The sequence below is a fragment of the Leuciscus leuciscus genome (genome assembly GCF_965113295.1).
Source record: "Leuciscus leuciscus genome assembly, chromosome: 2".
Classification (NCBI taxonomy): Eukaryota; Metazoa; Chordata; class Actinopteri; order Cypriniformes; family Leuciscidae; genus Leuciscus; species Leuciscus leuciscus.
The window spans coordinates 24646483-24718571 of record NC_138726.1 but is presented as its reverse complement, the minus strand read 5'-3'; the positions used below and the strand labels follow the sequence as shown (position 1 = coordinate 24718571).

Sequence of the window (72089 nt, the reverse complement as noted above, 5' to 3'; positions counted from 1 at the left end):
AGTAAACATCTCGGCGTGCTCGTCTGCCCACGAACCATGTCTACTCGAGAACTCAGAGACTTAGCCCACAAGGCTTACACCAAGCAAAGGGCCATGGATGAAAAGACGGTAAAGACACACACAATTCACTCCGTCTCTGAGCACCGCTCAGAACCAGACAGCAGGTGGCGGCACGACTGTGACGGTGCCCGTCCAAAGCGTCGGACCGACCGCTCAGAAAGATTCTGGAACCAGCACCACCCGCCGTCCAGAACTCCAAGCCCAGACCGTCGAAACTGGAACCACTCTCCTCAGAACACTGGTGAGCCCGAGTCTTCTTACATCACAGATGAAGACAGTGCAGCCACGTCTGACACAGACACAGAAAACGAACACTGACACCTACTGCTTCAAGGTCCTGACTGACCTGCAGTTGAGTAACCAAACCAATGTCTGCGCCACATACATACCACCATCACGATTGCAGTGACCACACAGCACGAACGAACTTTACCAACTACACTGCACGCCTCAGAGCCGTTAAACGCTACCTCCGCTGTGTACAAAGAAAGTCATGCGGGCCTCTGATGAACAGACTTTTCCTATGCCACCACTTACCCCTCCACCACCCTCGCAGGCCATCTGAGCTCACTGACGACCAGTGCCTCAGACAGCTGTCTGCCACCACGCACATGTTGCGTTCACAAGACTTCAATACGCATTGTGCACCTGTTGCCATCACAGCGCCACAGCTCGTAAAGCCACAAAGCACAAGGGGGGGCCAGGCGTAACAATGACGCCACATGTGCCAAAAAGCCATGCATGGGACATCAAAGCATGTGGCATACCAACCTCAGCGAAAACAAAAGACTGTCCTAAGCCAATCAAGGACGTCCCTCGCTGGAATTTTTTTTTTCTCCTTCTCTCTCTCTCTCTCCCTATCGCCTCTAACAGGATGCAGGCCGCAGTGGTTCGCGAGAAAGCAGCCACACTCACCAGGTCTGGCATCCGGCATCGCACGGAGAGAGCAACCCTGAGTCCTGAACACCAAGGCAGGACTCGCACTCAACACAGTCCCTCCAAGCATGGGCAACCGCCCAGCCTGAACACCTCACCTGTGTCCATACCTGGACCGCAGCTGACGCTGCGCTGTGTACCTCCACAGCAACCGACCACGCCCTGACTCCCGTCTTGGCTTTCACCCTGTACCAGACCCTACCAAATGTGAGCAGCCACAGCAAAGCTCACAAAGCCGTGTCTGGTGGTTTCCTATGGAACCGCAAAAAGGGGGTCCCGATCCGGGGCTCGCCTAAACCTCATTTGACCTGAGTCCTCAGTCATCAGCCGCTTGCCATCGACCATTGCGCTAATTTGTTGTTCGATAAAGTCCTTCCGAGGTCTTTATCTAACAAAAAGGGGGAATATGTAACGACAATGACTATGACATGCGGTCACATGCTGTTCAAATTAGTAAATCCTGATCTCCAAGTCTGCTTGAACGGTCAAAATTGCATCTTTGTGGCTCCCCCGAGGGACATTTGAGTCACATAAGGAAACCCTGTTTTCTTAGAATCCCCTCTAAAACCCCCATTTCAGCTCTGGACTCCCTGTGACTTTTACAACCTCACAGACTCGTGACATTCCAGAACACACACACACGTACACACACACACACACACACACACACACACACACACACACACACACACACACACACACACACACACACACACACACACACACACACACACCAACATCCTTTTGTGTTTAACTTAAAATGTGTGTAACTCAGACTGGTATCTGAATTTCCTGTATGTATGTGTGATTAATGTTGTGTTGATCATACAGTTATGATCTTCGAGTGTTTGGATCTGAAATGTATTTTTGAAGAATGTTCTCCCAGTAGAATCGCATCCCGTAACCCGAGCTCATTGGCAGGTCATAAAATTTGACCACAGAGCTATCCAGCCCTATGCATGAGATAACAGGGTCGCAACATTCCAACACACACACACATACAAACACACTCTGGACTGTGAAACAGAAACCCCCTACAGAAAAGGACTTTTACCCATAAAGTCACTCCTAAAGGTACTAAATATATATATTTGTGTGTTAAGAGGTGTGTGTAAACCATAGGAAAGCATATGTCCTATTTGTGACCTTAATAGAACTGCTATTGCCTATACAAACGCATAATAATGTATCGTTGCATGGCTACGACGCCTAGATCCTATTTTTGATATCTCTGTAATCCTCTCCAGCTAACGGAGTTGAATTCCAATAACAGAATTCAGTGATGCGCATTGTTTTATAAGTTCATATGTCTGGAGAAAATCCTCTCCAGTTAAAGTCAATCATGACTCATTCGAGTGGGCGTGTCTAACCGGACAAAGGAATCTTCCCGCTCGAAAAATCTCGACAGCTGATTCGTCCTACACAAAGGAGGGGACGGCACCTGGGACACTGATAAAAGTCCAAAATCTCTTCTCTTCGCTCTCTCATCCTTCCGCTCTCAACTCAACTTCCGCTCCTCGGACCTTCTTCTCCCCGGCGCAGCGCTTCTCCAAGGAACATCTGAAGGAGGCCCTGGCCTTCTCCATCGAACGAACCCATGTTCGAGTCGTAACAGCCGGTCTTTGCAACTAAGATTTCCAGCCTCTCCCATCCCGGGAGACGAATCTGAACTTTCTCGGTAACGTTAAATTCAAGTGAGCCTTTACATCGTTTTGCGAAACGACCCAGAAGACAAAGCTAGACGCAAACCAGCCGGACACGCGCACGCGCGCGTCCCCTTTTCAGCATCACACTGAAAGAGTACCACAACTCGCAAGTATATTGATTCCTATAAAAGCTGTTCCAGGTGTCTAGGTCTTAGGTCTGTGATTTAAGTTACCCTCTATCTTCCCTCTATATCTTTCTTTCTTTCATTCCATTTTCATTCTGATCACGCTATGTTTATGTTTTTGTTCGGTTAAATGTTTATTCGTTTGTTTGCATTTTTACGTACGTTTATGTTTGTAGTTTATATAATCTCTAGTGTGTGCCATTTTATTAATAAACCCATTTATACGTTTAACTGTCTCTGTGTTTGAAAACCCACCTTTTATAAAGTCAATGAAACAAAAGATCTATAAAGCTACAGGCTCTATATTATAAAACTACTTTGAATAGTTTTAAATTATAAACCCAAAGAGGTTTTGTCTTCGTGGCCAGAAGACAAACTCTCTTGGAGTTTTGTAAACAGGAATACTTCTTAACTGTAATGATCAGACAGTACAGAACGAGGCATTTCCTATAATTGATAAAGTAAATGCATATGCGATTTATGAATTATGACCATGCGTTATAAATATTAATATTGCCAAAATTCCCTATATTCTTGAGCTAATTCGCATTAACCCAGAGGCATTTACGCTACATGTATTATGGTGGAGACATTTCGAGCAGTTTCAAACTTCATTTTTTGTGGGCAAATTCAGTTTCAGTTGAATGTGTATTATTGGTATTAATAATTGTAGGCTATACGCGCGTTTTGAATTGTGAGATAAGTCTTACTGCATATAGACTAGAGAGACACGGGTCGCGATCTGTGCACTGATGCGACTCTCCCTCGCGCTCGTCATGCAGGAGTCACTTGGAGAAGTCAGCAGCTCATTGAGTCTTGAGGAGTTTACTATGAGCACGCTATGCGCGCTGTGAAGGTGTGTTGGGGATACTCTAAAACTGTGGAAAAATACCTTCTGTACTGAAAATGGAGGACCAGATTCAGTGTCAGTGCATGACTACAGCTCATTAACAAACAACTTTTTTTGATTGATCCATTTCATACAATCCGCCTTCATTTAGCAAGTGCACTTGCGCAAAAAATGTCTTGTTGTTGTGGATGCTGCTGATAAAACAGCTTCTCCAAGACTACAAAGAGACGTGCATTTGTTTGTTTGTATGTGTGTGTGTGTGTGTGTGTGTGTGTGTGTGTGTGTTTCTTTTGTAAAAGTTTCCCCGGATATACTTATTTAATGCACAATTTTTCTTACAAATTATATTATCAATTTTTAGTAAACGTAGCCGTGTAAAATGTAAGGGATGATGCCACCCTTCTTGAACAATGTGCATTTACTTTTAAAGGCACAATATGCAGTTTCCGTTTATATATACACTCACCCAAAGGATTATTAGGAACAGTGTTGGGGTAGTTACTCAAAAAAAGTAATTAGTTACTAGTTACTAGTTACTTCTGTAAATTGTAATGAGATTACTTTACTAGTTACTGCATTTGAAAAGTAACTTCACTACTTATTACTTTACTTTCCCATTTCTTAATTTACCCTGTAGATAAGGACAAACATCATAGCCCTATCATCACTTAGCCTGTCCGCATAGTGTTTATAAATGTAGCCTATACAAAATGGCATGTAAAACCATATGAAAGAACAATATCCATGTCTGCACAAAGAAATATGCCTCACTGTAAAATCCACAAACAACAGGATAAAGGACAAATGTCTGCGGTGGTAGACACATAATCAGGGCTAGACTGGGACAAAAAAAAAATCGGCCCTGGCATTTTGGCCATAATAATAATAGCACACTAATAGACATATAATGTAAAACAAATGCACTGAAAAATAAAGGAAACTTTCATAATTAGTTTTGTACTAATTTCTAAAGGCTACTTGAAAGAGATATAAGCACATGATTTTTTATTTTGACGGAAAACATGTTTTACAAACGCGTCTCATTAAATTTATAGTACATTACGGTAATCGTCAACTATGCAGATGTGGAAATAATGCGTTACTGGGTAATGGGTCTACACTCATGACATAGCCTAAGTGTTTTGAAAGTAACTGTTAGTTCTGCTTACCGCAGGCTCTACACTTTCTCATATCTGTCCTGATCCTCCTCACTATCCTCATCATCAGCCACGGGAGCTGATGAAGGTCCTGCTGCTGCAGAAAACATTTTGACACATTTTACAGCGTCTGCTTGAAGGGTCTGTGTCTATTTTTCACGCTATTTCTCTGCACAATCCTTGCGTTTCTTCTCCATCTCTCAGACTATTTTGACAGATACACACTGACACACTGCACGCTCACTCAAAGCCCAAAGGGGGAGGTGTTTAAAGATGTGATTGGACCAGCCCAGTGTCAATCAAGAAAAGATCCAATGGGCCAAGGTGTTTCATGGGCCGGTCAGCTATCAGGAAAATTACACCGGCACGCACTTACTTAACCCAGCGCCGCCAATTAAGCAAAACGAATGGGCCGCCGATGTGCGAGTTTTATGGTCCGTTAAGACAAAAAAAAAAAAAAAAAAAAACTTATGAGATGTCGGCACAAAAGGCACGTCAGCCCACTGGGAATCTCCCGGTAGTCCCGAATGGCCAGTTTGCTGCCTGGGCATAGAGTGCATTTCACGCGAATATTTTTGTCCTTTCGAGCAATAAACTGAAAGTAATGTGAATATCGCCACTGGCCGAAACCCCTGTCTCCGTCTCCATTTCCCGCTCCCCTTCGCACCAGCAGCTATGTCACTCAAATCGATCTCTATGACAACGGTGCAAGCGCGCGCGCGCACACACACACACACACACACACACACACAGACAGATATGCACGCACCACAAACAGATCAGAGCTTTACACGCAGGCAAACACGGCTTGGGTAACGCAGGAAAGCGCGTTCCTATAGTCTGGTAAAGTAGTGTAGTTACCGATATTTTTAGTGTAATGCGTTACTTTATTTCGTTACCCAAAAAAGTAATATCGTTACTGTAATCCGTTACTTTGTAACTCGTTACCCCCAACACTGATTAGGAACACCATACTAATACTGTGTTTGACCCCCTTTCGCCTTCAGAACTGCCTTAATTCTAAGTGGCATTGATTCAGCAAGGTGCTGAAGCATTCTTTAGAAATGTTGGCCCATATTGATAGGATAGCATCTTGCAGTTGATGGAGATTTGTGGGATGCACATCCAGGGCACGAAGCTCCCGTTCCACCACATCCCAAAGATGCTCTATTGGGTTGAGATCTGGTGACTGTGGGGGCCATTTTAGTACAGTGAACTCATTGTCAAGTTCAAGAAACCAATTTGAAATGATTCGAGCTTTGATTGATGTAAGTGACGTCGTGCCGTAAAGCAAGTCGTGATTCTCGCGAGATTTGGTGGGGCGCCACCTCTCAAACCTGCATTGCTGGTTTTGCCAGCGGCGTCCCCCCCCTGCTTTGCTATCGGGATGATTCGCCCTACTACGGGTTCGTTTATCATCTAAATTACTTCAAAGCTGTTATATTAAGGTACAAATCTTGCATAGTGTGCCTTTAAATTGTAACATATTTAATGGCATGGAATTGACCTTTCGCCGAGCCCCGCCCCCCTTAGTTACTGTTGCTACGTCCGACAAACAAATGGTCAAACCAGCGCGACAGATTGCAGATTGCCATGATGGGAACTATACCCGTGCGTGTCAGTGACCTTTTTTGGAACAATACCTCCGCGATATCCTCCAGATCGAGGCAAAAGGGGTTACAGTACGCAGTGGAGGGATATATTCAACAAATAAAAATACACAAGGAAGGAGACATGACTACTATTGAGGCTAATGCTTACCGGTCTCAAGCGAAATCTGAGAAACCCCATGACCTGTACCTCAAATGCAACCAGCACAGCCTTGTGGGCCAGTCATGCTCTTGCACTGCCGGGTAAGTTCTCTTTCATATGTTATGGTCTATTATTGTCTATTGCGAGTAGCTATTTTGTGAAAATACAAGGGTAACGTTATGTTGTTAAACCTACATGTGCGTCAAAGCCATTCAAAGCTAACTAACATTTCTCTGTTGTTTTGAGAATAGCCGTTTTGGGAATCAGAATCAGAATGTTTTATATCCATTGTTGAACATAATTCACAAATAGGAAATTGCTTTGGCTTAGTTAAAGGTGCATAACAGATAATATAATAAAACGAAATAGATAAAACAAAATATAATATCCATTTTATTTTATTATATCTGTTATGCACCTTTAACTAAGCCAAAGCTATTTCCTAGTTGTGAATTATGTTCAACAATGGATATAAAACATTCTGATTCTGAAAACAGCTAACACTAATAACATTAATAACTAATGCTACTTCTGTAATTCGTCTTAATTTAGTTCACCAGGGTTTTGCTCCCATATTGTGGGCCTTATGCACACACTGGACCTGTGCCGTGCCAGAAGTGAGGACATCTCCTCCACAAGCCAGCCCCAGCAATGGCACAAAGCCAGGGGTAAAAAAATCACTGGACAACCTGTGAGTAGTGTGGTGGCAGCTAAGGCCAAAGTCAACCGCAAACGGAAACCCATCATGTCCAGTTACGTTCATAATAAGTACGTCCCCGTCCCACCATCACACTGTTCTGAATATATTTCTGTGTACTGTCACATGACAATACTCACCAGCATGTATTGTTATAGGAAAGAGTTAGGGACAGGAGTACATGGTCTACTTAGGGAGATGACTGATGCACCCATAAGCTACATAGCTGATGAAGCTGCACCAGAGATCGAAATTGAAGGCAGGAAATATGCATTGGGGTGCGGTCTAAGCCACCAGGTAAGATGAACAATCAAAGATGTAAACAAACCAGTCAGAATCAATAGTAGCATTACTTACTGTTGTAGAAAAGATTTTCCCTCACAGGTTTATTGGGGTTTCAGTAAAATCATGAAGTTACAATTTTAAATGGTTTTACAATGTAAAAAAATAATAATCATTGGCCTGACATACTATACACAGACACAAAAACACATTAAACAAGGATTGAACCACATAGTATCCAGAAATCTGTTTATAGGACTTAACTATTGCAGGCTTACAAAATGCAGTAAAAATAACAGTTAAAACATTTGTAATATATGATGTAGCAATACTTTGTTTTCATGCTTTGCAACTACTGTCCCTGACTGACTCTTACTTTAGTATGTGTGGCTGGAAGTTTGAAAGCATGCTCACCACATACCAGATGTGATTTATAATCCCTAACCGTGTATTAGCAATTTTGCCTGACACTATCTTGAACTTTTTTATTTTAGCGATGGCCCTCTCTACATGCACCCTGTGCTTTGCAATGCGCTTTGTCACCAGCACAACCCCAGCTGGCATTTGCCTCTTAGACCTTGAAAACGGTGGCAGGTTTAACTTCAGTCCAAGTGCCTGCATCTCTTCCTCGATTAAAAAGCCCTTATCAGCCATAATGTCATCCCCTCTTTGCAAATAGCCACTGTCTATAAGTTTCTCTAGTAGCGGGAGGATGCCACACTGCCTGGCTAGCTCCTTGTCTGACATTGCTCCTGTAAACAGGGCAGATGAAAAAATCACAGCACCACGGGGGTCACAGGCAACTAGTGATTTTAGTGTGTTTGTACTTTTGTAGTTTGAATAGCTCTGGCTTTGCAACACCAGTGATGTTGGCCTTTCCATTTTTAGCTCTGTGCAGTCTAATATTGCATATGTGGTCGGGTAGTCTACATTGTAAGTTTCTGGCATGTTTTGTGTTATGACGTCTCTGTGAGGCCAAATTGGTAATTCACCTAATACATCAAACATATAATGAATCCAAGAATTGAAAATATTACTTGCTGCTCGCATGTTTATATTAAATCTGAAGGCAAGGCTTTTTAAATCTTCGTTGTTGCGGAGTTTCATTAAAACAAACAGCAACTGAGTATGGAGGGGCATCTCTGTTATTTGCCAATCATTGTGCTTGTAGTTTAGGGGTACATTTGTTTGAGTGGTGTGTGGATCATTTGGAATGTCAAATATTGTGCACAGTTGATTGAATCGTTCATATGTAAACCCTGTACTGTATTCCAACATCTTGTGGATTTCACTGCTTTGAAGAAGTTCAGGTGTTAGAGTTTTCTTTTTAAATGTGCCAATTTGTGCTTTAAGGCTTTTTAATTCAGTTTCTTGTAAAGACAATTGCAATTTAATGTTGTTGTTTTCTGCTTCCAATTCCTTCTCCTTTTCAGTGCTCTGACATGACTGCTCCTCCTCAGGCTCAATTTCCAGCTGGCATCCAGGAAGTGGGGGGTGCTCAGGACTCTCTGTAAAGAAAAATATGTTTGCACATTAATGATTATAATTTATTGTTCTCACCTTTTACAGCTGCCACTGGTTAGTCAAATTGGAGAGCCTTGTGTTGACCCTGGAGCAGCTACATTTAGACAACCAGATGACCTGCCCAACTTTCCCCTGCCATCCCAACCTGCCGGCTTCTGCACAGTGCTAAATGAAAGTGCCATGCATCGTTACACAGAACTGAGCATTTCTTTGCCTGATTCTATAGCTCTGGAACAGGAGACCAGAGAACAGAGCACAAACAACTTATGGTTTAACGCAAGGTCTGGCCGAATCACATCAACTTCTTTTAAAAGAATCTGCTCTAGGAGAGCTGACCATGAAAAACTAGCTAAAAGTTTAAAGAGCGCAGGATCAGTTCAAACTAAGGCCATGAAAAGAGGCATAGAACAAGAGCCTATAGCAGCGATACATTACACCAAGCTCACAGGTCATCTAGTGTATCCATGTGGTTTTGTTGTAAATCCCAATGCCCCACACCTTGGTACGTCACCTGACCGTAAGGTGATAGAGAGAGGGAGTGAAAGCTCAAACTACGGGCTTTTAGAAATTAAGTGCCCTTCCAAGAATAGCTTCACAGAGTGTCCCTACCTTTGCAAGCAGGTTGATGGCAGCTATAAATTAAACGAGTGTCATGCCCATCATTATCAAATAATGGGGCAGCTTGGTCTCTCAGGTATGTCCTGGTGTGATTTCTTTGTTAAATGTGAAGAAGACTACCACCTAGAGAGAATACATTCTGATGCTGCAAAATGGGAACAAATGAAGTGCAAGCTTGATGCATTCTTCTTTAACTTCTATATTATGTGCCAGTGATTCTTATTTTGTTCGATTGTTTGGTTCGCAGTGTTGAGCAAGTTACTTTAACATTGTAATATTCTTTTGGCAAAAGTTGAAACTGAAAATGGTGAGCAAAACGCCACAGAGCAAAAGTGCAGTCACAGATACATTTTTCTCAGTCCACATTCTTTTGAGTTTGATTTTGATTCTGCACACGGCTTTTTCTTCACCAATATCCAGCTTTATTTGGTACTGCATCTTATTTGGGGAGAGATGCACTTGTATTCCTGTATATATCTAACGTTATAACTAGTTACTTTTGTAACTAACAATGTTGGATTGACCTATGAACTGAGAATTTGCCAATAAAAGAACAGATCAAATGTCTGAAACCCCTTGCTGCCTATTTTATCATTGAAAACAATACAGTAAATACATTTACGCCAGTAGTAATGTGAAAAATGCGTTCCACTCACCACTTTCAACAGCATGTTGTTGACACTCTCCTGTATCAGTAGTGGAGGTGGAACCGGAGGAGGCATTCTGCACACAGACTCTGCGTATGCACACACGTTTTGTACATGAGCATCATCACCCTTTAACTTATTTACAGTAACTTATAAATGTAACATGCTGATAAGCACTATTACCATTAGTGCTTATCATATTTATAAATTGGCCTACCGTTTTTTGGGCGACTTTCGAAAGCCTCCAAGCTTCTCCTTAGCTGGGTTAGGCCCTTGCACAGCATTTACGGGATTGGGGAACTCAGGGGTAGGTTTTCCGTTCATAAAATGCTACATGAGAGATAAAAACAAAATTATTTAAAGTTGCTTGTTGGGGCGCTATGTTCGACTTTGTTGTAAACTGATAAAAAAATAAAGTTGGGGAGCTCAAAGACCTAACACAACAGCAGCCAATGTAGCTAGCGTTAATTAACATGTTACTGTTGGCTAAAGCTAAAGGGCTCGTTAAACTTAGCTTAGAGAGTAGGTTAACATTCTGGCAATGATATCCATGGTAATCATAACTTTTGTCCAATTTGTGTTCTTGCCTCTAGTTAGTAGATCTAACGTTAGACAACATGGTAAGTTAACTAACGTTAGTTAAGTAACTTAAGCTGTTAGTCTTACCTTTGAGCAGACGTATTTATGCTTTGTAATGTTCGACACATTTAACTGGGAGTGGGGCCGTCCACACTGTTTGATCCATTGTAGACACCGCTCACGTTGCGTTTTCGGCTTTGGAAATGGAAAAAACACAACTCCTCCAGACAATCTCTCGGGGTATCTACTATCCGATTTACAAACGCCGTGTGCGCACCGCTTCACCATCTTGCTTGGAGTCAATTGTTTGTCGGACCTGCTCACATAGTAACGGTTGCTATGATGTGTGATTGGACAATGGCCGTTTTGGGGGAGGAGCCGGCGAAAGGTCAATTACAGTTTAATTAGTGTTAGCTCACTATCTTAGCCTTTTTCAATGCATTAGGTGAGGTAAACTGATATTAGTGATTCTCATTTCTTTATCAAAACACAAAAACTGGTACCGTTTTTGAGAGAAATTGGGTATTTTTTAATCTCTTTATTTAACCCATCTCATGGTGTGTGATGCTGAACTATCGTATGAGTTTCTTTATGAAGATTGATATTTTATGTGCAACAATAGCATGTTCAGGCTCAGTGGCCTTAGGCCTAATTTTAAATGTTTTTTTTTTTTGTTTTTTTTAAACAATATGATTTAATATGGTGATGAGTGTACTGATTTTATGCATTTTAAAAAGATGGATGATATATATTCTTCAATCTTTCTGACAAAGAACAAAAGATAATCTGAATTACAGTATGTACGTTTTTTTACTTTATCAATTGTAGTGCACAGTGTTTATTATAAGGGGGTATAATCCACAGCTCAGTACTCACTACTCACTACTCATGAGTACTTTTAAATAAGCTTTCAAGTAGTTTTTTGGACAAGTACTTTTTACTCTACTCACACTACATCTTTTGGAATGTATTGGTACTTTTATTTTAGTATCTTTCCACCACTGATCACCATTAACATTTCGTATAAGAGTCCTGGTTGAACACTTTCACTAAACTGGTGCATTATATTAACATTAACAGTGTTTCTCTTTCAGCAGACAACACTCTTTCCCCCTCTTACTTGTTCGTCGCTCCCCCCTCTACTTTTTCGATAGTTTTTTTTACCTTAGGAGGATTAAAATTCAAAATTAACTTGATTTTTTTTAAATCCAAATCGGCATTGTTGCAGGTGACCTCCAAAGATATACAGTGGGGAGAACAAGCATTTGATACACTGCCGATTTTGCAGGTTTTCCCATTTAGAAGTCTGTAATTTTTATCATAGGTACTCTTCAACTGTGAGTGACGGAATCTAAAACAAAAATCCAGAAAATCACATTGTATGATTTTTAAGTAATTAATTTGCATTTTATTGCATGACATAAGTATTTGATACATCAGAAAAGCAGAACTTAACCTTTGTTTGCAATTATAGAGATCATACGTTTCCTGTAGTTCTTGACCAGGTTTGCACACACTGCAGCAGGGATTTTGGCCCACTTCTCCATACAGAACTTCTCAAATCCTGGGCAATACGGACTTTCAGCTCCCTCCAAAGATTTTCTATTGGGTTCAGGTCTGGAGACTGGCTAGGCCACTCCAGGACCTTGAGATGCTTCTTACGGTGCCACTCCTTAGTTGCCCTGGCTGTGTGTTTCGGGTCGTTGTCATGCTGGAAGACCCAGCCACGACCCATCTTCAATGCTCTTACTGAGGGAAGGAGGTTGTTGGCCAAGATCTCGCGATACATGGCCCCATCCATCCTCCCCTCAATACGGTGCAGTCGTCCTGTCCCCTTTGCAGAAAAGCATCCCCAAAGAATGATGTTTCCACCTCCATGCTTCACGGTTGGGATGGTGTTCTTGGGGTTGTACTCATCCTTCTTATTCCTCCAAATACGGCGAGTGGAGTTTAGACCAAAAAGCTCTATTTTTGTCTCATCAGACCACATGACCTTCTCCCATTCCTCCTCTGGATCATCCAGATGGTAATTGGCAAACTTCAGACGGGCCTAGACATGCGCTGGCTTGAGCAGGGGGACCTTGCGTGCGCTGCAGGATTTTAATCCATGACGGTGTAGTGTGTTACTAATGGTTTTCTTTGAGACTGTGGTCCCAGCTCTCTTCAGGTCATTGACCAGGTCCTGCCGTGTAGTTCTGGGCTGATCCCTCACCTTCCTCATGATCATTGATGCCCCACGAGGTGAGATCTTGCATGGTGCCCCAGACCGAGGGAGATTGACCGTCATCTTGAACTTCTAGAGAACTTCCATTTTCTAATAATTGCGCCAACAGTTGTTGCCTTCTCACCAAGCTGCTTGCCTATTGTCCTGTAGCCCATCCCAGCCTTGTGCAGGTCTACAATTTTATCCCTGATGTCCTTACACAGTTCTCTGGTCTTGGCCATTGTGGAGAGGTTGGAGTCTGTTTGAGTGTGTGGACAGGTGTCTTTTATACAGGTAATGAGTTCAAACAGGTGCAGTTAATACAGGTAATGTGGAGAACAAGAGGGCTTCCTAAAGAAAAACTAACAGGTCTGTGAGAGCCGGAATTCTTACTGGTTGGTAGGTGATCAAATACTTATGTCATGCAATAAAATGCAAATTAATTATTTAAAAATCTTACAATGTGATTTTCTGGATTTTTGTTTTAGATTCCATCTCTCACAGTTGAAGTGTACCTATGATAAAAATTACAGACCTCTACATGCTTTGTAAGTAGGAAAACCTGCAAAATCGGCAGTGTATCAAATACTTGTTCTCCCCACTGTATTGACCAAACAATCAAAACATGAAAAATAATGTAAAACATTAATAAATAAAAACTCTTGAACGGTGAACATTTTCATGTAAATCAGACCTTAACATAGTACATGTATCAATACACAAGTAGAAGAACACCCTATCAATTAAAGGCCTAAGAAGTACATACTAAAAAAATGAAGTGTAGAACTGGTGCAATTACTCAATCCATGTGGATTTTCAGTTAACATAAAGTGATGCTGCAAAATTGAAGGTAAAATTCATTGTGTGAATTGTATCGCAGTAAGTAATGTTTACAAAACGTGCGATTTTTGTTTTTGTTTTTTTCTGGCTTCAAAACAAACTCTGTACAAACTCTTTGAATTATCAGCCAGTTTCTTTGATATGCAAGTCAAGGTGTTGCTTCCCAACATCTGCTACTTTGGCTGTGGATGATGGATCCCCTGCCCTAGCAAGGGCCGAATTTGTTTTGCTAACAAGTATGTCTGTGCAAAGGAATTAAATTAGCCTAGTGCTATTTGATACTGTCTATTTGATTGGCCAATCATATCACTGTCCCTAAAATCTCTCACAGATTCCATTGTTTCCCACTTCTTGCAAAATACCTGAAATGTGTTGCTGCCTGTGAGCAAGTGGACTTTCTTCCACGGAAAGAGGAAGGAAAGCAAAAAACAAAACAAAACATGTGCGATGGATTCTTTCTCTGCTGGGCGAAACCAAGGGATTCAAACATCAAACCCTGTCAACAAGGCACCTTTTCCAAGTCACTGATTACAGCTGCTCTTCCATCTGTGCTGGGTTTGAAGAGTGCGACTTGCATATGCGTGTGAGAGAGTGTGTATAAACCCAATCAGAACAAACTGCTTCCCAAAAGGTAGAGTTTAGCAGTCAATATGTTTCACCTCTGTGTCCTGCAGTCCACTGGGGGACTCCAAGCTAAAAGCTTAATCAGCCTCAGCCTAGAAAAGTAGAAAATTATTTCAGAGGGTTTGTTCCGACCGTTTTAAATCAAAACTAACATCTTTTAAGTAAAAATTATGGGTTTTTCTGCAATGTTAAAATATTAATGAGGAGCTACAGTGATTATCCTTGCATGAGGAGATTGTATTGCAAGAGCATGTTGAAATGAACTTAACCCTAACCCTAACTTATTGAAGATTGGTTTCAGGTCTGTTACCAACCTACGGTAAAACAGTAACATTTTAGTTTTGCTGAGTTACACATTAGAGTAATTTTGATTGGCAGTTCAATGATGTTTCCAAAACTCATCCAAGGTTTTTGTCTTCAGTATCATAAGTGAGAAATGCCATAATTGTTTTTCCTCTTTATTTTTGTGAAAGAGCCTTCAAATGAACATGACACTTAATTTTTTACTCAAAAAAGACAAGACGTTACATGGGACTATACGATACATTTCATCTCATTCTCTGTTTTATGACACCGGAAGGCATAAAAGTATATTTTAAAAACTGACACATTTGGCTTTTAAGAAACCGAATGTGAATCTTCAGAGAGCCTGCTTTCAAAGACTCAGGAAACTGAGACAGACCTTTTTTTTTTTTTTTATTCTTTCTACATAAACAAATACATACGCACACAGTGGATTTTTAAAAGCCTCTGTGAACTCCAGGTTTTCCACAGAAGTCCTGTTTCTACCCTCTGGCAATATCTAAACAACAGACAATAAGCAGTCAGCATGCACACTTTAGCTATGAGTGAAATCTTTAATCTTCTGTGTTTATGGCACCTGCTATTTACAGAGAGATGGGATGTGGAAATGTTTCCCTTCTCCCATGGCACCCTTGTTAAATCACAAGGGAGTATTCGATTGAGTGAAATATATGCCACTCACACACATCTTGTGAAAAGCAACGTGTTTTTCGTGTGTATTGGTCACTTAGCAGATATTTGCTCTTAATAAACTTCTTGGACTACTTAACTAGTTTTCTCAAAATGCAAGTAATAACAAAGATCTATTAAGAGAACACGTTCCAGCATAATCATTAAGTTATCGCGGCCCAGGAGATTTATTTATTCATTACCTACATGGAAGATTAGGTTGGAGGCAGAATTAAATTTTAATAACTGCAACTAAGCAAAAAAAGTAGAAAAAAAGTTAAAAAGCCAGAGAAAATCCCAAAGTTTAAAGAGCATGATATCAAAACAAAACCCTATAAATCAAGGACAATGATCACACTTTACACAAATAATTAATTTTGTTTATAATTATTCACAATCATGTTCTATTTCGTCTGGTTTAATTTCTAAATTCATTTCTATGGAATTTGAGCTTCACAGTCGTGTGGTGAATTGTAGGATTGACATCGGACTGGAGAAAGCGTTGAGAGTGTCAAAAGGTTGGGTAGTTCTCAAAGTTATCCAAATATCAAGTGAAAAACATGGGTAGCAGCCAGTCGCTATGATGTTCAGGTAGTGACATATGTCTTGAGCCTTTAAAAACATGATGCTGTTTATGCTGGATTTATTGCATCTGTAATATTGTTTACACTGGTGGTGGTTGAGGACCACCATTGTTTACACTGGTGGTGGTTGAGGTGGTATTGTTTACATTGGTGGTGGTTGAGGAGATTCCCCCCCTTCCATGTAAAGCGCTTTGAGGTCTCAGAAAAAGCGCTATATAAATGTAACTAATTATTATTATTATTACACATTGTTTACACATAAACTTATCACTTCATCTAAAACAACAACATGTTTATTAGATCCTATACCAACTAAACTACTGAAAGAAGTGTTACCTGTAGTGGAAGAGCCTCTCCTCAATATTATTAACTCGTCTTTATCTCTAGGTCATGTTCCAAGAACATTTAAACTGGCAGTTATAAAACCTCTCATTAAGAAACCACAATTAGATCATAATAATCTAGCAAATTATAGACCCATTTCAAATCTTCCATTTATGTCTAAAATATTAGAAAAAGTGGTGTCCGCTCAACTGGGCTCTTTCTTGCAACAAAATGATATCTATGAAAAGTTTCAGTCTGGATTCAGACCGCATCATAGCTCTGAAACTGCGCTCGTTAAAATCACAAATGATTTACTTTTAGCTTCTGACCAAGGCTGTATCTCAATACTAGTTTTACTTGATCTTAGTGCTGCGTTCGATACTATAGATCACACAATACTCTTAGATCGACTACAAAATTATACTGGTGTTCAAGGACAAGCACTAAGCTGGTTCAAATCATACCTATCTGACCGCTACCATTTTGTCTATTTAAATGGAGAAAAATCGATCATAACTCCAGTAAACTATGGAGTGCCGCAGGGATCTGTATTAGGCCCTCTGTTATTTTCAATATATATGATGCCACTTGGAAATATCATAAGGAAACATGGAATTAGTTTCCATTGTTATGCTGATGACACTCAAATATATATTTCATCAAGGCCGGATGAAAACGCTAAATTTTCCAAATTGACAGAGTGTGTTAAAGATATAAAAGATTGGATGACGCGTAATTTTCTTTTATTAAATCCAGACAAGACAGAGGTAATACTTATCGGTTCAAAAAACCGCCCACAAAACCTCGCATAATACAACTTTAACATCATAGGATGTCCTGTTACTTTATCCTCTACAGTAAAAGACCTGGGTGTTATACTCGATTGCAACCTGTCTTTTGAAAATCATATTTCATATGTTACAAAAACAGCCTTTTTCCACCTTAGAAACATTGCTAAGCTACGTAATATTCTATCAGTTTCTGATGCAGAAAAGTTAGTTCATGCATTCATGACCTCGAGACTGGATTACTGTAATGCCTTATTAGCTGGTTGTCCTGCATCCTCAATAAACAAGCTACAGTTAGTCCAAAATGCCGCCGCTAGAGTTCTTACGAGATCAAGAAAATATGATCATATAACACCGATTTTATCATCACTGCATTGGTTACCTATAAAGTTCCGTATTAATTACAAGGTATTGCTACTGACTTATAAAGCCCTAAACGGCTTAGCTCAAGTCTATTTAACGGATCTTCTATCGCCCTTTAATCCATCGCGCTCTTTAAGATCACTAAATTCAAGGCTTTTGGTCATACCTAGGATATCCAGAACCACCAAAGGAGGGAGAGCATTTTCACATTTGGCTCCAAAACTCTGGAATAGTCTTCCTGATACTGTTCGTTGCTCAGACTCGCTCTCCCAGTTTAAAACTAGATTAAAGTCGCATCTCTTCAGCCAGGCATTCATATAATCCCACAGTTCAAACTACAATCCGGCCTCTAGCTCATAAATGCCAGAGGAGAACTGGCCCCCGACTGAGCCTGGGTTCTCCCAAGGTTTTTTTTTCACCATTAGGTCACCTGATGGAGTTTTAGGACACCATTAGGTCACTTGATGGAGTTTTTCGGTTCCTTGCCACTGTTGCCTTTGGCTTGCTCAGTTGGGGATATTTTGGGGATATGTAATTTAATTTTATCAATCAATAAATTCCTCTTGAAACAAACTTTGTTGTATTATTTAAATTTAATACTAAGTCAGCAGCACTGAGCGAAGTTTTGCTGCCGTAGTGGACATTCACTGTTAGTTTTCATTGTCACTGTTTTGCCTTAGTTCTAGGCATTCATTTGTTGTCTCAGATGGTTTGGAGCCCTGCCCATACTCCCACTGCTGAGGGTGAGCTGTGCCTGGCTTCTGTGCTGTTTAATGAGGATTGAGAAGAGGTAACCCCCTTACATGTCTGCTGCTCCCATCAAGTCCCAAATCGTTGTTTGTTATGCTATCCAGTTCTCCAGTTTTTTCTATCCAGTCTTTTTTGTCATTGATGGTCCCACCCAGCCTCCCTCTCCCACCTCCTTTACCAAAGCCAGTTCCTTGGCCCTGCCTCCACTGGCTTCCTTCAGTTCCTTGGCTCCTCCTCTGTTTGCTCACCATTTCATGTTGCGGATTCACCATGGGTCTTGCGATTTCCAGCCCCGGCTTGGCAAGAGGTTCCCCTGGTTCCACCTTGGACCATCTCAGCCCACTGACTAGTAGGCTCCACCTTGGACCACCATCCTTACAGGTGCACCGGGCTCCCCTGTACTTCCGGCTCCACCTTGGTCAGACGTCGTTCTGCCTGTGCCACATATTTCTGGCTGCTTCCATACCTACACGCCTTCAGCTCCGTCAGGCTCTGCCTTTCCTTTGTCCTCGGTCCCACTGGCTGTGCCTCAGTCCTCCGGCACCCTGGCATCATCTTGGCCTCTCCACCTTGGCCTTCAGGACCTACGGAGTTGCTTAGTCTCTGTGTGTCCTTGGCTCTGCCTGGGTCTCCGACTCTCCTGGCTCCACCTCTGGTGGTTGGATCTCTGACTCCACCTTAGCCCCTCCCACCATCGGTTCCACTATGGGCCTTCATCATAACTGTGCTTCGGGTTGTCTTTTGGATCCTTCTTCCATCATCCCCGCTGTGGTGTTTCCATCTGCCGGCTCCTACCAGTTCCAGTCTGTCTCTAGTTCCACGTCCTCCTCCAGAACCCCTGACCTCCTACCCTCCCATCCTCAGTGTCAACAGTTTGGCAGCGCAAAGAGGCACTTTTTTTTTTTTCTGTTTTGTCTTATTTAGTTTCTAGTCTTAGTTTTCATTGTCACTTTTTTGCTTTAGTGCTAATCATTAATTAGTAGCCATAGTCCCTGATTAGTGTCACACCTGTTCCCTGTTCTGTTGATTAACCTCCCTTGTGTATTTAAGCCTTTAGTTCTCCTCTATTCTTAGTCTTGTGTTAATGTTACCTGGTTTAGAATGTTGTATTGCTTTATCGGTTAATCAAATATTGTTTTACCATTTTTTTCTGCATCACACATTGTTTGTGGATTATCAATACAAGCAAACCCATGACATCAATGAAAATGAAGAATTTGTGAATAATTATATACAGAAAACAGTGACTACGTTTACATGCAGCCAATATCCGGGTTATGGTCGGGTTAGAGTCACTATTTGGGTTTCTGAAACATTCGGAATAACGCGTTTACATGCGTGAGCAGAGAGAGTTACTCCTGTATACATGGAATTTGCAATATCCCGATGTAAACGGCGACGCACGGTTAGCGTCTGGACGTACGGACTTCCTTAAGACGCAATATGCTTCATTTCCGATTCTTTTTCCTGTATCCAAAGACAACAACAGCAGCAGCAGCACGCGGATAATGAATAGTTCGGGGCAGATAGCGATCGCCTTTGTTTGCGCTTTCCTCCTCGCTCCAAAAGTGTGGTGCTGTGCTGCGTCTCGCCATGTTTACCTCTACTTCTTGTTTACTTCCGGTATACTGCACGCGGGTTTCTGTATGCGCCGTCCCTACTCAAAAGACCAAGATTCCTTGCGAATAGAACATGCGCAGAACACAAATCAATGTCCCTTTTGATGGGGATATGCCGATACGCGTTTACATGACCAAATATTCGGGTTAGAAAGGGGGTACCCCAGGTATAATATCCGGGTTTTTAAAAACCGGGATATGAGCATATCCGGGTTTTTGCCGGTGTTTACATGGCCGTGCGCGACCGGGTTATTGCTAATATCCCGGTTTTGAACGGGTTATTGGCTGCATGTAAACGTAGTCAATGTCATTTTAATGTAATAATAATAATAATAATAATAATAATACATTTGTATAACTAATTAATACATGTACTTTCTCAGTAGCATTATAGTGGGAGGTTGTTTTGTGGGTAATCATTTTGCATTTATTTTAATTTGAAGGGATTGACACGTCTAACTATGGTACACAAACAAATGATAGACAGATTGGAAGCCATCATTAGCAACACATTATTAACCTTAAATAATAAATTAATTGGAGTGGGTTGGCTCACCAGAGAGACATACTCATCTCCTCTGAAGAGGATCAAAGTAAAGCTTTGACTGTTTGCATAGTGATGTACTTGTGAGTGAATCTGAGTTTTCTTTCAACAATGCCTTACACAGACAGAGGCCGACTCATCACATAACAGCAGTGGTGGCAAGTGTGAGACTTTCAAACCTCTTACAGGGTTTTCCGGGACTGACAATTGAGTGCCACTTCTGCCCCCATTGGTCAGTTGTCCCTTTGTTGGCTTTGAGTGAGCCATGGTAAAATTTGATAAAAAAAAAATAAATAAAAAAAAAACATTCTGAAAGGTGTTCAGTTGGGTAAATAGTCATTCACATCATCACAGTGTAAATTAGGAGATACAAAAATTCACTCCTGTTAAAATCAAGCCAATGTGAAGTCCTCCACATGATAATTTGATTGGTTCTTCTCATTAGCCTCACTGATGTCCTCAAACTAGCCACATAGCTTATTCATATTCTGCAATTGGATTAATGCATATTCAGATAAGCTTCAAATAGTGTTAAGAGCTGATTTCCAGTCGGCCTTGCACTTCCAAAAGAGCAAAATGAAACATTGCATATTCACTGCCCTTGGGTTTGCAGAACAGACAAACATGAAAGATTCTTAATGTCAAATTTCACACAACAGTAAGCTGCTTTCTGAGCATTTTTAAAGAATCGTGTACAAAATAGGAAAATATTATTGCTCAGAGGTTGCTCTTTCATAGCCCGGGAGACAACTTTGTCTCAGATGTTTCTAATTATAGACACTTGTAGACATATACTGTACATACTGTATAGAGCAGTGGTTCTCCAACTGGGGTTCGCGTACCCCTGGGGGTACGTGAGGTGACACAGGGGTATGCAAACAAAATGCTGAGTTTTGCCGTTCATTTAATTCTACTAAAATAACATTAAAACTGAGCATGTATTTCTAGTAGGTAAAATGTGTAAATGCATGACATCCAATCAAATTAGCTCATCTTTCGTGGTCAAAATTGACTGCATCCGCACAAGCCAGCAAATCGCGCTACATTACTGCCATTCTCAACTTTTTTTTGTGTGTAAAAATCGACGCGTTTCAGAAAGGTGGGGCATAGAGGACCAACAATAATGTACGGTGTCTGTAAAATAATAATGACTTTTTTTTTACCTAAAACCGAATAAACACATTGCATTAAACCAAATACACATCATATGACCCCTTTAAAGGGTTAGTTCACCCAACAATTTTAATTCTGTCATTAATTACTCACTCTCATGTCGTTCCAAACCCGTAAGACCTTCGTTCATCTTCAGAACTCAAATTAAGATATTTTTTGATGAAATCAGAGCTTTCTGTCCCTCCATTGACAGCAATGTCGTTGCAGCTTTCAAGGCCCAGACAGGTAGTAAAAACATTAACAACCTCTTAACCCTTTCACACGTAAGTTTAAAATATTCTGGCTGACCCCCCAGCGTGAGTTTTTCAAGGCGACCGTTATTTAGAATGTGTCACTTTATGGTTTCCATGGTGACGCGTCATTGCTTGTCACGTGACACACCGCAGCAACAACAGAGCTGAATGAATGACGATCTGCTTTTATGTCATTTTTCCTTTTTTATTCAAAATATTCACAAATTTGTTAGATATAACATGAAATATCTGATATTCCGATTGTCAAATATATGCAAGTGGAAGTATTTTGTTGTTTAAACACCTTTATAACGATCGCGTTAGTTCAGCTGTTTTCGCGATGGGCGCCGCCATCTTAGTTTGTGCCGCAGACGCAGTTCAGAGAATCGGATCTGTTGGATTTACAACACGTGAATTCATCCACTTCTCCCGAAATACATAAAACAAGTAAGTGGCAGGTGAACTGGGAGAAGAATAGTGTAAACTTTAAAGTTACTTACACAATGTGTATCTGATGAATAAAACTAATTATAATGGAAAGGATTATTATTGCCTCTTCCTTTGACATCAGTGTGTATTTTATCAACTCTAAATGTATTGTTTATTTAGTACTTATATGTCTGAAACCTAAAATAAACATTATGTGGTTGAAAACACTGAAAAGTTGTGATATATGACAGCTCTGAGCGCGCCTGTCTCTGGCTCAGCGCCAGCCAACGCAGGAAAGCCCATTTGAACTTAGCAGTTGATCACGTCATGTACTGACCGTTCTAATCACACCGGTGTGATCGTACGCTCCAGGGACCAGCCTAGACTGATCACACCGGTGTGATCGTACGTGCGAAAGGGTTAACCAGCGCCCCTATTTTTGAGAATTTTCAGAAAATGACATACCCAAATACAAATGTCTGTAGCTCTTAAACCCTATGGTCCACATTCATAACTCTGATCTTTTTTTTAATCTAGACACTTGAAACTTAGTTACACAAGAGTCATTATAACTCAAAGTAGCATAGGAACAGAATAAAACAAGGTCAAATTTACATGAAAGTGACTCACGATTTCTTTGAATTAACTTCACTTAGGGAAAAATTTATCAGACTTTTATGTTAAGGGCCTGAAAACACCATAAAGATAAAACTGAATGTCTGACCATGTTTAGATTCAAATTTGAGGATGATACTCCCAAAAATGTAGTTTCTGTAAGCTTTTATTCAAGAAAAGTATAGGCGTCCTTTCCAAAATGCAATTTGGAGACTCCAAATGGACACCTGGCACCCAACACCTTGACATAAGGAGTAAACACTACATAGGCCTACTACATACATGTATTCTGTCAGGTATTCAACAAAAGGATCCAAAAGCAAAGGTAACTCAAAAAAAGTCTTTAATGTTCAACAAAAGCAGTTGCAACGAGATTGCTCAGAACTGGAACTAAAGAGTCGCTCTCCAGGAAGACAGCTTCGCAGTGGATACTTTGTCAGGAGAGAAAACGTGGAACAGAAAATCTCTTTCGGTAAGAATGTCCTTGAAGAAAGCAGCTCGAGCAGAGATAACTCTTAGGTGAGGCGCATCACAGCAGGTAACAGGAGACAGGGTACACTAAGGCGAGTGCTGCTACACAAGACAAGACAATGGTAAGGCTTCTTGCTGACAAAAAGAGAGAGCGTTACTCACACAATATCCGACACAGGACAGAGAGAACAAACACCAGAAGTAGACCGAGTAATCAGACAAGACAAGACACAGGTGAGAGCGCAAAGCAGCGCGAGCGCTGATTGTGATGATCAACAGGTGATGACAGAGAGAGAACATGAAAGTGTGTGTGTGCGCTGGAGAGTGAGAGAGAGATGAGTGTCAATGAGTGCGTAAATGAGTGTGTGGTAGTGTGAGAGTGAGAGAGAACAGAGAAGCAACCCAGATCCTGACAGTACCCCTCCCTCAACGAGCGCCACCAGGCGCTCCCAAGGAAGCGGCCTGGCGAGACCGGTAGAAATCCTCGATGAGCGAGCGGTCCAGGACGTCCCGGGCCGGAATCCACCGCCTCTCCTCAGGACCGTAGCCCTCCCAGTCCACCAAGAACTGGTGGCCACGCCCCCGAGGACGAACATCAAGCAGCTTGCGAACTCTATAAATGGAACCCACCTCGTCCAGAGGTGGAGGGGGAAGGGTGGGACGGGTGGGAACGCGAATGACAGGCTTGATACAGGATACATGAAATACTGGGTGTACCCGACGTAACTGACGAGATAATCTAAGCTTGACTGCTACCGGACTAAGAACCTTCACTATAGCAAAAGGACCGACAAAACGGGGCATAAGCTTCTTTGAGCCCTCGTGAATAGGCAGATTCTGGGTGGAAAGCCACACCTTCTGCCCACAAACGTAACGAGGGGCTTTAACCCGACGACGATTTGCAGCTCTACGAGTGCGCGCTCTAGTACGACATAACGCAGATCTCACTCTCCTCCCACTCTCCTCCAAGTACGCTTGCACCTTTGAATAAAAGCTTCTACGGATGGCACGGAAGTCTCAGATTCCTGGGAAGCAAAAAGTGGAGGTTGGTAACCGAGACAGCTTTCAAATGGGGATAACCCAGTGGCGGACGAGGGTAGCGAATTATGGGCATATTCGGCCCAGGATAACTGATCGCACCAAGATGCTGGGCTCTGTGAAGTCAAGCTGCGTAACATACGTCCGAGAATCTGATTGGTCCGTTCGGCTTGCCCATTGGTCTGAGGATGGAATCCTGACGATAGACTGGGGGATGCCCCAATCAGTCGGCAGAATTCCCTCCAGAACTGAGAGGCGAATTGGGGCCCTCTGTCTGACACAATGTCCGAAGGAAGACCATGAATCCTAAATACGTGATCTACCATTATCTGGGCGGTCTCTCGGGCGGACGGTAGTTTAGGAAGCGGAATAAAATGAGCAGCCTTAGAAAAACGATCGACTACAGTAAGAATGACCGTGTTACCGGCGGATAGCGGCAGACCGGTAACGAAATCTAAAGCAATGTGCGACCAGGGGCGTGACGGAATAGGAAGTGGTCTGAGGAGATCCGCAGGCGGAGTATTGCTTGACTTAGTTTGGGCACAGACAGGACAAGATGCTACGAACCGACGTATGTCACGTTCTCTAGTGGGCCACCAAAATCTCTGACGAACAGCGGCTAAAGTACCCCTAACTCCAGGATGAGCGACTAATTTAGAAGCGTGACCCCACTTGAGAACGGATGAACGAGCAGTCTCGGGAACAAATAACGTCCCACTCGGGGCACGAGGAGGTCTGACAACGAGTGAAAGAGCTCTCTTCACAGTCTGTTCAACTCCCCAGACGGCAGCTCCGACCACGCAGTGCTGGGGTATAATAATCTCCTTGGTCGAAGCCTCCTCTGTGGAGCCGAACTGCCGTGAGAGGGCATCAGGCTTAAGGTTCTTGGAACCTGGTCTAAAAGAGATCGAAAAGTCAAAACGACCAAAAAATAATGCCCAGCGGGCCTGACGAGCGTTAAGTCTCTTGGCAGAGCGGATGTATTCGAGGTTACGATGGTCAGTCCAAACGATAAAGGGAACACTGGCTCCCTCTAACCAGTGCCGCCACTCCCCCAAAGCTAACCGAATCGCCAAAAGCTCCCGATTACCAACATCATAATTGCGCTCCGCCGGTGAAAGACGATGGGAGAAGGCGCACGGATGAACCTTTTCATCTAGAGAAGAACGTTGCGACAAAATAGCCCCAACCCCTACGTCGGAAGCGTCAACCTCGACTATAAATTGTCTCTCAGGATCTGGGGTGACTAAAATGGGCGCGGAAGTGAACAACCTCTTGAGTCGATCGAACGCATCTTGTGCCATGTCTGACCAAACAAACTGAGATTTAACCGAGGTGAGGGCAGATAGAGGAGCGGCAACCTGACTAAAGTTACGAATGAATCGTCTGTAAAAGTTAGCAAAACCCAAAAATCGCTGAAGAGCAACTCGAGAATCCGGAACGGGCCAATCGAGAACCGCCCGCACCTTTTCGGGGTCCATGCTGATACCCTCAGCAGAGACCACCGAACCAAGGAAAGTGACCGATCGAGAATGGAAAACACATTTTTCAGACTTAACGAAAAGACGGTTCTCAAGTAATCGTTGTAAAACCCGGCGAACGTGTTGAACGTGTACTTCGAGTGAGGGTGAGAAAATGAGGATGTCGTCCAGATACACGAATACATTTAACATGTCACGCAAGACGTCGTTGACCAATGCCTGAAATACGGCGGGAGCATTGACCAGCCCGAAAGGAAGAACGCGATATTCAAAATGACCAATAGGAGTGTTAAACGCGGTCTTCCATTCGTCCCCCTGCTTAATACGGAGATGGTATGCGTTACGCAAGTCCAACTTTGTGAAGATCTTTGCGCCCTGCAGGATTTCGAAAGCTGACGACATAAGGGGCAAGGGGTAGCGGTTTTTGACCGTTATGTCGTTCAACCCTCGATAATCGATGCAAGGGCGCAATGAACCATCCTTTTTCTTCACAAAGAAGAACCCTGCACCGGCTGGCGAGGAGGACGGGACAATAATCCCAGCGTCAAGAGATTCGGAGAGGTATTTCTCTAAAGCCTCTCGTTCGGGCGCAGAGAGAGAATACAATCTACCGCGGGGTGGCGTGGAGCCAGGAAGGAGATCAATGCAACAATCGTAGGGACGGTGAGGCGGTAGGGAAATGGCCCGGGAACGACTGAAAACCGCCCGCAAATCGTGGTACTCCGCCGGTACTCCGGTCAGATCACCAGGCTCCTCCTGAAAAACAGAAACAGAAGAGACCACAGGAATAGCAGACACTAAACAATTAACATGACAAGAAAGACTCCAAGACAAAATGGTACTCTTGACCCAGTTAATATGAGGATTATGTTGGACTAGCCAGGGATGTCCTAAAACAATGGGGGTATAGGGGGAATGAAAAATGAGAAAAGAAATAGTCTCTTGATGGTTTCCTGAGATAGTAAGACTCACCGGACTGGTGACACGATGAACTTTAGACAGAATACTACCATCCAGGGCAAAGACGGTGGTGTTACCCTTTAAGTCCACCAGGGGGATGTTATGTTCCCGAGCCCATCTCTCATCAATAAAGTTCCCCTCAGCCCCCGAGTCGATCATCACAGGACATGAAACGGTGGAACCCGCCCAACGAAGAACCGCGAGCAGAGTAGTACGGGACTTGAATGAAGAGGACGTTACAGTCGCGCTCGCCAGTACTCCTCTGTCTACTTGCGAGCTCTGGCTTTTACTGGACATGAAGCTGCAAAGTGACCAGCCGCGCCGCAATAAAGACACAGTCTGTTGGAGATGCGACGTTGTCTCTCATCCGGCAGGAGACGAATACTACCCAACTGCATGGGCTCTGGATCAGGTTGAGAAAAAGAGGGCTCGCGAAAAGTGGCGGAAGCTGCACGAGCACGTCGCCGTTGCTCAAAACATCTATCAAGGCGAATCGCCAGCTCTATCAGTTGGTCGAGCTGGGCCGGTGAACCGCGAGCATAAATCTCCTCCTTCAAATCTACATTCAAACCCTCCAGAAAACGTGCAACCAAGGCTGGCTCATTCCATTCGGATGTGGTGGAAAGGGTGCGAAACTCAATGGCGAAATCGGCCACTGTTCTCCTCCCCTGACGAATCGTGGTGAGAAGACGCGAAGCCTCGCGTCCAAAAACCGACTGGTCGAAAACTTTAATCATCTCCTCCTTAAAGAGATCAAAACGGTGGCAACAGGGAGTCCCAGCCTCCCAAACGGAGGTTCCCCACTCACGAGCGCGCCCAGTCAGTAACGAAATCACATAGGCGATGCGGGCGCGATCCCCCGCATAAGTCTGTGGTTGCAGGGAAAAAGCCCCCTCACACTGAGTCAAAAAGGCTCTACACTCAGTCGGCTCACCTGCATCACATGGAGGATTGTTCACACGAGGTTCAGGAAGGGATGGATGACTCGGAACAACTGGTGATTCCTGGTGTGCATGAAGAAGGCGAACAGACAGATCATTAACCTGTGCGGCCAAACTCTCCACCGCATTTCTGGCAGCAGATAATTCCTCCTCGTGACGACCCAGCATCACTCCTTGGATCTCAACAGCAGAAAAAAAAGATTCCTCCTTCGCTGGATCCATCGTGGTCGGATTATTCTGTCAGGTATTCAACAAAAGGATCCAAAAGCAAAGGTAACTCAAAAAAAGTCTTTAATGTTCAACAAAAGCAGTTGCAACGAGATTGCTCAGAACTGGAACTAAAGAGTCGCTCTCCAGGAAGACAGCTTCGCAGTGGATACTTTGTCAGGAGAGAAAACGTGGAACAGAAAATCTCTTTCGGTAAGAATGTCCTTGAAGAAAGCAGCTCGAGCAGAGATAACTCTTAGGTGAGGCGCATCACAGCAGGTAACAGGAGACAGGGTACACTAAGGCGAGTGCTGCTACACAAGACAAGACAATGGTAAGGCTTCTTGCTGACAAAAAGAGAGAGCGTTACTCACACAATAATCCGACAGAGAGAACAAACACCAGAAGTAGACCGAGTAATCAGACAAGACAAGACACAGGTGAGAGCGCAAAGCAGCGCGAGCGCTGATTGTGATGATCAACAGGTGATGACAGAGAGAGAACATGAAAGTGTGTGTGCGCTGGAGAGTGAGAGAGAGATGAGTGTCAATGAGTGCGTAAATGAGTGTGTGGTAGTGTGAGAGTGAGAGAGAACAGAGAAGCAACCCAGATCCTGATAGTATATCAATTCAGAGCTGTTCTGCCCTTCAAACCACACAAGAAAAAAACGATTTCAGCACAACATTTGAACAAAATTCCCTTTATTTTGAACAATTCTAATAGCAAAAACAGTGATTACTCACTTCATGTATAGACATTCCAGAAGTGATCATTTTCAAACTAATGTATAAAATATATAAAAAGAAAACAATAAATGTTTTAGAACATTTGTAATTACAAATGTGGTTTTTACTCAAATAAATTGCAATAAACTGATAATTATGATGAATATCCTATTACTTTCTGCTGCTCTTCGTCGCTGCTCCTCTTCATCTTCATCATCAAAAACACCTCCAAATCTCTTCTGTAGTCGACGATCCATGATAGAGATGCTCAGATATATGCTTTGGAGTAAATCCGTGCATTTATGCAAGCTCCATGTGTCAAAACATTGCGTGTATGTGTGTATACAGCCTATGGTCGGTGCACTATGTGTGTGCGTGCTGCGCCAGTGGCGAAAGCGCACATGTGAATGAAAACATTGCGCACTTGAATTTGACAAATATGCTTGCATAAACTGTCTATCACTGCAATCGATTTTAGTTGGCTAATACTCCCATCAATCAAAACTTTGCCGACTGGACATTGGCCGGCTTTATCCAGGCTTTTATCCAATCGAAAACCCAGGTGCGAGATTGACAGCGCGCGCAGCCTGTCAGGCACTCTCTTACTGTTTTGGTCTAAAACAAAGCCTGTGATTGAAGGAGAGAGAAGTGGAATGTCTCATTTGATCCGGAAGAGTCTAAACTACGGGGGTGAGATGGCTTTTGAGTGTTGGAATACGGATTAGAATCGATATTTCTTTGAAAATGAACATGATGCGAACTCTATCTCGAAAACGCTCATGCAAACAAAGCAGGATATTTTTTTTTTTTTTTTTTTTCTATTGTGTCGTTGTTTTGGATTAAAAAGTGGGATGCATTTTGAAGAGTGGACCCGTACATTGTAATGTATGCTGTTGTTTCTTGGATTCTTCTGAACTGATATGAACCATACGAGATGAAAGATGAGTATAGCGGTTCATTTTGCTCATTTTTACATGAAAAGTCCTTTTGCATTTAATTTAACCCTTTCCTCTCTGGTGTATTGATTGCAAAAACAAGTTTAGAACATGATTCTTGAGTGTTTTAGCTTTCAAATGATGCATAGTTTATGATTGTCAGTTGAATATTTGTTATAAAACAAAGCTTAAATTTATAAAAGTTTAGCCACGCCCCCGCCGGCCCGCCGGTAAATAACCAAAATAATGTCATTATTCAACAATCTCTTCTCTTCTACGTCATTCTCCTACGCTGTTAACGTAGTGTAAAGAGTGCAGCGTTTCTTGGTTCTACGTCAGAACGTAGGCTCACTATTGGCCTTTAACTTTTTGATACACTCCACACACTGAAAAGGGGGAGTCGCCCAGTGGTTACTATCAGTGTGCAGAATGGAACAGACCATGACATCACCCTCAGCGGCAGATGAGAGCTAGGAACATTGCAGCCGGTTAAGTCTGTCTTACCAATGGTAAACCAACTGTTTGCATTATTCTATTTAGATGACATCCTGGTCTTCACTGAGTCCTTCGACGAACAGTTGGAAGCGGTACGGAGAGTGCTGAAAAGGTTGCAATCCCATGGAGTCAAGTTAAAACCAAGAAAATGTGAGCTCTTTAAGAAGGAGGTGCGTTACCTGGGATAAATTGTCTCAGCTGAAGGCAGTAGTATGGATCCCGCGGACACAGTCGCTGTAACGGCGCTTAAGGAACAGAAACCGAGCACAGTGGGAGAGCTGCGCAAGATTACCTCAAAGACTTCTCCCGGATCGCCAGTCCCCTCTACGACCTGTTAAAAGCTAACACTGATGGTGAACCACAGAGGAAACAACAAAAGGAATCATGTGGTGCCATCAAGTAAATTGATTGAGTGGACAGAACACCATCAGGAGATACTTGAGAAGTTGATTGATTGCCTGGTTCAGCCTACGGTTTTAGGGTTTCCAGATTTCTCCCAACCATTTATACTCCATACGGACGCATCCAACCAAGGGTTGGGAGCAATTTTATATCAGAATCAGAAGGGCAAGCTGAGAGTAATTGCCTACGGTTCCCAAACGTTGACAGCAGAAGAGAAAAATTACCACCTGAACAGTGGGAAATTGGAATTTTTAGCTCTGAAATGGGCTGTACGCACCAACCTTTACAGTGTTCAGTGTAGCGTCTGGACCAATCAGACACACACAAATTATTCATTTATTTAATGAATAATCCAGCAAACTCACTCTCCCAAAAAAGGCCTGTGAAACTTCCCCCAAAAACTAACATCCCAAATAAAGCTGACACACTGGCAGAACCTGGTTTCCTGTTACAGGACACATTGAGACTGATAAGAGTTTTATGACCCAAAGGAATTTCCAGAGAGCTGCGACTCTCACTTAAATTCTTGCAGAGGAAGAGAAATAAACCCTGTTAATCCTATATATATTCTATATATAACCACTTGAGAAATGTGTAAACATGTATCTAATTTTCCCATCTCATTATTTTCTTTTCATGTGGTTTGGCTTTTGTATTCTTGTTAACTCTATTGGGTTAATGTTTTAGACTTTGGATACTATGGTTAACCAAAATCATATGTGTGGCATGTTTGGTCTCTATAAACTCCAATCTTCGTCCCCGATTTGTTAATTTACATTACATTTTGCTAACTTTGTGACGCATTAGTAGTATAAGCATCTTAAAGATTCTTGTGTTAAACATCCAATCAAATGACATGTTCAAAGGCCTGCTTGAACAATGGGTCGTAAAGTAAAAATTCCCTCCAAAGGGAAATCTTCTCATTGGCTCTTACACCTCCAGAGGGTGTGACATCTTCACGCTTTAAAAACACAAGAGTAGCTCTCTTAGCGCTCTTAGCTCTTCTCTTCTGGCCTCAACTGCTGCTTCTTCACGTTGATAGTGGGGGGGGGACTCTAGACCACTAGATCTTTTCCATAGTTCCATTTCCTGCTTCCGGTTCCTTATCACTCACCCTTTTACCTATGCATGTATGTATGTATGTATGTATGTATGTATGTATGTTTGTTTAGTTTAGTTATGTTTGTGATTTAGTAAATAAAACTTGTGCACAACAGGTTCTGATTCTCTGCTTGCAACAAAGTCCCTTTTACGATCTTGATCTAGTTACATGCTCTAAGCGCTGCACATGCTAATAAATAATTATTTTTCGGTGGCCATGAAAGATATGCTTTTCTTAGAATAAATGAATAATCAAAAGAGTTCGTTGGAACTTATTAATTGATTGTAGTATTAATTTAGCTACCTCAAGTTAATCCAATTAACTGACCCAAATATTAATAACTAATCATAATTGATAATTATGAGTTATTATTAATATTTCCCCTTTGGGCTAATTTGTTACATCAGCGACAATAACCAATTGACCTATGTCCTGACCTCAGCAAAGTTGAACGCCACCGGGTGTAGATGGGTATCAGAGTTCGCAGACTTCCACTTTACCATCCACTACCGTCCCAGTAAGGAAAACATAGATGCAGGCTCACTCTCCAAGATGCCAGTCGACCTGGAAACGACAATGAGAGAATGTACTGAGAAGTTCTCATATGACTGTGTGGGAGCTGTAGTACAAGCAGTGGAGATCCAGCATAATCCAGATGTGTCCCTTGCTGTGGCCTGTCAGAGTGCACCAGTATGTGTGGAGGATATGGACGGACTCCTCAAACCCCTGTCAAAAGAAGAAATTAGACAAGCACAAAAGGATAACAAGGACATTAGAGTAATCATTGAACACTTACAAACAGGATCTAGGCCTCCTCAGAGTGGCGGTCGGTCAACTCGTTATCCAAAGTTCTTCTGAGAGAATGGGATAAGCTGAAGCTGGATGAACATGGCATTCTGTTCCGCCAAACATCTCACAGGACACAGCTGGTATTACCAACTCAGTTCAAAACAACTGTTTTAAGGGAACTGCACAATGAGATGGGTCAACAGGGTCTAGACCGCCCCACAAGCCTCATCAGGGATCGGTTCTTCTGGCCCTACATGCAGAAAGACATTGAAAACTGTGTCCTGAGAACCTGCTGCTGCATCAAAAAAAAAAAAAAAAAAAAAAACAAAAAAAAAAAAAACAATGCTGTGAGACAAGAACATGGAACTTAAATGTATCAAACCGACCCACCCATTCAAATTAGTGTCTATTGACTTTCTTCATTTGGATAAATGCAAGGGGGGCTATGAGTACATTTTGGTTATCGTTGATCACTTCACCCGGTGTGCACAGGCCTATGCCACAACCTCAAAATCAGCAAAAACAGTGGCTGACCGTTTAATCAATGATTTCGCCCTCAAGTTTGGGTTTCCGTCCAGAATTCACCACGACCAAGGAGGAGAATTTGAAAATCAGCTGCTCACCCAACTCAAAAAGTATAGTGGTGTCGCCGGCTCAAGGACCACCCCCTACCACCCCCAAGGAAATGGGCAGGTGGAAAGATTTAACCGGACAATACTGGAGATGCTGAAAACTGAAAGACAAAAATCTAATTGGAAGGATGCACTCAACAAATTGATATTTTCCTGTACAAGATGTGACGTGACTGGCTTTTCACCTTTCCATCTGCTGTTCGGCCGTTCGCCAAGGCTGCCCATCAACACTCTTTTCGGACTCAACTCCGACAACAACTCTCAGAGTACATGGAACGATAAACGAAAGGGATGCAAGAAGCTTGTGAGATAGCGAGAGAACAGGCAAACTGTGCTGAAAGGAACAAAATGAATTACGACCAAAAAGTGAGGTGCACTGACCTGTTCCCAGGAATCAGGGTCCTCGTAAAAAACCTGACTCCAAGAGGTGGGACCAGGAAACTGCGGAATTACTGGGAGGATGAAGTTCACGTTGTCACACGGCAGGTGGCAGATGATGCACCAATCTACAAAGTAAGAGTAAAGGTAGATCAAGAGTTTTACATCGCAATCTTCTTCTTCCACCTCTTAACATCACACCAACTCAAAGTATCAAACCAAAGCAAGGACATCAACCAAGAAACAGCAGAACTCAGCTAACCAGGGAGAGAGAATGTGAGCCAGAGTGCGACAATGAAAGTGAAGAGGATGAGTACTACTTCAGAGTGGAGCCTTATAAGATAAGACCACAAAAAAGCAGTGATCTCCTAGGAAACAGGGATCTGTTAGCACCACAGTCAGTACCTTGTGAGCCGCTATCTAACTCTCCAGTGTCGGAACCAAGGCCACAGTCACCTTCAGCCGAGTCAGAGATAAATCTTCCTGAGCCAGCCCCTGCACCTGCAATAAGACAAGAACGTCATGAAAACTAACCCTAACCCTGTTGACCCAATGGAACAAGACTTACCTGTTGATGAAACAAATGAAGTTCTTTGGTCCAGGTACAGGACCTCAGAGGAGGAAAACGAGCACCAATTCACCAGGAGGAAGCGACAGCCACCAAAAAAGTTTACATAGGACAATTTTGGGACCCCATCATGCTACAATGTGCAGATGGTGGAAAATAACCACTACCCACACTTTGAATCTAGTGGATTACCCAGCACTCATATGTGTGCTATTACTGTAACTCTGAAATGCACTACCACATTAACTACCCCCCCATATATATATATATATATATATAGTTTTTTTTCCTGTGATAAGTGCATAATTATCACTATCAGTTTTCTTATGCATTTTCATTTGTTTCTGCTAAGGGATAATTTACAGATTTATATTTGATTTTTATAATATCATCATTATTGTTTTCATTTAAATACTTTTTGCAAATATTTTGGGTTCTATAATAAGCACTATTGGTTCGAATTAATTCAATATATTATTATAGTTAAAGATGGATGTGTGTGATTGGTTATATGTGCGTGTGCGCATCATTGCGTGTATTTCTAGAAGGAGTTCTCCCAATACGCTTCATTTACGATAAAGCAACACTGATGAAGCATTGCTTGGACGTGTGTTAATATCATCCTTTACAGGTAACAAATGTATAAAATGCACACCATCATTGTTCTTATAGCTTCATAAGAAGGACTGTTCACTGTATTAATTGTTTTCCGATGTATATGAGAGTGTTATGTCTGTAAACTCTGTTTAGTGTTAACGATCGGTGCTGGCACATGGTTAGTAAACGTGCCGCGAATAGCACGCGCAAGTGATTGATGTGTAGATAAAGTACAGAGTAGGGCATGTAGTGTTATTGTAGGTTTCCTTTATTCATTCATTTTTTGCTATGAGTTTATTTCGTGCTGTTTCACTGATAGTGTGAGTATGTATGTGACGTCATGAGTATGTAGACGAGTGAACTTGGGATGAACATCCATGGCAAATATGGAATTTGAGTATTTACATGACCAGCATGTAATTTAAAGTTGTGTGTAAAGCAGTGGTGGACGAAGTACACATACCATGTACTTGAGTTAAAGTAAAGATACTCAAGGTAAAATATTACTCAAGTAAAAGTAGAAGTGCTGCCTTTAAACATTCACTTGAGTAAAAGTACAAAAGTATTTGCCTCCAATTGTACTTAAGTATCAAAGTACTATGATTTTTTTATGGCTATAATGTCCTATTATAATTTTTGTCACAAGACTCTTGCTTAACTCAGTCTACGTGAAGACTCTAATGTCACTCTTGGCACATCAATCTATTAATAAAATGACATTAATTAGTCATATATATTTGAATTGAATACATTTTTTGTGTGTTTAATTTTTGACGGAAGGGGACTGTTCCCATAAGGTATAATACATTTACAGTATTTACTGTACATATTTTTCACGAGCGTCTATGGTCATAATTATAAACATGCTAATGTTATGATACATTCACATAAACCTGCACAATGCCATTGAATATACACACTACATTATGGGAGCAGCCAATTTCCCTACAAAATTAAACACCAAAACGTATTAATGCAGTGTTTCTGCTACTCCTCAGAAAAAAAAAAATGCTATTATATGCAAGTAATTTTAGTGTCAAGGTAATAAGCAATGTTCATTATGCGTCAGTATTTACCGATAATTGCTGCAATAGCTGCTGCTCTCTGCCCCGCTTAAAATCATTGGCAACACAAATTGTTTGGAACTATTGAGAGCTACACGAATCACGTGACCGCGCGGCGGCGAGATCACAGTTGGCTTGTTCGACTTGAAACGGCACACTGCACAGACCAATCGGTGAATGACATTAAAATACCGCAAGAGCGATTAGAGAGTAGACATCTCTGTATGCTTTTCAATTGCTCTCGCGATTTCGCTCTATACTTTGATGTCATAAACTGATCGGTCTGTGTAGCGCCGGTTCAAGTCGAACAAGCCGTGTGTGTCGCAACCTCTTATATACTGTCTATGGTCGCAACTCTCATATTTAACGGCTCTGGTTTGTGCTTAGTAGATACCACCAAGGCAAGTTCAAAACAAAGCGCGCACGTTGTAGGCTACTGTGATAGGTCGCTCGTTTGACCAGTTAAGTTTTTATCCACTCATAAATAAAAAGGAACGACTGATTTTGAAAATGTAGTAGAGTAAAAAGTAAGATATTTGACTTTGAAATGTAGTGGAGTTAAAGTAAAAGTCTTCCCAAATTTAAATACTTCAGTAAAGTACAGATACGCAAAAAAGCTACTTAAGTACAGTAACGAATTACATTTACTTCGTTACTGTCCACCACTGGTGTAAAGGTATGAAACTATGCACATGTTGATGTAAATAATTTGTATTTCATTCACGATAAAGCAACGCTGATGAAGCATCGCTTGGACGTGTGTTATCATCCTTTACAGGAGTATAGGGCTGAAACGATTCCTCGAGTAATTCGATTACAAAAAAATAGAGGCAAATTCATCTGCCTCGAAGCCTCTTTTTATTAATTTTAAAGCTAACTTCACGTTCTTTTGCAATTATTATTTTTAGTATGACACAACGCGCTTACGTCACCCAAAAAGCGACAGGAGACGCAAGGAGTTAGCGGTGTTTTGATTTGAGGGCGTGGGCGCGTGCTGCGAGCTGCAAAATGGAAGAAGGGAGCGGTAACAATGGCAATGAGCAAAGAGAAGAATCAGACAAGAGAAAACGACAGAAAATGTCCAAGGTTTGGGATCATTTCAAATTGAAAAGTAAAGAGAATGCCGTGGTGTGAGTGTACATTGCAAGATCGAGCTAGCATACCACAACAGCACGTCGTCCATGCTGCAGCATCTGAACAGAAAGCATCCACTCTTTTCGCCTCTCAATATCCCTCCTCGTCTCCTCTCTCCTCCGTCCTCCATCCTATGACCCGGAAACCGATCGAGCTCAGCCATCTTGAAGGACATCTCAATTCTCTAATTGCACCGCGAGGAGGCGAGGATCGAGGAGTGAGGTGGCTTCCTGAGGAGTCATGAGCGAGGATACACAGGTGTATCCTTTGCGGAAGAGTTTTATCAACTAAACGTGACGCACATATAAATTCTCCTCCCCCATCACATCTGTCACAATTTTAATGTATACTTTACCTTTGCAGTTTATACAAACCACACATCTCACATATTTCAAAAGGACATCTTGCTTTATTATTATTTATTATGAATTTCTAAAAATAACCAAACTTTAACAACATATGGGCAGATCCTTTGAGCACAGTAAGATGACGCTGTGGAGTGACGCTCGAGTGATCAAGTATTCCAATGTATAAATAACCTTTCCTTCGATTCCTCCGTCCTTGTTTCTTTTCCTTGCAGCCTTCCCTCGCATCCTACAGGAGGTGGAGCTGAGACGCGAGGAAAGGAAGCAAGGAAAGGAAACGAGGATGCACAAATAAGAATTGAGAAGCACCCAAGGTAAATTAAATGTAGCGTTAAATCAATGTGATTGCTAGTCGAGAGGTAGACTGTTAAATAATGTATGTTAATTATGTAAGGGATAAACCACGACGGCCAGTGCAATTCAATGAAAATATACCGCACGACGTTGTGATGTGTGATGCGGTCATGACGTGCCGCGGATGTGCGGTATATTTTCATAGAATTGCACTGGCCATCGTGGTTTATCCCTTACATAATTAACATACATTATTTAACAGCTTATACCACGGCTACTTACCAAAGGAATTAATTTACTGTCAAAAAAAGTTGTGAATGGCTTTTACGATGAAACATACTAGATACTTCATTTATACCATGGCTTGGATGAATACTCGGTTGATACTTTTGTTTGAATACTGAACGTTGAATACATTGTTGTAATCATATCCCTAAGCCTTACGTGCTCCAACACAACAGGTGTGTTAGTTTTTGATTGATTGCAATGAATAGAGTTTATAAATGCACAGCCATGAACTTACTGTGTATGTTAATGATATTTTGCCTTAGTAATAAATATCAATAATTTTTTCACCTCTTTTTCAGTAAATCACAACTTCGTATGGACAGATATGTGCGGCCAGCTTCATCATGTTCCACTGAGCAAGCAGCTGATTTTTCTGACATGCGCCCACTGTCCATGGTGGAGGATGATGGCTTTAAAGCTATGATTTCTACTTTTAATCACAAGTACAAGCTTCCTTCAAGACCCTTCTTCACGAAAAAGATGGAGAAAAAGTATGAAAGCATCAAAGGCAAGCAAGTTGAAGAAAGCCCTACAGGAAACTGACAGCATTGCACTCACAACTGATATTTGGAATGAGCATTGCAACAGAGGCTTATCTAGGGGTGATGTGTCACTGTTTTGGGGAGGATTGGGAAATGGTGTCCCACTGCCTGACAATGATGGCCCTTGAAGAGAGAGATTGAGGATGTAACTGCCAAATTCGACATTCCACCAGAGAAAATCAATGCTGTTGTTCATGACAACGGTGCTAATGTCGTAGCAGCAGCAAAGATTTTGCAAGAAAGGCATGGATGTGCAGGGCATACTCTCAACATGGTTGTACAAAGCTTTCTAAAGATCCACCAAGCTATCTCCAAGTGTGTGGCTGCTGTGAGATGCCTTGTTGAACATTTTAAGAAGAGTGAACTGGCATGCACCAAGTTGAAGGAAACATGCTGGTGCAAGATGTATGTATATGCTGGAACAGCACCTATCAGATGTTGTCCAGGCTGCTAGAACAAAGATGGCCGGTGACTGCTATACTCTCTGACTCAGCAGTGACTCAGAGAGGGAAACACTACCTTGATCAAGCCTGAACAGTGGATCCTGATTGAGGAGCTGAGCCAGGTCCTTGAGCCCTTTGAAGCAGCTACAGTGTTTCTGAGTGGACAGCAATATGTTACACTCTCTGCACTTCCACAGCTAGTGCACAAACTTAAGAACAACATACAGAGTCCAGATCTTGAGACTGCACCAGTGAGGTCATTCCAGGCTCATGTGACACAACAGATCACAGCAAGATGGCAAGGACTGACGGAGTTTATACCTGAATCTCCAAACATCACCCTGCTTGCTGCTGCTCTGGATCCGAGGTTTTGAAAACTGAAGTTCTTGCCTGCTGACCAAGTATTCAAGGTCCACAGTACAAACCATGGCACTTGCTGTTGCTGCCAAAAAGCAAGCAAGGCAGCCCACTGCAAGTGAAAATAGAGCATTCAGCACGGCACACGACTCCCCAGAATCGTATGTCAAGAGGGTCACATCGTTCCTCGACATACTGGGATCAGACTCCAGCACCAGTGATGAAGAAGAAGAAGAAGAAGAGGAGCAGCAGCATCTAAACCAAGCTGTGCAGAGGTAGGTAGGAAAGTGGACAATTTCCACAATAAGGTATTACACATAATAGAAAAATTGTAATACAGAAACAGAAAATGACTGTTTTGCAAAGGATAAAAAAAGAAACATTTTTAATTCTTTCGTTGTCACATCTATTCCACAGATCTTGATGTATTTTGGAGAACATCCCCTGTCCAAGAAGGAGAATCCACTGTCATGGTGGAAAATGACTGCAGCACGCACTGGCAAAGCTGGCAAAGACCTTGCTGTGTGTTCAGGCCACATCCACGCCATCAGAGCGTCTGTTTTCAGCAGCAGGAAACATTGCTTCAAAGCGCAGGGCAAGCCTCAGTTCAGAGCATGTTGACATGCTTACCTTTCTTCATTGCAATCACATGCTGCTTTAAAGCCTTGCACAAACACACGTCAAGAGAGAGACATTTAAGGAGGTTTAGCCTATTCTCATGAATGTAATGGCTTAAAGCACTCAGAAAAAAAATGTGTGAAACTATGCATGCATGGACTCTTGTTCCAAGTTCCTGTCCACACGTTTTTGCCTGTGTGGTGAGTGGGACTGCGTGGAGCACCTTTTTGACCGCTCAACGCCCAGACTCAAGGAAGACACCGGCTACGCCACCCGGAGAATTTCACCCCGAGAATAGAATTTGACTAGTTCGATAGTTAAACCACCAAAATACAGAAAGCACACAGGTTCGACTTATGCACGAAGCAAGAGACGTAGTTCCGTTACAGGAAGGATCGGGTTTGTGACAGGGAGACACTGCAAAAAGACACTGTACGCTGTAATGCCCATCCTAACACAAACGAGGCCTATAACAAACAAATTATCCACACTGTATTACCTGTCGAATTACCGTAACTGCAACGCAGATGCGAAAGGATCCAGAGCGGAAATGTGTCTCCGGTAACAAAGAGTAAGGGGTGTCTAAAGGGCACACCCCCTGGCTATATAGCATGCAGTTACGTCCTGATTGGTCCAGAGAGGGATGAAACCATGGCGACCAATCAACCTGCTACACCTTCTAATTGCCACAAAGCGTCCCAAGAAGAAGACCGTAAAAGTTTATGTTATGCCTGAGCTATTTTTAAACTTTTAGTTCTGAAAGTTAAGTTGCATGACTTAAAGGCAGTGTTTTTGTATTATTAATATTTATTTTAATATGCCTTAGTTTTAATACTTTAAAAAATAAAGTAATTTGAAAGTAATTTATTTATATTTGTTTTTGCATCTCAGAAAATTCTTTCTTTAAAACCCAGAATGTATGGCACTTAATTCATCTCAGTGAACTTTGTCATTGTTCACAGTACAAGTACATACAGAAACAATGGGTAATAACTAAATGTTTATTTTTGATAGAAAATATTGTTGTATGCATTGCATACTATGCATTTAAAAAAACAAAAACATTAGATTTTTCTATAAAAGGAAACCTATTAGTTGTTCATTTTAAGAGACCCGTCTTATTTTCTTTTCTATATTTACTATTGCTCTTTAATTAAGCAAAATTACGTTTTATCTGATTACTCGATTAATCATCCGCTCACTTAAAAATAAATCACTTCTAGTCAACGACTTAATAACCACAAACAATCTGGATTTTATGCTTCTAAATGAAACCTGTCTAGAAGACAGCTGCAGTGCAATAATCCTCAATGAAACATCCCCTCCTAACTTTACTTTTATGAGTGTCTGCAGAGCTGTTAAGAGAGGTGGGGGTCTTAGCTGCTCTTTTTAAAGATATCTATCAATGTAAGCAAATATCATTTGGTAATTACCCGTCTTTCGAATATCTGGGTATTGTGTTAAAAGGTGCTCCTCGCATTTTACTTATCATTATTTACAGGCCTCCAAAATACTCTCCAGCCTTTGCTGAGGACTTTAAAGAACTGTTATCAACAATTACCTCAGAGTTTGACTGTTTTGCCATTGCTGGAGATTTGAACATTCACATAGATAATGCAGAAACCAATATGGCAAAATAAATCAAAACTGTTTTAAAAACGTTTCATCTGACTCAGCATGTACATGGACCCACACACAATCGTGGACACACTCTAGATATACTTATCAGTAAGGGTCTAAACATTTCATTGATTTTTATTAAGGATGTAGCACTGTCTGATCATTTCTGTATTTTCTTTGATATATTGATCTCTCTTGCCAATGCTAGATCTGTGTCTGTCAAGAAGAGATGCTTAAATGAGAACACTAGTGTACTATTTATGAAGGCTATATCCTTAACACCAAGCATATCTGCTGACTCTGTTGATTTTCTCCTTGATTCTTTTAACTCAAAAGTTAAAAGTGTAATTGATGATATTGCTCCTGTGAAAGTCAGGAAGAAGAGTGGCAGACAAAAAGCACCTTGGAGAAACTCAACAGCAGTGCAAAATATGAAAAGACAATGCAGAAAATCTGAGCGCATGTGGCGGAAGACAAAACTTGTAGTCCATTATAACATCTACAAAGACAGCCTTCATGCTTTCAATATGGAACTAGACAAAGCTAGACAGACTTTCTTCTCAAATATTATAAACAGCAATTTAAACAACACATGCACTCTTTTTGCTACTGTAGAGAGACTGACAAACCCCCCAAGCCAGATTCCCAGTGAAATGCTCTCAGACAGCAAGTGCAGTGAGTTTTCTTCTTTCTTCTCTGAGAAAATCAATAATATCAGAAAGGTGATCAGCACATCCTTGAGTTGCGCTGGGATCAGATAGATCAGACCACCTGAGAAAGTAGTTACTATGTCTGATTTCAAAGAAATTGATGGCAAAATTTTGGAAGAAGCCGTACACAGGGCCGGCGCGTGCACTTCTGCCGCTCTAGGCGAAAAACATTTGTGCCGCCCCTACGGCTGGTCCGAATACCATTTTTTGAGCTTCGAAGCTGCGGTAGTAATGAACATCGAATATTCAAAGCTTCGAGAGGGTGCTGAACATATTCTTCTCTCTAATAAAGGCAGGAATCTCTATGTGTCTATATGTCCGTTTGCATTTTGATTATTTCGAGAACCGTTCATCCAATCGACTTCACAAGGGAGTGCAGTGTAGCATTTGGTGGTGCAATATAGATGGACACGCGAGACACGACACGTTCAGAATTAATAAACTTTTAGTAAACTACAGAACACCGCGAGCGGGAAGCGGCGCACCTCACACGGGCAGGGCTTATATACTTGACGCACGCTGCACTAGCAATATAAAACGCACACACACATGTCTGTTAAATTAAGCAATACTTTAAGGTATAGTCTATATTTTTCTGACTTACAAATTACTGACACAGTAAAGGGTAGATTTAAATTAAGAAAAACAAAATTTCAATAAAGAAAAACGAAATTTAAATAAAGAAAAAAACTAAATGTAAAATTTAAATAAAGAAAAAACGAAATTTAAATAAAGAAAAAAACATTTAAATAAAGAAAAAACAAAATTTAAAATTTAAATAAAGAAAAAACGAAATTTAAATAAAGTAAAACGAAATTTAAATAAAGAAAAACGAAATTTACATAAAGAAAAACGAAATTAAGTTAAATTAAAATCGAGATTAATTTAGATTGATAATAATGGGTAAAAAGGCTAATAGCCTATATTTTGTTTCTATTGTTATATTTTCCACAATGTCAAAGCAACGCAGCTTAACCCAAAACACAAGCTCAGGCATGCATTCTGTCCATACAAACTCCGCTGTTCTGCGCTCTAGCCAGAGAACACTCCCGTTGCAGGAACACTTTAGGCCAAGAGGAAGCAAATATATACATAGGCCTATACTATATGCGTAGGTGGATGTGATCGGGGATTTTGGCTGTGTAACATTTAAAGCCACTTAAATGAACGAAATGACTCAAATAAAGATTCGTTCATTTTAATGAACGAGATCGAATAAGAGAGTCAGTAAAATTATCCGAACTTCCCATCACTCAGTCATGAGTCATGACTCGTGAGAGCAGGGGGCGGGGCGGGGCGGCGCAGGGCGGCGCAGCGGCAGCTCAGCAAATCATATAGCCTATTTTGTGAATTGTTCATTCCCGATTGGCACACATTTTGCCGCCCTTACAAAAGTGCCGCTCTAGGCAATTGCCTAGTTCGCCTATATGGACGCGCCGGCCCTGGCCGTACAGCACCTTAAAACATCAACCTGCGCTCTTGATACACTTCCCACATCTTTTTTCAAAAGTGTGTTAAACAGTTTAGAAGCAGATCTTCTAGAAGTGGTAAATGCCTCACTTCTATCTGGGAGTTTTCCAAACTCCCTGAAAACTGCAGTTGTCAAGCCCCTGCTGAAAAAGAGCAATCTGGATAAGCATATTAAGCAACTATAGACCGATCTCAAATCTTCCTTTCATAGGCAAGATCATTGAAAAAGTTGTCTTCAATCAGCTGAACAAATTCTTATGCTCGAATGGATACCTTGACAATTTTCAATCTGGTTTCCGACTGCACCACAACACAGAGACAGCGCTCATAAAGATAATAAACGATATTCGCTTAAATACTGATTCAGGCAAATTATCAGTGCTGGTACTACTCGACCTCAGTGCTGCATTTGACACTGTCGATCATAACATACTTCCTTACAGGCTGGAAAACTGGGTGGGGCTTTCTGGGATAGTCCTAAAATGGTTCAGGTCATACTTAGATGGGAGAGGTTATTATGTGAGTATAGGAGACCATAAGTCTGAGTGGACATCCATGACATGCGGAGTCCCTCAAGGCTCAATTCTTGCGCCACTCCTGTTCAACCTGTATATGCTCCCAATGAGCCAAATGATGAGAAAGAACCAAATTGCTTACCACAGCTATGCAGACGACACACAGATCTACACTGTCAGAAAAAATGTGCAAAATTTTTACCTTTAGGGGTACAACGGCTTGTCACTGGGCAGTACCCTCAAGGGTACACCCGTTGTACCCTTTCACATGGGTACATATCAGTACCCTTGCAGTATGTACCTTTCAAAGACAAATATGTACCTCTGGTGACTAAATTGTACCTTATAAAGGTGCAAATTTGTCCTTTTAAGGGTACTACGTTTTGTACCTTATGGCGGCAAATTTGTACTCCATACAGCACATTAAAAAGGCCAGAATGCTCTTTATCATTTATTAAACATTCAAAATTACATTTTTCACAGGATGAATATTTTAAGCACTATCACAATGTGTCATAACAGGATGCATATATTGAGCAATTTTACTTCAACTTTTAATACTCGTTATGTTTAAAAAGTTAAACAGTAAGAATATTAAGCTTAATATTATAAAGCTTTTTTTCTAAATCAGTACAATACATTTCATTAACCTTTTTTTTTACCATGTAATACAATGTTAAATCAGTACTAAATCTCATTTTAAGAACATTTTTCTACTTCTAAAACAGTTTTGAACATCAAAAATGACAAAGCAATCTTTACTCCAGCAGTACACATTTCATTAATTGTAACTTTATACCCTTAAAACATTTGATCACAAACACACATTTCACCAACAGTACTACACATTTAATGTGAACTTTTTAAACATTCTTGAGGATCACAAACAATTTATTATCAGCAGAGTATCTGTCAAGGGCCTGAAAGTCCATCTCTTGCCTTGATTTCATAATACTGCATTCAAAGTCAACTTTGACTGTATAGGCATGGAAGTGTGAATCATACGACACTGGTATTAAAGGGATAGTTCACTTTAAAATGAAAATTCGGTCATCCTTTACTCACCCTCAAGTGGTTTCAAACCTGTATGAATTTCTTTCTTCTGCTGAACACTAAGGAAGATATTTTGATGAATGTCAGTAACCAAACAGTTAACTGGAACCATTGACTTCCATAGTATTTATTTTTCTTCCTACTATAGAAGTCAATGGTTCCAGTTAACTGTTTGGTTACTGACATTCATCAAAATATCTTCCTTAGTGTTCAGCAGAAGAAAGAAATTCATACAGGTTTGAAACAACTTGAGGGTGAGTAAAGGATGACCGAATTTTCATTTTAAAGTGAACTATCCTTTTAAAAACTCGCCACACAGAAGGGATTTTCTTCTACACCTTGTGCATTGATATGGTTGTGATTTTCAGCACGGGATATTAATTATTCTGGTGACAGTTATTGGAAAGGGTGTGTAATCCCCCCACCCACCTCAGTAATCTTTGCTATGGCATGCTGCAGGAAAGTCAATGTATTCTTCATGTAGGGTGGATAAGCCAAGTTGAAAACATAGTAAGCACTGAAGGCTGCAATTATCAGACTCTTCTTCAACTCCTATTCCCCTGCACACCTCCACACCATCCACTTTGACGAGGACTTGAAGCCTCTTGGAGAAAGCCATTTTCCAGTCAGTTTCTACCAATTGTATGGTTGGGTATGGAGTATCAGCATCAAAGTTAAACATCTATCAGTAAAACAATGCAACATCTATCAGAACTGAATAACCGGACCTGTGTCAGAGTATTACAAAATGACAGTTTAACAAATAGTTCCATACCTCTCCCAATGTGATGAAGTTCTCAACTTTCTCTTTAAAGATGTGGGGCAGCAGAATCAGTGCTACATGAAAGTCAGAATCTATTGTAAAAAATGAAAAAATAAATAAATTACTCTTCAATAATTTAATATTATAAATGGCCTGTTTTCATATTAATTTATATCCTCCATAAGTAATGTCCTTTACTCATTGTTTGTCATATTTCTGCAATTTTCTAAAAACAAAGCAACTGGAAATATCAACAATGTTGCATAAATGCATGAAAATGTTTACAAGGTGAATACATGTTTTACCAATGATTTTGGTCATCGCCCAGTGCTAGATCAGTTTCTCAAGGATATAATATATGTAAACTAAGCACACATTTTCAACAAATGTATTTGTTGAGCACCTATACTTTTAATTAATTAGTTTTATGTTTTACCGCTATTTTTTATGTCAATACCTGGTAGATCTTCTGCAAGCATCTCTTCTCTTGCTCCTTTGTAGATTTTGGCACCTTTGGCACAATACTGGTCAAGCCGTCCTTGAAGCACTGGCTTAAACTGACAGTTGATGAATGCATTCGGTCAACTTCATCACACAACTGAAAATAAACAGAAAGAGAAAGTGAATCGTTCACATGAACTAATTTATATATATATATATATATATATATATATACATATTTATATTCTATGCGGCCTATTTCATTGCCATTTCCCTTTAGTAATATCATTGTACAAATATTTCTAAGCTTGAATGCACATATTTGTTCACCTGAGGGTTTAGAAAATTAAATGTTTTTGCAAAAGAGTTATAACTGTAAATGATCATTTTAGTATAATTTTAGGTTACATCAACATTCAACATTTATTTTAAGCAGAGAACTGATATAAAATCGGTGATATCACTGACCTCTGAGGGTGTTTTTAAGAAAGGGTATTTCTTAAGTATATCCTCCACAGTCATGCCATCTCTTATCTCCCTCCTTCGCCATGCAGAAGTTCGCTGCGTTCGGTCTTTTACCACCAAGGTGTCTGGTCGCATCTTGCTGTACTGGATATGCAGGACATTCACATGACCCTCAATAGAGGATGAATTCTCACCAATGACATCAATCTCCTATTGGATCAAATTTAAAAGTACAGAACAATAATAAAAATAAAAATAATAAAAGTTAAACCTCAAAACCACATGTCATTCACTATTTCCTTACCTTACATTTTTATGATCACAAAGAGAGATATTAAATTTAAAACTGCAACATTTTGCACAATTAATTCCTTAAAGTATTATGCAAATGAGTCAATCCAGGTCAAATTGACCAAATTTCTGAAACCTCCCTGGCTCCAATTTGTGATTTTGTTAAAAAAAATTTTTTTAAAAGACAAACTTAAATATTGATGAAAACCAAAATATTAAATGTAATGAATATGGACTGAGTAATCCACTATTTTGTAGAGGAGGTCAAAATGACCATTTTCACCTGAGACCACTAAACATAGGACAAATATAATACACAATAATCAATGTTATACTTGCATTTCTGTAGTCGAAGTCTGTTGGGGATTCTGCTGGCACTGGCTCTAGTGTTAGTGTTATCACCTCCATCTCATGTGCAAATTTGTTGAACTTGGACTGTTTTTTTAAAGGAGCCTTGAAATAAATATGATAATGTTCTCTGTGAGGCCACAATCTATTGTTTCCCTGTCCACCTAATTTTCTGAAAAAAAGAAAAGAAAGAATGACCAATGTGAGCTTGAGGTTTTAACAGCAACAATAAAATCAATGTCTTTTTTAAAATAATTTTTAAACTTTCAATGGAAATTCATCAGTACAAAATATTTTAATTTAGAAAAATACACTATAATAACTGTACATATACACTCTCAGAAAAAAGGTACAAAGCTGTCACTGGGGCAGTACCCTAAGGTACAAAAGCTAAAAGGTACCAATATGTACACTTTAAGTACTAGGCCTAAAATGTACAGAGAGTAACCGTTACCTTTTTTCTGAGTGTATGATTACCAGTTTTGATAAATGGTGAAAAACTTCACGTTCTTAAGGAGGGACTCGATGCTGACGGACGCCTCGATCTCCGAGTGCGAGCCCTCGCCTCAGTTGACTGCTGCTTACATAGTTCGCTCGTGATGGCTGACAAGCTGTGCAAGCTCTAACCTGTTAACATGGGTGCCGAAATAAAAACGGACACGCCATGCAGCTGAGACGCTTACGCCACGCATCCAGTGTGTCACCGGCTTAAGCGTTAAAATAGAAACAGGCCAAGCGTTCGCTCGCGTCCGGTAAGCGATATTGTTTTTCACAGGATGGTAGGGGAAGACTCATGAATATTCATTAGGGAAGTCATCCCTGATTGGTCTGATGACCTACCCCTAACCCCACCCCTAAACCTACCCGCCACTGGGGGTCTGATGACCTACCCCTAACCCCGCCCTAAACCTACCCGTCACTGGGGTTAAGACCAATCAGGGATGACTTCCCTAATGAATATTCATGAGTCTTCCCCTACCATCCTGTGAAAAAAAATATCGCGTCCGGTAACGTTAATGAGTTGTTCGAAAATTGTGGGAAACTGAATTTAAAAATCTGTTGGCTTATATTGAGTTGTTTTTGTTTTTTTTTTAAACAAAAAACGCGATGGGTTTGAACGGTTTGAACTGTTTCTATGGCCGCGGTCTCGCGGTAGAGTGACGTTAAGTTAACCATATGAGTTATGCTAAAAGATATATCTTAATTTATGGCTAAATTATTGTAATAACAATACGTTTAAAAAGTAATACCAGTACGTTGGTTTTGTCAGGTCAGTATTTTCGAAGAAAGGTTTTCCCTCACGCGTCAGTAGGCTTAACGTTACAGACGCTATGTCAAGTGCACATAACTCGAAAGGGAACCAACGGATTTTCACAATACTTAAAACTAAACCAGAGAATAAACATACCTCTGAATTCCTGTGCTTCGTCTTCGGTGATATTTATTCCGGCTTCTTTCTGAAGAAGATCCTCCGTCGACAACGTCAGGAGTGAGACAGCCATCATGGAATAACCGTCTCCGTTGTGCACTGCGCACACCCTCACTTCTTCTCGTGCATAAAGTGCACTGCGTGGGCTAAAATCCCATTGTCTGGTCAAATGCGTGTACTTTAACTTTGAGGCAAAGTAAAAGTACCCCATATAATTTTAAATAAACGTTGAATAGTTTTTGTCTACATTGCTTTTAAAAATGGCTTTTGCTAAAAAAAAGATTAGTTCATATGTATTTATTTTAACTCTAAATTGAAACTTCAAACTTATTTTACAAGTTAAAACAGCTATTATATTACACAGTTTAAAATAAAAAATACAGGCCTACTTTATTACATTTGCTTTATGTTTAAAACTTATCATCTTGATGCTCTGCATAATCAATAAAAGGTCATGGACTTGTGTACTGTTCAGAACCTGTGACAGTCAGTAAAGAAATGGGCTATTAAATATATTTGGTTATTTTGTGCATCTCTTCTAAATAACCAACAACTCAAGAACATGAATATCTTGCTCTATGTTTAATCTATGTTGGGTGATTGACAATTATGTGTTCACTGAATTGTTGAGATCACTGTGAATGCAGAGCCTAATAAGCTTTTACCATTTCATACACTTTGGCTTCCTCCTTTTGTCAAATATTGTACCTTTGTTTGGGGAGTAAATGGTCCAAACATGGACCCTATGACAGTTGGAAACATATTTGTACCTTTTTTACAACTAAATGATACATATTAGTACCCTAAGGTATAACTATGACCCATTGAGGGTACAACTTCACCATTTGTACCCTAAGTGTTCACAAATGTACCCCAACCGTACCCTTTTTTCTGACAGTGTACTTAGCCCTATCGCCTAACGATTACAGCCCTATTGACTCCCTGTGCCAATGCATTGATGAAGTCAACAGTTGGATGTGCCAAAACTTTCTTCAGTTAAACAAAGACAAAACTGAAGACATTGCGTTTGGAAACAAAGATGAAGTTCTCATGGTGAACGCATACCTTCACTCTAGGGGTCAAACTACTAAAAATCAAGTCAGGAATCTTGGTGTGACACTAGAGTCAGACCTTAGTTTCAGTAGTCATGTCAAAGCAATAACTAAATCAGCATACTATCATCTAAAAAATATTGCAAGAATTAGATGATTTGTTTCCAGACAAGACTTAGAGAAACTTGTGCATGCTTTCATCACCAGCAGGGTGGATTATTGTAATGGACTCCTCACTGGCCTTCCCAAAAAGGCCATAAGACAGTTGCAGCTCATACAGAACACTGCTATTTTATTTTATTTTTCTAAACTGTTTTAATTATTCTTATTTCTTTTTATTATTTTAATTTATTCTATGTAAAGCACTTTGAATTGCCATTGTGTATGAAATGTGCTATATAAATAAACTTGCCTTGCCTTGCCTAATCGATGGAATTTTCGGTAGAATACTCGATTAATAAAATATTCGATTTCTACAGCCTTACAGGAGTATTACACACACACACACACACACACACACACACACACACACACACACACACACACACACACACACACACACACACACACACACACACACACACACACACACACACACACACACACACACACACACACACACACACACACACACACTGGCTTTCAAAGTTCATTTAGAGTTACTAAAGACTGCCATTTTTTAGTACATAAACTGTGTTCACAGGAGGAGGGCAAATTTGTATATGTGCCTCTAGTGCTCTAATTCTTGCGGTTTGACTGCACAAGTTCAATTGTCAATTCTACTGCCTTGAAGTTCACTTGTAAAATTACCATATTATGTGCAACAGCATTCAACAATGTTAATTGCATTTGACAGATATTTGTGGTACCGCCCCACTTTTTCAAATGAGCACAAAGTATGGGCAGTAAAATCAAAAATGCATTTGAAAGAAGTCTTAAGTGAGTGTCTTTGTGGGGATGGGGGACTGAAAGTAATGTGGATGTATTGGTGCATTACAGTAAATAATGCAGTGTGGAGAAATACAACAGCACTCTGTCTGAAGTGTCTGCTATTTTTCAGCAGCTGACAGATTACTTTTTCAGGTCAATGCAAAAAAATGTCTTAACCTAGATCATTGCTGGAACACAATTTACAAAGCACTCAAAGCAATGGCAATGCAATGTATAAAATGCAAGCACAGCACTTTCCTAATTTGCTTTTTCCTTTACAGAGGATGTATGTGTGTGTGTGTGTGTGTGTGTGAGAGAGAGAGAGAGAGAGAGAGAGAGAGAGAGAGAGAGAGAGAGAGAGAGAGAGAGAGAGAGAGAGAGAGAGAGAGAGAGAGAGAGAGAGAGAGAGAGAGAGAGAGTTTGCCATCAACATAACATTTGTACTTGTGCTCATAAAGGCGTTTTACTTAAGTCCATTAAAGCTCTCCATACAGTCTGTCAGCTGATAGAGAGACACAGTTTTAGGTCCATGATCATCTCTGCAACACCAGTGGACAATTCAAGCTTATGAAGATGCCTCTTATAATCATTTGATGTTTCTTATTTGTTTTTCCCAGATTTAAATATTAATAAAAAATAAAAATAAAAAATAAAAATTTGTAGGTTTCCATACATATGCTATACCCTAACTGAAAATGTTTTTTTCAGTTTTTAATTTCATTTATTTTAAAAAGAAGTATCTTATGAAAAGGAAAATGTAACTGTAATGTAAGGAAAGTGTTTTTTTCCCATGTTCCAATGGTAGTAGTACAATTCTAGACTGACCAGACTGAATTATTACAGGTGAGATTTGCATTATTCATATTTGAATATTGAATATATTCGTACATTAAGAGAGGTATTGTCAATATTTCACCTGAAGCAAGTCAGTCTGGTCATTGGGAACATACTAGAACCATTGGAACATGGAAAAACCCATAGGTGAATTAGTTTTTATTTTTATTTTATTTTATTTAATACAAATAATTCTGTACTGTACATACATGTAGGGAGGTATTATCAAAATTTCACTAGTAGTAAGTCAGTCTTACCAATAGGAGCCTACTACAAGCTTTGGAACACCTTCACCTTTAAGTGAATTACAGTAATAATTTTAATTTAAAGAGGCAACACTCTCCTTCTGCTGCTGCAGGTGTGAGGAGCTGGTGGCTGATGGGTAGGGATGATCCCCGGCAGCAGCCCCACGAGATCTGGAATGACAGTGGGGATGAACTGTTAGAATATGGCTGACTGTTGCTTCTCCTCCAGAAACATCTTGACTAATGTATTTACGGCATCGCCAAAGAGGCCATAATGCGAAATCTGGGCATCAAGGAAGAAAAGCCGGGTCCTTCAAAGTATCGTCTCTGACGCAGCGTGAGTTCCCTCGAAAGGGAACCAATTTTATTTAAATTAAAAGGGTACATCATTTGAGACATATACTATTTATATCCTAAGGTGAAATCTAAGTGGAAAATATTACTTTGGGCATTATAACCTTTTTTATCTGATGAGTGAGAAGTACTACAAGCTATAAAGTCTCACCTTTTTAAATTTGGCAAATCTACAAACAGATATGTGACATTACCAAACACTTTGAAGCATTTATGGAAAGCTTTTCTAATATGTTTATACAGCTTTGTATGCACTTAGTACTGTCCGACTGCACCCTTAGCTCTGGTTCCATCGTATCACTTCAGAGGCATTTACTAGAGATGGCTTAAAGTCAAGTCTGCGATGTCAGATCAAATACGGTTAATGATATTTGGATGTTATGGAGTGAAGCACTTAGCTCATGCATGAAGAATCTGATAAACATTTGTACATGTGTGTGTGCGCACACATGTGAGAGACTGTGAGGCTTGATGGTGAAGTGTGCACAAAAAAGTCTGAGAGAAAATAAATCCTTGTCCCTCCTCGCTTCCCCCTCTTCACTCACTTTGTAGTTGAGAGCACCTTTGCAGCCCAGACACTAGATACTCAAGTGGTCTTATGAACCTCAAAGAGAAGGATAGACGTAACAAGGATTTCATGAGAGTGAGTGATCCAGAGAGAAAAAATAGAAAGAGCTCAAGGTGAATGGCTTGAGAATGCACATGTGAGTGGCTTAGGCAAAAAGAGAGAAAGAGAGAGCAATGGGAGGGTTAAGAGAGAGATCAGCAAAAATATAATAGTGTTGCAGAAGAATGATACATTTCAGGCTTTAGTGGGTGCCTGACAGGAGAGTATGAGGGATAGAGAGAGAGAGAGAGAGAGAGAGAGAGAGAGAGAGAGAGAGAGAGAGATTGTATAAAGTATGTCACTAGCCGTAGGCCGGGTGAAAAGGTGTCAGTCTCTCAAGTTGGACATGTTACTGAGAGTCTGGACATGAATCTTCCAGCTTAGGACATACCTAACTGACAAGACAAGCACATATATACTAACATTAGCATGATGCTCGCACACACACATACACACACACACACACACACACACACACACACACACACACACACACACACGGACACACACACACACACACACACACACACACACACACACACACACACACACACACACACACACGAACACACACACACACACACACACACACACACACACACACACACACACACACACACACACACACACACACACACACACACACACACACACACACACACACACACACACACACACACACACACACACACACACACACACACACACACACACACACACACACACACACACACACACACACACTGATGGGTTTCAAACTGTATACATCCTCTAGGCCAACCCTACCCCTAAACCTACCCATCACAGAAAACTTGATGCATTTTTACATTTTCAAAAAAACTTTATTTAGTATGATTTACAAGTTGTTTTGCTAATGGGGACCAAAAAAAAAGAGAAAAAAAAACCTTTTTGGTCCCCATAAGGTTTACCAGGATCACACACACATCCACAGGGGTGTAAAATGCACATATAAATGCCACTTAGGTATGGATACAGTGTCGAAATCTTAATCAAATAAAATTGTCTGTAGGTGTGAATGCGTTCACTTGTTCTGTTTCACTTGGCAAATCGTTAAGCTGAGGGCAAAGTGAAGTTTCATAGCTTTATTTAGTCTATTTAACTTTAACGTTGTAGCCTAGAGAGCTGACTTATGTTTGACTGAATCGTTTGCTTTATTATTGTATAGCTTCTTATACCTTTTAGGCTACTTATACTTTTATAATGGCTATTATTGATCATTAAAACTGACATTTAACAAAAAAGGTTATGTCATTTTATTTTATATTTTTAAAACAAAATATTTTATTATACATATTGCCTACATTCTCTTCACTGTATGTACATATATAATAAAATTAAATTACACAACCCTGTCTCTTTTTGCTAAATGTTAGTTTTAATGATCAAATATTATAATGTTTTTTATTTATCATATTTTTTAAATGAAAACAAAAAGAGTCAGGGTTGTGTTTTATATTTCGTGTTGTTATAAATATATGCAGTGAAGATAATCAATTGCGTTGCCTGAACCACATTTGTGTGGCCATTATGTTTAAGATTTTTTTTAAATGAAAATGAAAAGAGGCAGAGTGGTGGTTTATAACATATTTTGTTTTATTTGTAGACAGGATATACATAAAGAGAGAACCGGAGTAGCCAGAGCGAGCTGAGTTACGCTATCAAGTACGCCGCTGTTCCATTTGCAGAATTATCAGACTTGCGTCCTCCCGTCCTCGGGAGTTCGTTCTCCTGAGTCGAACTTGTCAAGTCCGAACTAACAAGGGGAATCGCATAGGGCAGGCTAATGTCAGATTATAGGTACTACATTTGATGAGGAGTGAACATAGCAACTGTTAAAAAAGTTTTAATTTATTTAGTATCAATGGGTCTCATTCACTAAGGCTAAGCATGCACAAATGTGTGCGTACAAACAATTTTAAGAACAAATCACGATTCACCAAAAATGTCATAATAAAAATGTATTCTAAATATAAGAACAAATATAGGAACAATGGAAACCACACATAGCCTACGCAAAAAGCAGAACTCTGTACGGCCTTATGATTGTGTTAAGATGTTATATTTCAACCTAACACGACTATAGTCTATACTGATGTTTAATTAATTGTATTGGGCCTATATATATAGAATTAAATTATAAAATGATTAAATAATACAATTTGATTTCATGATAAATACATTCCATCATATACAGTTAAAGAGTATAGAAAAGCTGCGTTATAGCAGCTGCGAGGTTTCTCTGAATAACGCAGATATAGTCCTACTCATACAGCTGGTTTATGAGAGGTCTGTCTGGGTGTTTATTGTGAGAACTACTGAGAATGCACGTTTAGCATTACTCGAGGATCGGGCGAGAGCACGTTTGCAAACAGAGGCATGATGAGATGAGATTTGATGAGAGTGACGAAAGGCTATAAGAAAAGCACACATGTGCGAAAAGCCCTTAGTTTAGTTCGGAACGGGGCACGGTTCGCATGAAAAATCGCTAATGTGAACGCTGTCATGTGGACCCGGGTGCGCACTGGGGTACCGAACCCGAGACTACCTGGAGGAGGTGGTCTGAGTTCGGTTGCACTCGAACCGTGCCGCGGTTCGCGTGAATGTGAAAGCAACACGGGCTCGGGTGCGCACTTGTTCAGGAAGAAAAGTGACCTGCCCATGCGTTTTAGCTGATTATTATGTATTTAGTTAAATAAAACACATGTAAGGGATGATAGTGTTGATGATTTACCTTGGATACGAGAGTTAGCCTGCAGTGTATTCGCGCATAGCGTGTGGAATCAGGACAACAAATGAATGGAAATCCAGTACGAACGTGTTGTGAATTAGGCAAGATTTTTTGTGAGAAGTTCTCCTGTGCATAAAAATACGAAATACATGCAATTATTAGTGAATGAGACCCAATGTGTGCATCTCAACGAACTACATTCATCATGTTGTCATTGTTAAGTGACTTACTGCATTAAGCCTGGTTCACACGGCAGGATAATTAGGCCGATTTTAGCCCCGATTCACCCCTTCCGACAATCTTAAGGATGCTCCGATTATCGTAAAATAATCTGATCAGATATTCCTGCCGTGTGTGGTGTGTTAAGACTGCTCTCGTCTGCGCGGAAGGACGTAGGGACCGCTCCGATCTCAAATCGGGGATATCCAACATGTTGGATTTATTTGGCCCAATTTCTCCTCGTGTGTGGTGTCCCCCGGGGACAGACGAGCACGCAGCCTGTGGACTGTGGCGTGTAGCCAATCAGAAAGTGAGGTGACGAGGTGACGAGGCGGCGAGGAAGCACCGGGAAACATAATCAAAACAGCCGGCGGCTTTTTTTTTTGGTTAAAAACAGACTACAAACTATCGCCACTGCATCCTCTTCGTCCACCATGATTGTTTACTCTGAAGTCACGTTTGATCTCGAGGTATTTTGCGAGATTTCCCGTCTGACCTGGGAATGCTCGGGAGTCAAATCGGTTCGTGTGTGATGTGTTGATTTTCCCGTGTGGCTGCGCACCACACACTGTACGACCAAAACTGTTAGACCCGTGATTTTTTATCCCCGTGTGTGGGGTCTCTCAGGTTTGGAAAATCGGCCGACAATTTTAAAATCGTCCCGTGTGAACCAGGCTTTAGTTGCATTGCTTCACTTCCATTCAAAACTCCTCTTTCTGCCATGACCTGCCTGGATAGTAATGTCTTCGGAATCTTGGCGCAAGTCATCCAGGTACTTTTTGCCAACTGTTTTATGAATACTAAAAATTCTTAATTGTATTTATGTTAATAAGATAGATTTATACTGACAAAGATGACCAGTATAATATGACCTTATTGATGACTTAAGAACACTCATGTAGATTATCAGACCCTGTGTTGGTACTTGACTGACACATTTGCAGAGGCGGACAGAGTACACAGCTTAATTACTTGAGTAAAAGTACAGATACCCCTTGCTAAGTTTTACTCAAGTACAAGTAAAAGTACTACAGTCAGATGTCTACTTAAGTAAAAGTACTAAAGTACTTGTTTTTAAAAGTACTTGAGTATCAAGAGTACAAGAGTACATTCTCTAAATATTGCTTTACTACTGCCACAGTGCTTACATACATTGGTAAACACAGCAAACACTTGAAGCGAAAACTATCATTAACTTGTTCAGAAAATTGAAATAGTCTGGCGAGGTGGGGCACAGGTTGGCACATTTCCGGGATGTGATATTTTTTTTCCCAGGATGGTAGGGGAAGACTCATGAATATTCATTAGGGAAGTCATCCCTGATTGGTCTGATGACCTAACCCCACCCCTAAACCTACCCGTCACTGGGGGTCTTATGACCTCCCTAACCCCACCCCTAAACCTACCCGTCACTGGGGGTCTTATGACCTCCATAACCCCGCCCCTAAACCTACCCGTCACTGGGGGTCTTATGACCTCCATAACCCCGCCCCTAAACCTACCCGTCACTGGGGTTAAGACCAATCAGGGATGACTTCCCTAATGAATATTCATCAGTCTTCCCCTACCATCTTGAAAAAAAAAAAATATCGCTCCCGGGATGGACCTGCTGCGTCTTCATCCATTGTTTCGTCCATGGTTTCGTCTCTTATCTAAATCTGACCATGGAGTTGACTTTGGCGGAAAGCTGAAGGTGATTGCTGATAGGCTGTCCCAATCAGTGGCGCCTGCACAATCCAATCACATTTGAGAGGGAAACAACAAATTGAGGGTTTCCGAGATGTTTCTTTTTTCCTTTTTTTTTAGAAGAAGTAACGGGTACTCACAGTTATGGATAGAAATGTAGTGGAGTAAAGAGTACAATATTTGCCTTTCAAATGTACTTGAGTAAAGTCATGAGTACTCCCCAAAAATGATACTCGAGTAAAGTACAGATCCCTCAAAATTGTACTTAAGTACTGTACTCAAGTAAATGTACTCCGTTACTGTCCGGCTCTGCACATTTGCATCCACTTCCGCAGTGTATTATGTGTAATATGCAGCTGAACGAATGCTTAGGAGCCATTTTAGTAAATCCTCTTCCACTATCCAGCTTCCGCGCACCCCCTGCGTTTCAGGAGGAAATGCCTCTGCCTGAGTCTGTCAGTTTAAGGGCTTCTGAAGGGTGTAAATATTTGGGTGTGCATGTTATCGGGAGCCTAGCATGTGTGCTTGCATGTTGGTGCAGAGGGAATTTAGAGTTTGGCTTTAAATGGATGATTACTGAAATTCTGAAAGAACACTCATTTGTTCTTGTCTCAGCATTTCTGCTTCTGATAGAAACGCCACACTAGAGCCACCTGCCTCTCCAGTGACTTCTTAAAAAACAACAACCCTGCATTGTGTGTGGCCTCCTGTTTGGCCTTCTGCTGTGTCTTCCCACAGATATACCAAATGACTGACTTAGTGTCAGTCTAAATGTGAATGGATTTGACAGAAAATAAGAAAATCAACCCTGTACATTGGATGCAAATATGTATCAGAACTGTAATTTAATTTTTAACCAGCCGCATAGCTAATATTTGTTCAAGGGCACTTTAAGATGATTGTAAAATATTTGTCTGTGTAAAATAATGAACCTTATTCTCCTTTCTGATTGTAGTAGTCCAGATTCCACTTAAGAATTTTTTTACCTTGGTTTTGTACGTTAATATACGATAATATATCAATACTTTAACAACACATTCACATGGTTGTTATTATGTAATGAACTCGTGACATGCAGTTAAACAAATAAAATATTTATTTATTTTTCAGTTCCCACACAAACCCCTAGGTGTTCAAGAACCCCCTTTTGATTTAGCAGATATGGGAGAAATAGTCCAGACAGTATGACATTTCTGAATGCAAGGAGGGCTAACATCAAATCATAAATAGTCACCCATTTATTTGTAACTGTGAATGACAGATGAAAGCTGTAATATTGTTATAATACTATTTTGTCCACAGGATAAGAAATCAATTCTAATCTTTTTCAGTAATAATGAATGGCTGAATAACTTAACACATCATACATTAATGCATACATATTCATCTGTAAGACCAAGGTACACTTCAAATATCTCCTTATAGCCATTTACGTCTATATTTTTAATTTATTTTTGTTTATGAATCGGCCCTGTCTAAGTTGTCCAACACCACCTATGTAAAATTGACTTGTGAGTGGCAAAACATTCACATTCTGCTTGTTGGCACAGGTGAAGGGGCACTCGCATCCTGCAGATTGTGCTTCAAACCCCTGGCGTGGGTGGCAGTTTGAGAGGACGGCCATCTTGGAGTGCCCTACAGTCATGAACAGATGGAGGTGGTGGCATTTTCTGCTAAGCTTCGCCAGCCGCTTGTAAGTCTCTGTCATTACTACCCATTTGTCCACCTTGTTCTCCTGCTTCTCTAAAAGCATGTCCCAATATTAGCTTGTGGGCCAGCAGTAATCAAATCATAACCATAAAGAGTTATATCTAGCTTGTTAAGTGTGAATTTATTCATATAGGGAAGGAGTGGAAAGTTTAGATGTGAAAATATTAAAATTTTCCATTCATTTCGGAAGGAAGGGTGTCCTGGAGAAAACATATTTTCCTAATTGTTGTACTTGCATTTCATGCACCGATATAGCTGTGATATCAAAGTACACCATAAACCTTGACTGTCAGTACTTCTTGATCTTTACTCACGTCTGGAGCAATTTAAGATCTGCCACCTTGAAAGTGACTGAGGTTGTCAAACTTCCTGGGTTTCTCAAAATGATTTCCTTCCCTGTATACATTTCATCATAGGTTTCATTCATATTTTCTCATTTGGGGTTGGTGTGAGTCATTTTGTGCATAGCAGATTGCCTGTCACGCTGCTGAAATCTCTCTTTACCAAAGCAGAAACCGCTAGAAGAGAGAGGTCTCATTATAGTCAGTTCACACTGTTCATCTGTTGGCTAATCATTAAAAATGGCAAAAAATAATAAAGTTATTGTTCTGAAAATGAAACTATTAAAGGCCAGTTTGCTTTCCGGTGCTACAGCGACATTGTTAACTCTTATCTGTCCTGGCCACACCAGTTAGTCTCAATGGACCAGAGACGTTTTTGAAAATAAGATTCCACCCTGCCAAACGCATGGATATATTGGGACAGCAGGATGGGACAGAGCTAGATTTTAAGTGCTATTTACTCTGAAAGGAGAGTAAATCCCTCACCATAATGAGCTGTCAAATTCTGGCAGTGGAATTTTGCTGCAAAGAGTTGTCACACAGTTCATAAGGAGATTCGAGACATGCTAGGTGTATATGTGTGTCCGTGGAGGTACATTTACAGCTTTGCTGCATATGTAAGTGCATATCCCTGGAGTGACACGGACAGAGACATTTGATTTAACAATCTGATATTTTAATATTACTTTACTACATTTTCATTACATTTCCCCCCACATCGCTTTAAAGATATGTTTGGTAATCGTCACAAAGTATCAGCCTCAGATTATTAACCTGGTGCAGAAACAAACAAAGAAAAAGCGGTAAATGTTAAAAAGATTTAAACGGAACTCTCCAAAACTCTCTTTTTTTTTTTACGTCACGCTCTTTCAGATTGTCATTTGCATTACTTTAATCTTGCGACTTCAAACAGGTCCAGAGAGGGTTTGGAGCATAGCTGAAATTGAGTTGACCCTCTGCTGCAAAATACCCATACTCAGTCCTTCAAGATTTACTAATTAAACTTGTCAGTCAATAGACATTTTGACAATAGGCATGACATCACAATCGCTTAAAGGGATAGATCACCCAAAGAATACAATTCTGTCATCATTTACTTACCCTCATGTTGTTCCATCCAAACCCTTAAGAATTTTGTTCATCTTTGAAACACAAATTAAGATATTTTTTGTGAAACCTGATAGATTTCTGTCCCTCCATCGAAAGTGTATTCCACCAAAACTTGAATGCTTCAAAAAGTTTATAAAGAGATAGTAAAATAAATCCATATGATTTTAGTTATTTAACCCAAGTCTCCTGAAGATAACTTTATAGAATGAACAGCTTTAATTTAGGCTTTTATTCACATTTAAACTATAATCAGGACACATAAATTGAAATCATGAGCTCAGTTGTACATGTTTGGCGCGTGAGAACAAACCTCATTGGTTCTTGCTCATTTGAGCTTCCGTTTACCATATTTAATGATCTCTATGGATGCTTAGTGAGGCTGTGTCCTTCCTAGTCCAGTCCTTCGGGGGATTGTAGGCTAGAGTGATTAATTTACACCAAAACAAAAGAAAACATTAATCTCTAAAAACAGTTTTTTGTGTCTTACATTTCATAATTAACTCAGACAAGCTCAGTGCCGAGTTGTTTTTACGTCAGTTCTCTTTTGTGAATTTTGTGCAAAGGACTGTGGGTGATTGAAGAACGTGAAGGATACACATGATGCATCCTAAAAAATGAGCCGAATGATGTATGCAAAATAAAGGCTGCCTTCCAAGGATCCTTCAAACTGAGATGGTGTTCGGTTGCAGCCAAGATATGCAGCCATACTAGGACACAGCCTTCCATTTGAGAAGCACCCCATGTATGTGTATTGATCAATGTTTCTATGTGAATAAAAGCCGAAATGAAATCTATTCATCATATCAAGCAATTATGACTCTCAGATTTCATTAAAAGTATCTACATTAGAAATCCCTCAATTTCATTAGAAATATCTTTTTTTTTATTTTTTTATTTTTTTTATCTTAGGTCCTTGGGATCTTATGGGTTTGGAATGAATTTAAATTTTTGGATGAACTATCCCTTTAATATTCTAATTTTTTTGGCTATAAATTGCTACTTCATTGTTCAGGGAAAGTGGACAAGGCAAATTGGATGCTTTATTATGATGAGAACTCATTAGATGAAGAGGAGGGAATATAATCTGAATGCTAAAATGAGAAGGTTTGCATTAATTCTGGAACAAAATAATTATGATGTCCAATTATAAATGGGCAGCAGAACAGGTTGTTTGATAATAGGTTTCTCTTAGCATGCTAATGTAATCAGTCATATATGTATACATTACCAACCTATAACAAACTCTGACCCTCGCTGAAAATGAAAGTAAGGATTTCTCAGTAAATGCCAGTTTAATTTGTCAGCGTGGGTTGGCAGACAATTAAATAATCCCCGCTCGCAAGCAGCAAATTCTAAGTGGTGTTGGGCCAGTAATTGCTGAGCCATGTAATGACAGTATGGGTGCCGCAGCGGTGCAGCTGATGCATTAAAGCTGAACGGGAGCTTGAAACAAACCAGTCTCTTGTAATGTTCCCTTCAAAACTGCATATCTGTTACGTCAGGGAGGAATCAGCTCACAACAAGGTGGGGCAAAATGACAAAGCAAGAATCAGCAAACTAAGATTGCAACTACATGGTGCCAATTCCAGCTGTCATGCTTTCTGAAGTGACCGTGATTTTCCGGAAATTGAGGCAAGGATCCATCTAATGTGATACACTGTTGAGTGACTGGTTCGCTTAAGGACTGCAGGGCTACTTTAGTGAAGCCCAATCATAGTATTTTCAGAGAGAAGGAGAGAGTGGGTTTGGAAAAGGATGAACAGATGGAGTACAAGTAACTGCATCAGCTCTTGAGAATTAATTTACTCCAGAATGTATAAAAGTGATTTTATTAAATTGATAAAAATAACAACAGCATCTGACTAGGGGGACACATACTGGAGAACTGAATCATCTCTGATTAAAAAGAAAAATGAAAACAGCCAACAAGTTTAATGATTGCTTTCTTCATAGTTTAGCAATGCATTTTGGCAAACTGTTATGGCATATTCTCAAAAACCTCAAAACAATATATAAACAGCTTATAGTACATCCATTGGCAAATGTTCATTTTATTGTTACAACTCAACAATAAACACTGATTGATGAATACATAACACACCATTTTCAGTATTCAATGTGAGCCACAATCTGCAGTTATTGATCATAAGAGTGTCAGGCCACTTTGTGACAATCATGATAAACCTCTGTAGATAAGGTCAAGGACACATCAAGTGTGTGCTTTAAACGCATGAAACTGCAATGCGCAGAAATGGATGATGCATTTTATTGTTAGTAATCACCGATCTGGGACCTGCAGCGGTTTGATAAAAGAAGAACAGAAGGGAACCGGTTAATTCTGCAGTTAGAGAGGGCACGGCAAGCACACGTGCTGTGCTGCAATTCCTCTTCCCATTTGTTTGACCTCTGAGTCTTTATACTGGGAATCTCTTTAGGGAGATAAGCAACAGCAAACTCAGGTTAGTAAAAAATGCATTTTACATTACATTATTGCCTGTTACATTACACATTCATGAAGAGAGAAAGATGGCTCTTTTTTACAGGAAAATAAGAAGGTGACTTTAATAAAGAAATACAAAAGTGTAAGAGAATGTATTGTTGTGAATGAAAGGATAAAAAAAGCAATTCATCACATCTAACAATATAAATTTAATATATTTTGTGATTACCATCAAACATTTACTTGGAGATTTCTAGGTGAGTGAAAGGACACTGAGGCCTTTAGTGTCTCAGTACAGAATATGATCGCCTTTCTAAATTTATGTTCTGGCACTCTAACTTATGGTAGAGACGTACAGAGCATCGACCTATACAAATATTGCTTTCTACTCACTCAATTGGTTAATGTGCATTACTGCTTCATAATTTTTCCTTTATCTAGTATTTACACATTTACGGTATTCATTAATCAAAAATAGTTGTGCAAGTAGGTAGTGCAAGTAAATAATGTTAACTTACCATAGAAAGCTAAATATACACATGACTATTTATAATATTTTAATTGTGTTCCTCAAACCTCATGACATAAAATGTATAAAGCAACTTTTCTGGATCCTTTTTAGATTTTCTGTATGAACAGAAACATCCTGCTATCCATACATGGCATTGTGAGGGCATTGATATGCTCATATGACATCATATCTCTCTTCAATATTAATAACAGCTCAAGAGCGGCCTCTTACTTTACGTACCTGTATGAAAACACACGATAAGAGAGTTGTTTACTGCCGAATACTCATCAGATTGTCATAAATTTGTGGAAAATGGCCTTGTGTGACAATTAAATGAAAAGTAAACAAATGGGAATCTAGTAATATAGAAAAAAAAGCTCTTCTGGAACACTTGAGATGAAAAATTGTTTGACTGAACTTATATTTGCTTCTTTATTACATCATGAAAAGCTATTGCATTTCCAAAATGGGAAGAAGTATTGTTTAGAATTTGCACACTTGATTTGTACTCCTGATATACTACTATAGTTGGAACATTTTTATTGTAGGAATTAATACCTTTGTAATGATATATAGTTTGTAAATTTTGTTTGTTTTTGGGAATGTAACTACTGAATGCAAATTAATATAAACAAACATATTTTGGTCACACTTTAGTTTAGGGTTAATTTTTCACCATGACTTTTGCCTCAATAAACACCTAATAACTGCTTATTAATAGTTAGTAAGGTAGTGGTTAAGTTTAGGTAGGCTATTCGATAGGATTAGGGGATGTAGAATACGATCATGTAGAATAAGGCATTGATATGTGCTTTATAAGAACTAATAAACAGCCAATATCCTTGTTATATGCATGCTTATAAGCAACTAGTTAATAGTGAGAATTTGACCCTAAATTAAAGTGTTACCCATATTTTTGCCCTTAGGGTGTGGAATCATGCATGCCAGCTTTATAGCTTTAACAAAACTAGTCATCACATTTCTGCTTTTAAAGTTTTCAGTGTCAATGTCAACAGTGGTATTGAACTGTAGAGTGGAATGAAGTTAATATATCACAATTTGCACGCAACAAAATGCAGAGATATATACAGTATTATAAATTGCAAGCTTGAAATACATTCACATATAGACATTCTGTAGGTAATTTTGTATCTGCAATTTTATGCATTAGTGACTGAGCTGTTCACTTGAATATACATGATTTGACGCAGTATGAATGTTTGTGTAGCCGAGTTTACCAGAGTTATACCCTGAGCACATCTTGTTTCAAATGTTTCAGCTCCAGTCTGCCTCTCCATAATTCTATAGCAACTCTCCTATAATAAATATTTGTTGCACAGAAACATTTCAAAGGTGTCGATCATTGATTGAAAGCCGTCGTTCTGTCAGCATTGCGGGGGAAGCCATGAAACACTGTATTTTTGCACTGTTCACTTCAGTGTTTGAAGTACCTGTCATAGGAAAAGGTCATGTGGTGTCATGAATAATTATGAGACAGTGCCTTCTTACAGGATACAGCTACAGTATAGCATTCATGAGTATGCAGTCTCATGAATAATTCTAATATACTGCTGACGTTGTCATGCTGTATATGTTGGCTCAATGTTGATTTCAAACTAAGAAGACAAAAATAGTCCTAAAAATAAATAACAATTTCCACATAAAGTTAATAAAATTGTCTTCCATCACATTCAACATATCTACATCTGTTCAAAAACGTGTAGTGTAACTCCTATAGACTTCCTTTGGAAATGCATTAATGTTTTTATAATTGCATTTATAATAAATTATATTATAGTTTTTGTTAATATTTTGAATTAGGTTTATTTTTATCTTTTTGTTTTTTGTTGTGTGTTTTTTCTAATTTTATTCATTGTTTATTTCATTTTTATTTATCAGTTTTAGTTACTTTAGTACTACAATCAACAGCATCTGTGGCATAAGAGCTTGACTTGCATCAGAACCTTTCCATTAATTCCATGTGGGAACAATCTGAGAGAGACTACATGGATGGCAATGGTTTGCCCTTAGCTGATCAACCTTCATTATTTTTAACTGCTTCCTGGAAATAGTACTTTTATCCTGCAGTTTCCATGTCCTACAAATCCCATACCTTGTGCAAAAAGCCTTTAGGTCCAAGCTTCATCTGCTGTAATTATATCTTACACGACTGGGTTTGAGCTACTGCCAGCACCATGTACATGTGGTCAAAGACCAGTGTTAGGCTGGTTTGTTTCTCACTCATGGCCTCCAGGCAGCAGGGACCAAAACTCTTTTAAAGGAGCCTATTTTGTCTAGGAAGTTGTTAGTGATTTGCATGTACTTATCAATAGCTTAGCTGAAAAAGCTTTCTACTATTGCACACAAGCATTTAAATCTCACCCATTTTCATTTGACTGCCACATACATCTTGCTCTACAAATTACATCTCAAAGCCAAATCACAGATGGGTGGCCAAATTAATTTTGGGAAATTACATTTCATATGTAGATTGCACCCAGTTTAATGACTGGATTACATTGTGTGTGTGTGTGTGTGTGTGTGTGTGTCTATTGGATGAGGGGATTTGGATGCTTGCTGTCTGTCTGTCTGTGTGGGTGGGTCTTGGTGGGTGGAGGTTAAAAATGAAAGGTTTCTTATAATGCACAGCATGCTGCCACACACCAATATGCAGCCTGTGTGTGCCATTCTCACTTGAATGTAAAAGCCTGTGCCCAATGGCCTGAGGCTTGCCTCCCTTCCCATGGAAGCAGTTCAGGCTAAATAACTCAGAACAGCACCTTCCACTCTACCCCTAAACACTCCAATTTTCTGCCTCTTATGACACAGATGCAAGCTATACTTTTGGCCTGCAAGCACAGCAATCTGCGGGAGAGCAATGATGCCAGACAGACAGTCAGTCTGAGAGAAAGAAAGGGAGGGATGGGAAGAGAGAGGGAACACAGAGGAGACCATGAAGAGTAATGAAACAAGAGCATGAAAAAAGGAAGATGAAGAAAATGTGAAAAGAGAAGTGAGGGAATGAGATAAAAGAAGGATATGGATAGGCACTCCAAAGAAATGGAGGGTAGAGTACATGGAGGATATGACAGCAGGAGAATCTTGCATGCTCCTCCAGACATATTTCCTGAGAAAATGGTGTCACTCAGCTCCCTCTAGGAACACAGAGAGTTTTTTAGATCTGGTCAATCTCGGAAACTATGATGACGACAGCCTCTGTGTGTTATTCCGGGCAGGACTAAACACACAAACTAAGGCTTGCCTGCTAAGAGATGGTACTCTAGTGACATTTATGCTGTATGTGAACTGGGTGCTTCTACAAAATGGATCCTCCTTCATCGGCAAGAGAGAGAAAGAATGATTTGAAATTTGCCGTCACTCCCTCAGCCGTTGTATTAGAAACATACTGAGCCCCTAAAGGGACATGATGAAGTAAAAAAATATTTGATACTGCTTTTGCGTTCTCTTTCAAATGCTTGCTTTTCCCCAAGAAACTTTTCGTTAGCTCACAAAGAGCTCAAAAGGGTTTGCGAGCGAATGCAAAGTTTCATGGGGGAACGCAATGGTTTTGCGAGCAAATGCAATGTTTGTAACTTCACAAAAATTGGTGAACTTATGTGACATAACATGCTAAAGAAGCATGCAACATTTTATGGAGATCGGACCATAGGTGGCGCTATAATTGTTAAAAAGCTTTAAAACCATATATTTCCTAAATGGTACATTGCCTGTATTGGCTGTAAATGGTCTTTTCCATCTATTATGTCAGTGGTTACATGCTTGCTAAATAAAACTTAATAACTTTTGATGCTTTTGTGCTTAATGGCCTTAAAGGCCTTAACTGCTTGAACCCCGATAAATGCTGCTTGCAGCTTTAATTCTGATTGCAACTGTATATCAGTTTAAACTAAAACTAACGCAATTTTTTTTGTGATATTATTGTGATAAGTACTTTTAGTTTTACATTGAGTCATTTCAAATAAAACCTAAAATTAATATTTTGTACAGCAACATGTATAATTTATCAAAGATGTTTTTGTACAGCAACATCCCTTTAATTTAGATGTAGAAGATTTATGAGATGAGTTTTATATGGCAATTTGAGGAGCTCTTGAGCAGGAACAACAGTCTCAGAGAGAAAATCTGATGATATGGCTTTTAAACAGCACATTATATATATATATATATATATATATATATATATATATATATATATATATATATATATATATATATATATATATATATATATTTTTTTTTTATTCCAAATAAGAAAAAATAAAAAATTAAAAGTGATCATTCACCACTGTACAATCTGTCTTTATGGGTGCTTCTTCCATTGTCATACAGCTGCTGCTCATAGAAGTCAGGGTTTATGGACCCATTTTTACAAGCATTAAATCATATTATTGAATTTCATTAGGAGACTCCCATAAGAAAAACACTGAACACAATATGAAATGCTTTTTTATAGTTATTCAAAGACATCCAATCTTTCTAATAGTGTTGAGTTAAATGTAAAAAAATTAGGCAGTGCTTAGCTTAAACAGCAGAGAAGCACAGTAATCCCATCTTCCCTACAGAAGGGTGTGGTGCTCACTATCTTAGCAGCAGAGTGCTCCATCCACCAATCCTCTCTTTCTCCCAGGCACCAGTGCTTCATATAGTCTGTGTGCTCTGGACCACATGCAGGGCAACCTGTCAATACTATCAGCACTGGCAGATTCTGCCTGTAGACCAGTCAAAGGCAGAGTCTGGCTGACTGGGAGCGCGAGAGGAGCTAGGTTGCCTGTTACCGCCAGGCTAATATCGACTTGGCGGAGTGGTGTGTAGGAAATGAGGGCTTGGAGAATTGGACATGCTAACGTTTGAAAGTTTGAGAGAAAACTTTTGCCTGAGCACAAAATACTTGGGGATTTAGCATATCAATGTTATAATTCAGTGAGTGTATCACCTTTGTGGATATGTTTCCCTGAAAGAGTGAATGGATTTGTTTATATATTTAAATGAGTATATTGGAGGCAGCTCGCAATGGATTTATTGTTGTTGACATTTTTCTTTGCTTTTAACATCACTGTATATTTGGGCTTCAGAAGGAAGCTATTGACGTGCATTGTCTGGTCTTTAAATCCAAGAAGGCATTTAGCTTCAGAAACGAATTGTCTTACTAGTGCTAATCCACCCAGATTTATACCTTGTGAGTTACTAAATGGCTGTGAAAATCTTGTCCGATTCTGGCATTTAGTGACTGATTTTAGTTGAGCCTTGTCAACAGTCACCTCTTCTGGCCAAATGGACTGCATTTAATTGCATGCAGTGGTGTTATTACAGCTTTTAATTGCATTATATTGCTTTCAGTGGTGATGGTAATTAATATTTATTCCAGAGTTGTTTTAAAATGTACATTTCATATTTTATTTCTACGTTTGATAATACCTGACCTGTCATTTGCTGTATTGTTGAGCACTCTGTGTACCCCAACTCCCTGCCTCCCTGCCATGGCCTCACTACCATCCTCTCTACACTAATAGGCCCCTTCCTGGGCCCTTCTGAAGCCAGAGAAGACACAGCTTTAGCAGCCCTTCTGTTTGCTCACTTGGATTTCTCTGGCACGTCCTCGTGGAAATAGCAGGGGGAAAAAAATTGATTAAAAAATCTCAACAATGTAGTTTAGTTGTGAAAATGTAAGGACTCTCATTCTTCTCTGACCTCCTCCTGCCGCCATGCAAAAGCAAATTAAGCTTTAGTTGTTTCAGTTGTCTGTGAGAGTTGTGTATTGATTTTTGGCCGATTCTCTGTGGGACCGTATAGTTTGTGAAGCACTGAAGTGTAAAGCTCTGCTCAGACAAGGTGAAAGCGTTCTCCAAACAAAACTATCAACCGTTCAGAGATCATGCAAGTGTAATGTTTTCCTGTGTATATAATTATGATATGTCATGAAAATATTGAAAGCATGGATATTTATCCTGAGTTATAAGGGCTTCATATAGTGCATGAACAGTTTGATATAGTTTCACACAGTTTCAAATGCCTCAGCCTCAGACAGCACACCCACGGACCTCCCACAGTCTCTGACCGCCTGATGCATATTGTGCACAAAAATGACAAGAGCTGTCTGAAATCACAAAATCCAATCTGAACGGCTGGTGCTATTCACGTCGGCGTGCACCAGTCGGCCTGGAAATAAAGTCAAGTTTACAAAGTACTGGGATTCTACAATGACCATGTTTGAGGAAGAAATAACAACGCTATCTCACGACCAATTCGTACGAATGATAAAAAGTTGGCTAATTCGTACTAATTCGTACGACCTCACTCGTACGAATTTGTACGATTTGTCTAAACCCACGTGATGGGTAGGTTTAGGGGCGGGGTCAGGGGCAGGTCATTCGTATGAATTCATACGAATTGGCCAATTCGTAAAATATGTAAGATTTTGCAAAAATCTTACTAATTCGTACGAGTCAGGTCGTATGAATTCGTACGAATAAGCCACCTCGTAGAATTTTTACGTTTTCCCGTGAGATCGGGCTGGAAATAATCCATGGAAATCGGCCAGGTTAGTGCCATCAACTTTTTGAATGTTTTGTTGGAGGCAAAACGCAATCACCTGATATTCACAAGCAGGATTTCAATATTTCAAAATACTAAACTACTTTCTTTGTGATTGCAGGTTTGTTTTAAGAATTTTTTACTCAAAATTTGCAGTTTCTACTATACTTTTTAAAGCTTTACATCTGCAAAGCTGTGATCTCTGACCTCATTTGCTTGCTTTCATGGCTGCAATTCACTATGTTTTCCACCAACTGGCATCCCAAGGTTGTCGACATACTATTGGGTAAATTGGCAACGGATAATAAGACATTTCGGAACACACATTTCAAAGTAGAATAACTAGCTGTAGCATGTGAACTTAGCATGTTTCTTAAATATCTGCAAACATATTATGGTATTTTTATGCTTTGGTACAGTCAAAAATTACATACAGAACCTTTAAGTAATCAGGAATCCTTTTGCTAAACCATGTTCTGAACATAAATGTTTTAGCAAAGTACAGAATTGGTTTTATTTTTTGTAATTCTTCATAACATAACTTACTTTAAACTACTTGTCTTTATTTCTCTTCCTGATCTTCCTTGTCTTTCGACAAGCAAAAACGAGCACTGTTCTCTGCACACCCCTACGCTCTGTATCAAAGTAGGTTACACAATTACGCACCTCAACTTATTTCCATTTTATTTGAACTCCTATACCCACTATACTCATTAAAGTGCTGGTTGCAACGCGTTCCTGTTAGTGCACCCAAGCAGATGAGCGATTCTTGAAATTTGACCACCCAGAAGACACACACCTATATGCTGCACATATAAAGACTAACAAGCCACGTGTGTACATGGAGGTTAACGTCAGTTATCAGAATTGCTGTGCACACCTCCATTGTTAGTATTTGTCATTCAAGGCAACATTTTTGTCAGTTATCACAATAACCAGGCATCCGATTGATACCCAGGGGTCAAATAGAAGCAGTGACAGGCTCAGTATAAGCCGATATGTTTTCCTGGGTCTCATTTGGCTGTCAGTTTTTAGCTACACTGGCTAATTACTTAGTTGCCATGACAAAATTGAGTCTAGTGGTTTATTGAATTGACATGGTAAAATATTGGCCTTGCTCTGTTATGTACCTCTGGTAAATTACAATAATAGTATTTGCTTTTAAAGAAGTGAGGGCTCTTTATGATCCAGAGTCACAAAATATGAAAAAAATATAAATAAAATCCCTAGAATATAAATTGAGAAGTCAATGTGTTCCCTATTCTGTTCTTCCTCTCTCATTAATTAATATTACGCACAAGCTGCCACTGATGAAGACCTGGTAATGATGAGAGCGAGGTAATGACACTTCATCATCTCTTGTAAATCCCTTGACTTGATGGATTTGATTCCTGCTAAGCTATTCAGTGCTGCAGCCTGCAGGGTGCCTTCTACGACAACATCCTACTTTTGTAGCATATGATGACTGTGTAGCCTCACTCCATATAAATGTTCAGTGTTGTCTTACTCTTTATTTAACCTTATGGTGTCTACTACAGTGGACAGATATTTAAATGTATGACAGACCGAAGGACTCGGTCCATTGACCGGTTTGAATAAGTCTGATGACACAGTATTGTACAAGCTCTGCTGCACACAGGTGTGCTGTTGGTGCCGTGCACAGACGGACAGTAGCCTAATGATAACCATTTTCGTGGTATTCCCAATATTATGAAAAATGCCATTGTACTTGAATGATATAATTGGATGGAAAAGGTAAGATATGCACGTTTTATTATTTAAATGTTTTGTCAGTGACTTACTGAGTCAGAAAATTATTTACAC

At 40.1% G+C, this 72089-nt stretch overlaps 1 protein-coding gene and 2 long non-coding RNA genes across 3 annotated transcripts; 1 reads left to right on the top strand and 2 right to left on the bottom strand.

Moving 5' to 3' along the window:
• The first annotated feature begins 6337 nt into the window (after positions 1-6337).
• LOC309492697 (uncharacterized protein) lies at positions 6338-8199 on the top strand. Its single transcript, XM_082161691.1, has 4 exons — positions 6338-6687; positions 7139-7354; positions 7442-7580; positions 8060-8199. The coding sequence occupies exons 1-4, from the start codon at positions 6428-6430 to the stop codon at positions 8138-8140; spliced, it is 696 nt and encodes a 231-aa protein (XP_082017817.1). The 5' UTR covers positions 6338-6427; the 3' UTR covers positions 8141-8199.
• Positions 8200-8859: 660 nt separating this feature from the next.
• On the bottom strand, positions 8860-10814 carry LOC309492698. The gene is made up of 3 exons (XR_014203664.1): positions 10572-10814; positions 10364-10443; positions 8860-9073 (listed from the first exon to the last, which is right to left on the bottom strand). It is a non-coding gene; the product is annotated as an uncharacterized lncRNA (long non-coding RNA).
• A 35643-nt stretch (positions 10815-46457) lies between these two features.
• LOC309492702 lies at positions 46458-47858 on the bottom strand. The gene is made up of 3 exons (XR_014203667.1): positions 47488-47858; positions 46861-47067; positions 46458-46549 (listed from the first exon to the last, which is right to left on the bottom strand). It is a non-coding gene; the product is annotated as an uncharacterized lncRNA (long non-coding RNA).
• Between the last annotated feature and the right edge of the window lie 24231 nt (positions 47859-72089).

Bases quoted from the DNA above. Each gene is read 5' to 3' on its own strand.
- LOC309492697 (XM_082161691.1), top strand. From the start codon at position 6,428: ATGATGGGAACTATACCCGTGCGTGTCAGTGACCTTTTTTGGAACAAT. The intron at 6,688-7,138 runs GTAAGTTCTCTT...GTCTTAATTTAG, and splicing joins TCATGCTCTTGCACTGCCGG to TTCACCAGGGTTTTGCTCCC. The intron at 7,355-7,441 runs GTACGTCCCCGT...GTATTGTTATAG, and splicing joins TCCAGTTACGTTCATAATAA to GAAAGAGTTAGGGACAGGAG.